Source organism: Aplidium turbinatum, chromosome 2, assembly GCF_918807975.1.
Source record: "Aplidium turbinatum chromosome 2, kaAplTurb1.1, whole genome shotgun sequence".
Taxonomy (NCBI): domain Eukaryota; kingdom Metazoa; phylum Chordata; class Ascidiacea; order Aplousobranchia; family Polyclinidae; genus Aplidium; species Aplidium turbinatum.
The window spans coordinates 22,082,235-22,144,513 of NC_137473.1; the positions used below are offsets into that span (position 1 = coordinate 22,082,235).

The 62,279-nt window shown below is 38.8% G+C and overlaps 2 protein-coding genes and 1 pseudogene across 2 annotated transcripts; 1 reads left to right on the top strand and 2 right to left on the bottom strand.

The window, feature by feature from the left end:
- The first annotated feature begins 5,030 nt into the window (after positions 1-5,030).
- Positions 5,031-5,762, top strand: LOC145788425 (protein FAM200A-like). Its single transcript, XM_082600193.1, has one exon. It carries the CDS (start codon positions 5,031-5,033, stop codon positions 5,760-5,762), a length of 732 nt encoding a protein of 243 aa, XP_082456319.1.
- Positions 5,763-20,380: 14,618 nt separating this feature from the next.
- Positions 20,381-20,860, bottom strand: LOC145788426 (SCAN domain-containing protein 3 pseudogene; annotated as a pseudogene).
- Positions 20,861-27,345: 6,485 nt separating this feature from the next.
- Positions 27,346-60,639, bottom strand: LOC145764791 (ceramide-1-phosphate transfer protein-like). Its single transcript, XM_082576468.1, has 7 exons — positions 60,536-60,639; positions 59,838-59,884; positions 45,841-46,019; positions 42,881-43,061; positions 39,470-39,618; positions 32,576-32,752; positions 27,346-28,846 (listed from the first exon to the last, which is right to left on the bottom strand). Exons 1-7 carry the CDS (start codon positions 60,636-60,638, stop codon positions 28,819-28,821), a joined length of 864 nt encoding a protein of 287 aa, XP_082432594.1. The 5' UTR covers position 60,639; the 3' UTR covers positions 27,346-28,818.
- Positions 60,640-62,279: the final 1,640 nt, after the last annotated feature.

The following is a 62,279-nucleotide window of genomic DNA, read 5'->3' on the forward strand; positions in this document are numbered from 1 at the left end:
CCGATTATTGAAGTGTTGTTGCTGGAAAATTATTCCATCCATTAGATGCCGCTAAATGGAGAGCAGTCCCGAAATGCGTTGCTCAAGCTCACACCCCGAGAGTCGAACCAGCGCCGCGTGATCTTCAGCCGCGCGCGTAACCACTGAGCTAACCGGCGTATTTTCCAGTGAGTTACTTCATGCAATGTATCCTGAATATCGTTGTTGTTTGAAGTTGATGGTGCTATCTAGATTTCAATTATTTCCTATTTGTTGGGTAACAAATTTAATTTAAGGGAAGGTGGCTATAGTTGTGCAGGTTCCATAGTTGTGCAACGTGCATGTGTCATTTCCACCATTTCATGCATGGTTGATACATGACACCCCTTCTGTGATGCCTCTAAGACCATGTAATGTGCTCATCTCTCATAGGTAACAGATTTCTCGTACGTTCTCTTTGCGAGCTGTTGCTGTAAATTTTAGTTTGTTGCATTTTCCCCTGGTTTTTGAGAGATCAGATAAGTTGTCATTTTTAGTAGATGTTGGTTCTCTCAGAAAGTGAGTTTATTTGAAGAGCTTGAGCTTCACAGAGCTTGCATCACCTGCACTTCTCGTTCTACTGCAATATTAAAGTTAATACACAAAACAGTTGCACAATTAACACAAAGGAATCAGAATGCACAACTATGGACACCCATGACCATAGTTGTGCAATTTTAATCACCATTTTAAAATGTCAAAAGCACCTATCAATTTATTTGCAAAATTTGATTTTTGTAGTGCTTTTTGTTGGTAAATGCTTGTACTATAACTACATCATAACGTTTGTTTGCTAACTTTACTCATGCTTCAGCTTTTGATTACAATGTTAAAAATTGCACAACTATGGTCACCTTCCCCTATTGCTTTTTTTTTCATCCAACTAATGCGTAATAGTTTCCAGTGACACCACATTTCAAAACTTTTTAATGTCACGTTTTTCGCACTTCCAAATTTTGCATCCGTATGTGGCAATTGGAAAACGAATGTTCGCAGTAATCTCAATTTTGTATTTTTGTTAATTGATATTTGTTTACACGCCGTTTTGAGTGATGTGATAACTTTTTTACCATCAAAATCCGTCTTCTAAGTGTTGAGCTATCATCGTAATAAGTGTCTTTTATGGCACTACCCAGATAGCAAAAACTACTAACAGTTTCAATAATATTTCCACCCATATATAGGCCTGCGCACTGTGCAGTGAAGAATTGCCTGATCGTCAGCAAATGCGTATAATTCGAAGGCTTTGCTTGGCAAGTCGTAGGTCTCCTCTGTCATTATTGTCTAGAAGTGAAGCTAGCAGGACTGCTCTTGTGGGACACCTATTCCACGCGTTTCAGTCGGCTACACCTTGAGTTGCCGCTGGTGAGGGTGAAGTAACAAGCAATTGTAACAATTCAAATTTAAAATATAATTTTGCTGCATTTTACTGTTTCGGTTTCGAAGCAGGAAAACAGCTTTCAAACAGAGCCGAGATGTCATGCAGTGTCGTAGGCAGCTGTCAGGCGGAGAAAGATAGTACACGCCTTCTTTTCAGTCTCAAATTTGTGGTGGACGTTGTGGGAGGAAGATAACCTGATCTACAGTGGATTTTCCGATCAGAAACCCAGCTTACTTCCTTAGAAGGTCGATGACACCCACACAGGAGTATCTTCTGGCGTCTTGTAGGTCTAAAGCTTAAAACTGGAACCACTAAGCTCTTCTCCCAAATTTTAGGGATCTTGAGTGGTGCAAGCTCCAGTGGTGCAGGTTATATCGATATTTTTGAATGACATACTTAACCTATGTTGTACAACTGGCACGTTTTCCGATACCTTAAAAATAGCTGAAGTTGTGCCAGTTTATAAATAAGATGATTTTAAAAAGGCAGCTAACTACCGACTGATACCATTACTTTTGCAATTCAGTAAACTTTTCGAAAAACTGTTACATCAACGAATATACAAATACCTTGAAAAGTATAACTTAATTAAGTGACCGGAAATTTAGCTTTGGACAAAATTCATCTACAGGTATGCCTATTACTACTCTGTACATGACATTTTAATAAAATACATTGATGATAACATATTTACCTGTTGAATATTCTTAGACCTGTCGAAGACATTCGACTCTGTTAATTATGAGATCCTAATCTGGAATTAAAACACTTCTTTAAAATTAGAGGAACTCATTTAAATTTATTACGTGACTATATTTAACGAATCGTTTTCAATATGTTTAAATACGCAAATCAATATCAAAACTGCAAAAAGTTACTCGTGGGTTTCTACAAGGTTCGTCATTAGATCTACTTCTTTTTTTGATGTAGGGTAGCCTATGTCAATAACCTACCAAATTCATCGAAATTTACCGCCGAAGTTTTCACCGATGTCACTTATCTGGCAATAAACAGAAGTTATTTAGCCTTGCCGAAAAAAGAAACAAATTCCGAACTTGACAAAATTGATAAGAGGTTTCGACCAAATAAGCTCTAAATCATTCAAAAACTAACAATACAGTAGAGTAATCAATAAATTCCCTAATTGCACAGTAGAAACTAAATTTAACTTAGTGATAGGCTAAACTAAACTCCCCTCATAAGACCTAAAGTAGTTAGATACCTAGGAGCACTAGCGTACGCAGGGGGGGGCCATTGGGCCATGGCCCCCCCCCCCCTTTAAAATGTTTTAGTAGTTAACGACGTAGATTAAGCCATTTAATATGTTTTGCATTGCTCTGTCAAAGCAATTAACAATATAGACTAAGCCAATACGAAATACATGGCCCAATCCACCTACCCCACCCCAGGTATGCCAATGTAGCATAGTGTTCTGTAAGCCTATTATAGTGAGAAAGAAATGGATAAAGTCTAAACTAAAACCATACTGGGATATCATGAAAACGTCTAGCTTTATTTCCGAAAAATGCCGAAGAAAACATGATCTTATCCTTTTGCTATGCCACCTGACAGCACCATTTTACAGGAATATTCATACCCACATTTTTGTTGAAAATGCTCTCAGAATGCACCAAATTCGAAGTAATTTTTCAAAATTTTCTGGGGGAGGCCCCCCAGACCCCCCGCCACTGGGTGTCGTTTTAGGCGAAAACGCCGTCGGACTTCGCCCGCCGGCCGTAAAACTCCCCCTTTCAAAATTCCTGGTTACGCTACTCTCAATGGCCCCCCCCTTGAGAAAATCCTGCGTACGCCACTGCCTAGGAGTACTTGTAAATGACCTTTGACCAGCTGACATGGTCGAATACAATAACATAAAATATGTATCGCACCAGTTGGCAAGATATTCAGGAGCTTTATATCGTTTACGTGACTTTGTATAGCAAAATACACTATGTACCGGTATGCTTTATTACTGGCTAGTATACAGTCGTAGCCTATACAATATGGAATCATCAGCTGGCGAACAGTCACTTAAACTTTACTCAATGAGGTTGAAGTCAGACTCAACAATGTTGTTTGTAGGATAACAAGAAATTCTAAATTTTGTCGTCTCAGTAATTTATACAAGTCATTACAATTTTTAAAACGGAAGATATTTACAAACTGAAACTTTCCAAATTCATCCATCTACTCATCAACAACAATCTTTCAAGCGTTTTTCAAAAACCCTTTATCAAAATTTGGAATGTACCCACTCACAACACTAAACAGTTAAATAAACCTGAGTTTTTTCTTCCACAAGTAGACAAGCATTTTCACAAAACTTGCTGACTTATCGACAGACCAAAATTTGGACTGAAATTAACCAAACAATAATGAACTTGCATACCAACTCTTTTAAATAACACTACAAAAACTTTTTACTTGACTCTTATGAATGGCCCTCTCTTTTCCAAACAGAAGATAGTGTGTGTAAGATTTGTTTTGTGGTTAATGTGTGTGAAACATTTTTTGCCCCGACATCCCAAAAAGAAGTAGGCTGTGTATGGCCATAACAATTCAATATGTTATTTACTCTAAAGCACACAATGTCGCTATCTGTTAATTTTCCTAAGATTGAAGTTGAATTTCCTGGCATAAAATTAGCTTCAGATTAAAGTTATCAATTACTATAATGACATCACTCGATTGTACTTTAATATCGGTCGTCTGTTATTGGATGACAGGCAGCACTTAGACTAGCAAACCATAAAGTTATGCGGTGCTGCCAGTCCTTTCTGCGTTATACAGTATATGTGTTGTATTTGCGTGATGCAATTTTTTCGTGCTGAAAATACAAGTAAAAAAACATCTCTCTCTTACTCTTTCAAGCAAGAGAGAAGGAATCTTTCCAACTAGGACTTGAGAGCAGGACAAACATGGAGTAGGCCTAACAACCTCAAGGAAGATCATACCAGAACTAAGACTTGTGTTATTTCACTAGGCAGAGGGCAGTTTGTTAATAAACTTCTCCAGAATGGTCTACAGAGATCATTTGGTCTTGTGATGCTTCCACTCCCACAAAGTAGATAGACTACTTCTTTCGCGATAAAGCGGGATGCGTTGTGGTCCACTGGTCCTTCATCTTTGTAGCAAATCTCTCCATTTCCAATAAAGTTGAGCATAGAGTGAAGTCGGAATGCAGTTTCTCAGAAAAGTATTAGAGTGGAGTGAATTCGGTGTTTGGTTTAGTAATTTGCATTTCTGTTGAATTGAATCAGTCCCGTTTACTGTTCTCTCCTTCTCTTACACGTAAAGTCTAGTTTCATGGAGTAGGAGTGGAGTCAGAGTCTCAAAAGTCACACTCCTCTCAACACTAATCTTTAACACGTAAAGAGACTTTGAAAAGATTGATGACGTAGTTTAATAGAATAACTTATCAAACGTTAAGCCAGTGTTTCCCAATCCGAAGGCTCTGGGTGAGTCCGCAAGCACATCAACTAAGATCATATATGTAAGCAATATGTGTTTCAATGCAACTCTGGTGTAACTTAACGGAATTGCTTGTTTAATTACGCAATACGCATCTGTTGTTAATTATATCAAATCCCGCCGTTTATGTTCTCGTATATTTTGAGCGTTGTGTGACGAGATGGGTGCGGAGCACACTGGGCTTTTATTTCATTCGAACATCCGTTGGCTGTCACGAGGAAAAGTGTTAGAGAGAGTGGCTAGCCTACGCAATGAAATCGGTGCTTTTTTAAAAGAGCAGAAGCATAAACTTGCCAAGCGATTCAGCGACAAGGAGTGGATTACGAAATTGCTGTTCTTATCTGATTTTTTCAGCCATTTAAACCAGCTGAACACAACTATGCAGGGAAGAAATAAGATCTTTTTGGATGTATCGGAAGACATTGTCGCATTTAAAGGAAAAATGAAACTGTGGATGCATCGAATGGAAAGTGGGAAGATCGCTGCTTTTCCTGCTTTAAACGCATTTTTGAAAGAAGAAGAATTTGATTTGAAGAGCATCGGTGGAATCTTTCTTGAGCACCTTACTTCATTTATGTTCGAGCTGGACAGATATATTCCTTCCCACAATTTCAACAAAGAGTTTAAGTGGGTGCGAAATCCCTTCGAGGTTTCAGCACTACTGGTTCATCCGGAAGTAGATTGCATTGGTGAACAACTGGTTGTGCTGCAAAGTCGACAGCTGTGGAAAGAGAAATACAAAAATGTTTCTCTGACTCAATTTTGGGCCAACGTTCAAGTAATAGAACACAATCTATCTGAACTCTGTTTGCAGGCAACAAGAGCTCTTTTGCCCTTTCCGACAACATATCTTTATGAAGGTGATTTTTCAGCACTAGCTACAGAGGCGTAGCAACCGCCCTCCGAACCCTTCGACCGGAGGAGCCCCACAAGAAATGAGGGCCCCTCCGCCGAAGTTTTTGGAAGACTATCGAAATACAGGATATAGGCTAGAAATAGCAGAGCTTATTGGTGTTGAGCAGGTGTTTTTAAAAAGTACGGTGCGACGTAGGGAGAGAATGTTTGGTTACGAATGTGCTGATGATTCGAGTCGTCTTTCTGCTGAAGAAAAATTCAAATCGCAATTTTTCTTGTTCTCACTGATCAGGCCATTTTCTGTTTCTTTGCGCTTTGACCAACTCGTGGAGTGGTAGCCTACAAGTTGTTTGAATTTCTGTACAACGTTAGCAGCCTGAAGAAGTGTCTCAAAGAAAATGGTTGGGTTGGTGGTTTTGAATCTTTATCCTCGGAATGACAAAGCCTTGATTGGTTATTCCTGGTAGTTTCGCATACTTGTAGAGGCTCTTGACGCAGGGCCTGTTACCGAGATTGGCAGAGTGAAGTTTTCCGATTATTGAAGTGTTGTTGCCAGGAAAGTATTCCATTCACTAGGTGCCGCTGAATGGAGAGCAGTCCTGAAATACGTTGCTCAAGCGCACACAGGGCCGTTGACAGGAATTCTCGGGCCCGGTACAAATTTATTTTCGGGCTCCCTTTATCGACAATGTTATGATTGTTGTATTCACGAATTTTCCCAACTGCGGTCCAAAAGTACCACCTAAACCTCCCTGTCAACGCTCCTGAGCGCACACCCCGAGAGTCGAACTTGCGCCGCGTGGTCTTGAGCGGGCACGTAACCACTGAGCTAATGGGGCGGACAATGGAACTGGACAATCACTGCAAAAAAGTTAAAAGAAAAATGGGAGACATTGATGCCAACGAACTAATAGTGGAGTTGAATCGTTTTATTTATGTCATTGAGAAAGAGAGAGGACTTGTCACGGCAAGCATTTTTTTAACGTACAAGAACAGCATTCAGGAGATATATCCGAATCTTTGCATTTGCACCAGAATTTTTTCTGACCGACCACACCAGTTACTGTCGCCAGTGCTGAAAGGACCATCAGCAGAATGAAACTGATCAAGAATATCCTGCGCTGAACCGTGGCAGATGACAGGCTTTCTGCTTTTGCAATTACCATTGAAAACAAGATTGTCAAATCCCTGGACTATGACCCATTACAATTTGCGCAGAACAAGGCTCGAAAGAAGCGCTTTACGTAATTATGGAAGATATGTCCACACTGTCACTGTAGACCTATGTATACACAGTGGTGGGCGCAGGTAATGTAAAAGTTAGCTTTCAACAGAGAAATCAGCGGATTTCCAATAAATTTACTTTCGCTAATGAGTCCGCTAAAATTTCTAAAATATTAGCGAAAATGCTAATCCGCTAGCCAAAGCGTTAGCTTCGCTAATTAGCGGAACTGTGCCCTCTACTGTATATACATAATATGCACACTGCATGTTGTGTAAAATAAATACCACATTCCAGTTTCTGCGTTGGAAGGGGCCCCGGACTTATGTTTGGAAGGGGCCACGTTCTTTGTTACTACGGCCCTGACTAGCTATGATTAAAACCAAGTACCGCAACCAACTACAACCAGAAGACGACATCAGATGTGCCTTAACGACCATCAACCACAATTTCCATGAACTGGTGAAGCAAGTTCAGGGACAGGTTCCCATTGAAGTTTGAGAATGTGAGCAATAAACAAATTGCGCTAAAACAAGTTCTTTTGTGATTGCTGTAACATGAGTCCGCAAAAGTTTGGGCTATTGCAACAATAGTCCGTGAATTGAAAAGGTTGGGAAACACTGCGTTAAGCAGTCAATAAAACAATCGAATACTGTAGTTCAACTTTTAAGAATGTAGATAGAAATCCTACCAAGGATAACGAATGATCGATTTCGAGTAATGGGTAGTACCAAATTTAAGTCATAAGTAGAGTAGACAACTGGAAAAGACATTGCCGTCGGCTGCAGCGTGGGTCAGGTGTACGTCGGAAGGCGTACACCGATGCATAGCGCTCAAGTCCGCTTTCCCGCAATGCAGGATAAAGATAAACAAACAAACAAACAAATACTTTCAACAGATAAGCAAATGAAACTGTAAAAGACAATATTTTCTATGACGACTTCAATACAAATATATGGCTACTACTCAATAACTGAGACAGCAACTACAGTTCATTTTTTTACCATCGCGAAGAAAAATAATATATGCTAACAAAGCAGAGGCAGGGCCGGATTAAGGCGGGGGCTGACGGAGCTGCAACTCCCGGCCCACCAATAACAACATACTTAGAAAAACCGACATGTTTTTTACCAAGATCGAAAGAACAAAGGATGAAAATCATAAAACGAATGCTAACTGTGTAAACCAGTGGTTCTTAACCAGGGGCATGCTTCCCCAGGGGGCGTCAGCTAAGTTCCAAGGAGGCGCAAGATCTAGCGTGCTCTACAGTACAATTTTATCTCTGGTTTTAACTCACGCATACATCTCACTAACAAATTAATATACTCATATGCAGAATTTATGATGTCAGAATTTTGACAAACTGGTTAGTTGTAGATTAGGTGCAAATAATATCGTGTCATGTAGGGTAGTGCTTTTATCACCTTTAGCATCGTACAGATTAAGATTTTAAATTTAATTTTTTCGTGTTTACTTAAAACAAAGAACCATTTGCCAAGGGAGGCGCGATGGAGACAAGGTTAAGAACCACTGGTGTGAACAAATGTGACACTTAAATGGTGGGTGTGGCTCTGATCATGATATGCTTTTGGCTGATTTGTATTGCAGAGTGCAATACTGTAGCCTGTCATTTTTATTTATTACTATAGCACTAGCACCTTTTTGTACATTATGCATGTAAATGATCGTGTATTTAACATACGATTTTTTTTAATTTCGGTCTACATGACTTTGTTGAAACATTAAGATACCAATTTCAAGAATTCGAAGAAAAGGGTAGAGTAGTGGTTGTCATCATTTTATTGAAGAACTTTTTTAGAAAGAAGAGAAGAAAAGTATACTTGGATAGCGAATGTGGATCTGAAGACACATCACTTGATCCATCGAGCAGATTCAAAGTAGACTCATATTTGCCAATCATTGACCAAATTATTTTGTGTATGAAATCCCGAATTGCAACATACGATCGTCTTTAAAGGGATACTAAAGGAAAAACCTGACTTGGCGATTTTCCACGTTCTTTCTGTTTAACATGCTACCATAAAACGATTTTCAATAAAAAATTTCCCCATTGCGGTCTGACCACCATTGCGCGCGTGCTTTTGTCAGCGCTTTCAAAACAAGATTGGGCTTGAGCAGCGAAGCGTGCGACTGTACAGTCTGCGTCACTAGAGACTAGCAATCAGCTGATCTCGCAATAATTGTTACTGCGGGCGATTTGACTGTAGGCTATGTATGTAGCCTATGTACATCAAAACATCAGATTTCAACATCAAAACATCAAACAGTTTGCTCAAAACATCAGATGTGGTAACTTGGCTTTTGTTATTGCTGTCTTTTGTGACGTATTCTCGAGCAGTGTTTGCACTTTTGGTCATTTTGAAAAAAATAAAAAATAAATGAAACATTGCACTGTGGGCCTTGCCAGCGCCATTGAAAACCAATTTTTTTCGGTAATTTTTTTTGAAATGTATTCTTGAATGTTCAGTTTACGCATTTTAATGCTTAATTCCCGTTTGAAAATTTCATGTAGTAGGCCTTTAAATAAGATTTTCATTTCTGGCGGAATTAAGCACCATGTCTAACTGTAAAATTGAAGAGAGTGCTAAAACAATGCTTCACTATAATCCCGATGATCTAGATTAGAAGAATCACTGCCTAAAGAGATGATTCATTTTTCTGCACTGCTAACACAACACTACCTTAACAGCAAATGCAGCAAAGAAACTCAAACCTTAGATTCATCAATGAAAATGAGTTTATGTATGCATTTCCTAACGTATCTGTTGTAGGCCTACTAAGAATGTATGTATCTTTGTCTGATGATTTCTGATTGTTTAGGCGAGCGCTCATTTTCAGTGCTTAAAAGAGTAAAGAATCCATTGCGTTCATCTGCGGGGCAGGGTGACTATAGTCCTCACACCCTGTGGTCGACGTTGCCTTACTTGAGAGATTTTTTTTCACGCAACGCTCAGAGTTCTGAGCGTTGCTGCAATACAAATCAGCCATAAGCATGTCATGATCAGAGCCACACCCACCATCTAAGTGTCACCTTTGTTCACACCATTCTTGAAATTGGGATCTTAATGAGTTTACTGAGATTTTTTTTTTTATTCTTTTCTTTTCTTATTCTTTACTGAGATTTTTTTTTCGCGCAACACTCAGAGTACAAGATGGATACCACTACATCTTGCAGGTTTACAATTTTCCATATGAAATGGATTTGTTCCTTGTCTCACCATTAGTGCGTCCGCTCCAGGAGCCGTCCAGACGCCCAAACACTCAGCAGGCACACCATACTTATATGGAAGATACCTACCAGGGAGGCGAGAGACTTACTCCGACCGAAGGGACCCACCGCGGTAGATGGTAATATGTGGATGTAAAAGTTTGGTTATTGGCTGCCTCAAGCTGATCTGCCTGTCTCGACTTTCCTTTTGCTGATGTTGGAGCAGGCTAGGAGATGGCGGGTCAAGCTAGAGAACTAGCGCCTTTTGGTAGAGTATTAATTTTAATTTTATTTGAATTTGTTTGTGTGTGTGTGTGTATCTTCTTGTTGCCCGCTTGAACAAGGGCACCTGCTTGTAAAAAATGGGCCACTGCAGTCTGACATCTCATATGGCGGAGATGCCAGAGAGGAGCAGCCAGAGGGAGGGTAGCTTTCGATGACCCCAGAGTCTTCTTGGGATGGGCCGCTGCAATCCAGTCATCCTAGAGCGATTGGGACAACGGAGAGGGACGGTTAAAGAATCCCCGCTACAATCACTCTTTCGGCATCGGGCCGTTTCAGATGAGTGAGAGGGACGGGTTAAAGATGGGTTGTTACGCCCTTGGCTGTCTAAGCTTCTTCAAAGATGTTCTACGACCGTACTGTGCTAGTGAGGCTCACCGCTGCAATCAGTCGTCCCTACTACCGAGGACGGCTGAGAGGGCGGTTGAAAAGAGAGTCTTGACTGGTTCTTCTTTCTTCTGACCGTAGGAGGAGGTTTGGAAGGAGGAGGAATGTCAGATGACAAAGGTATGTTATGCTTTTGTGTTATGTCTTTTGTTTTTGTCATGATCACCCACAGGGCTTGTATGGTGGACCGTTTTGTGGTTCGTATGTATGTATCGCCTATGTCCAGAGATATCTTCTTTTGGATGATAGTGTGTTTGGCGACGTTCATCATCGTTAAGAGTATCGGGTTGTTCTTTTGTCCGTCAGGGAATTGATTGTAAAGGACCATGTCTTTTGTTATTTCGATGTCTTCGTTGATTAAGTCAGACAATTGTTGTTTAAGGTGCTCCCATATTCCTAGCGAAAAGGAGCACTCGGTGAGGACGTGGGCCACATTGTCTTCTGGTTTTCTGCAGAATTTGCAATTTGTTATTCTATTGGATTGTATTGATCTATTAAATTCTCCCCATTTGTATCCTCCATGAGCAATCCAAAAGGACGTGGAGGATAGGTAGGGTGAAAGGAGGAATTTAATTTCTTTGTTTCTTAGAAGAATTTCGTTCCAAGGAATCTTTTTCCCGTGTTGGTCAATCTTGTTGATCTTCTTTTCATTTTGCGTTTTCAGATTGATATAGATGTTTTTATAGGAAGTGTTTTCCCAATCATGTTTCAAGCCTTTGAGTTTCAAGCCATGCAAAAGGACTTGAAGATGTCCGCATACATTTCGTTTGGATTTGGGGTATGCGGAATGCTGTTGGAGAACAAAAGAGGATTGATGTGCCTCATTCCGTAACTCAAATTAAACATGGTCCATTCGTGCCAGATTTCGGTGGCGTCTTCTAGTGGGAAGTGGTGGAGAATTCTGTCGATGCAATTTGTTTAGAATTTTGATTGGATGTCGACCATGTTGATGCCTCCATCTTTGACAGAAAGAAGTGTTTTGCCTCTCTGAAGTTGTTCGAATGGTAAAGGATACCAGAGGAAAATGAAAAGGATTTTGTTGAGTTCTTTGAGGTGTTGTTGTGTTGGCATCAGCACTCTACTCAGATGCAAAGTGACGGGTACCATGAGAGTGTTGATGATGGAGATCTTTCCGTAAAAGGAGAGTCTTCGTGGTTTGTGGATGTTGGCGATCGTCTGCGTTTTTTTGATGGCGGTCTGCCAGTTCATTTTTTCAAGTTCTGTTTTGTTTGTTCCTAGCCAGATGCCCAGGATCTTGATGTTGTTCAAGATCGCAGCTTCAGGAAAGAGCTGCTGAGCATGTTGGGCCAGATCAGGTTTGGACGCCAGGATCTGGATCTTTCCTTGGTTCACTTTTTGGCCGGACATCGTCTGGTAAATGGCTAGTTCTCTGTTGATTTCTTTAAGAGATGGAATGTCTCTTGTTATGAATGTAGTGTCGTCTGCTTATTGCTGAATTTTGATTGTCAGCTTGGAAAAGCGAAAATCGTTGATAAGATGATTTTTCTCTATGCGACGGGTAAGCACGTCAGCACAGATTATGAAGTAGATCATGCTGAGGGGGCAACCTTGTCGAATCCCCCTTTTGACGTCAATTCGTTTTGTCAAGGCTCCGTTTATTTCTATCTTGCTTTTTGTTTTGTTGTAAACCAAAGATAGGTAATTCATCATTATTGGTTTTGCGCCGAGTTTCTTCAAGATTCCATAGAGAAAGGAGTGACTAACTCTATCGAAGGCTTTTTCAAAGTCAGTTATCATGATGTAGGCTACAATTCCCTGTGTTGTATTTGAGATGCTTCCAGGGCCGCTTGTATGTTCATTGTGACATGCTCTATTCTGCGGTTTGGCAATCCACATTTCTGATTTGGACAAATCAGGTTTGTGATCATGGGTGTGAGTCTGTTAGAGAGGATTTTACTCAAAATCTTTTGGCGGTATTGAGTAGAGAGATCGGTCTCCAGTTTTTGAGTTTTTCTTTTTCACCTTTTTTAAAGATTAACTTCACTTTTGCTTCTCTCATGGAGGGAGTCATTGTTTTCCTCAAGTAGCAATTTGTGAGCATTTCCAAAATGTCATGTTTCAGGAAATGCCAGCATTTTTGGTAGAATAATGCGCCGAGACCATCGGATCCGGGTGCAGAATCTTTAGGCTATTAAGAAAATCGATGGCGGTTTTTACTTCTTTTAGACTGATCAGCTGTTCCGTTATTGCCAGAGATATTGAGGTGTCCAGAGAGGCAATGTATCACCAAAACCTTTGCAATGAGTGAATATTTCACCTTTTTTTGATAAATTGCCTTTCTTGAGACCCCAATATCTCTAGCTACAGCAATCAAAGAATCTCTCTTCTCTAACAAAGTCAAGGCACGAGGTTTTTCTTTCATTTGCTTCTTCTTTCGACCCATTTTAGTTTTTGAAAATTTTTTTGCAAGACCTCGAAACTTTGAGAAAATGAAAAATATTGTGCGATTTCACCCCCCTTACTATTCACGAAGCTGGAAAGCAACGGTAACGACTAGAACATCACACGCCCAGGGCAAAAGAGAAAATTGAATTGAGTCCTGTTTTTGTCATGAGTTACCATGGGGGGTGGGGGGGACAGGTTATACCTGAGACTGGTAAATAAGTCCCCCAACCCCCCTTGGTAACTCATGACAAAGACAGGACTCAATTCAATTTTCTCTTTTGCTCTAGGCGTCTGATGTTCTAGTCTTTTCCGAAAGCAACACTACGCACGCAGAGCAATGGTTTTACGGTGAAGTGTTGCCAGAGAGTAGCTAATGATGTAACTATACGCGTTTTTGTGACGCAATGCTTTTGGCGGGAACAGTAAGCTAAGAACTTGTGCAGATTTTACATGTAAAGTTTTTTTTTGCCGACTGAATGTAAAGATTTTTTTTGCCGGCACTGTAGAGCAAAATCCCGAAGCGGATCAAGCTGTTTCGTGTCACACATCCATGGGCCAGAAAAGGTTGCATTCCTTAACACTACTCTGCATTGAAAACGAAATTTTGGATAAAATGGACACCGATGATGTTACAGCTTTGCTTTGTCTAAATCCAGAAAACATGTCATTTGAATGTGTTTAATAAGTAAATACTGTGCTTCGGCTATAATTTTTGTTATTTCATTTTAATTCTGATTGGTACAGTGAAGGAAATGAAATAGGCCTATAGGCCTCAGATTACCATATAGCCCCGGGTCCATCAAAACCTTAATCCGGCACTGTTTCAGACAGGTAAAGTTTTTGACTTGTTCGATCAGCATTCCGTCAATAGTAACATTTAAACTTGATGCATTTTCTTTTTTTGTTATAATCATCGTTTTCGTTCTTTTTGTGTCAATTTTCCCGTTATCTTCCTTTCCAATATTGTTCAATTTTTCTAAACATTTTTGGAGAGTTCTTGCTGATTCAGCCAACAAGACAGTGTCCTCTTGGATACGTTATCTCCTTTTCTGATACTCTCCATGCCATCAATCTGGTCATTTCAGTAAAGGTCATTTCAGTATGCAGGTTGAAGAGACATGGAGATAGTAGGCCTATACAGTAGGCTAGGCTACTAGAAACGCAATGGACAAAGATAACTGTGATGTTCCTCAATAAACGTCTACAAAACTTTACTGTAGCTTTAAATAGACTATACTGTATAGGGGTGTGGTGATTTGAAACTCAATCCCGATTGAAATCAGAAAAAAAATCACCTAACTCATTTAAATTCACTATAAAAATCTTCTGCCATCGGATTACTAATCATAATGGCATTATAAATTATAGGCCATTTCTTATTGTTTATAGCCTAATTTAAGATAATTAATAATTTAAATTTAGGATGCCGTAATTCAACACTTTAAGATACGTATGAAAACGACACTATACTTTTGGTTAAGAACGCACAAGATCTTGAAGACGTAATTTTCAAAGTGAAAAAGAAAAACGAAAACGCTGATTTCAACTCAACGTCAAAAAGACAGAAGTTATGATACTTAAAAAGACGAGCATCACAAATAGGCCTTTCACGATCGACAATAAATAAGTTGAAACAGTAAAGGAATTTATATGTCCAGGCTCAAAAAGAAGCTGGGACACTATAACAACTCACAAGAGATAAAGAGAAGAATCACATTGGAAAAAAACGCATTGGAAGAATAGGATTTACTGTAGAAGAGCAAAAATGTCAAACTGGAAACAAAACAGAAGCTGATCAAAAATAATATATATCTAATTACTGTAACAACTTACGGATGCAAAACATGGACAATGAACCAAACAGACAAAAAAAAGATTGACACTTTCGAACTATGGTATCAGAGAAGAATGCTGCGTGTTCCTTGGACAGCAAGAACAACAAATAAACAGCTAAGATTTTGGTCCAAATAAAACCGGATATATCCCTTGAAACTAGACTAGTAAAGCAGACGTTTTGGCATTTTGGACACATAATGAAGTAAATTACTAGAAAAAATATCATGTTTGATTTAGTTTGGTCAATGGAGGAAGAGGAAAAGGCGTCCCAAAACGAGATGAATCGATACAGAGATGAATGACAACAAAATGGGCATGGAAGAGGAATTGAGAGCTGTAAAGGAAGAAAGATATAACTTTATTTGCAAATCAGATTCTGTAATTGTACTGTAGGCTACAGCCCAGGAGTCCGCAAACAGTGGGTCGCGAGCCAAAACTTGTTTGGTAAAATAAATACAATCATGTAGCCTACTCTTTGATGTTCGCATACAATTTGTACAAGAAAATGGTAGTACAGCAGTCTCTGTTTATTAACCCTCCGTCCTGGTTACGTAGATTCCTCTATTCCTGCCTGCACCACCTCATAATTCCAAAAATCTAAAGAAGAGCTTTAGTAGTTGCGATCCTTAAGCCTCACAAGTTATCAGAGGACCCAAAAAGTTATCGTCCGATATCCCTTCTCTGTGTTTCTTTCAAAGTCCGCCAAAGGCTGTTATATGCCCGTGTCAACTCAATCATCGACCAGCTCCTTCCCAAAGAGCAAGCTGGATTTCGACGGGGAAAATCCACCGTAGATCAGGTCACACTCTTGACCCAAGACATCGAGGATTGCTTTGAGGCAAAAAAGAAGGCCGGCGCTGTCTTTTTAAATCTCACAGCTGCATATGACACCCTATGACATCGCGGCTTACTTGCAAGCTGCTTCGCCTGCTTCCTGACCGACATATGGTCCGTATGATTATGGAACTTGTCAGTAATCGAGGCTTCACCTTCACCACCGGCGAAGCAGACACCCGAAAAGCGGCGTCCCACAGGGATCGGTCCTGGCTCCACTTTTTTTCAACATCTACACCCACGACCTGCTAACCACGGCAAAACCAAAACTGTGGCAGCAGCTTTCCACCTACACAATCGGGAAGCTCATCATTCAGAACAATGGAAAACTTCTGTCCTTCTGTCCTGAACCAAGGTATCTTGGGATGACACTAGACAGTTCGCTCACATACCCCTACTATTTGCTGTCATTGCGCAAGAAACTGACATCCCGCGCTGAGCTACTTAAGCGCCTGGCAGGCTCCAGCTGGGGGCGAGGGCAGACAGTTTGCGTATAGCAGACTTAGCCCTTGTCTACTCTTCAGTAGAGTACTGTGCACCTGTTTGGTGCCGCAGTACTCACTGCCATAACATCGACACTGCCATAAACAGCGCCCTACGCGCTGTGACCGGATGCTGCATGTGTCCCACAACATTGGACAATCTTCCCATTTTCGCTGGCATCCAACATGCTAAGCCTCGTGGCGAAGAATCCACTCTGTCTCTCGGTCGACGGGTACTGCAGAGGTGGGCACCAGCTACTTTTAAAGTAGCGCGCTACCCGCTACCGCTACTTGAGCCAAAATAGCGCGCTACTGCTACCGGCTACCAATTTACAAAAGTAGCGCGTTATCCGCTATCGCTACTCGGGCCAAAGTAACTCGCGCTACCGCTACTTCTTCCGCTACTTTTGTCTAAAGCAGGGGTCACCAAACTACATCCCCCGCGGGCCGGAACCGGCTCGCCACGTGCTGCGGAAAGAACAGCTATGGTGTAAAATGCCCTGTAGTGTATTTCAGCAGGGGATAACTTTTCCAGCAACATTTCGATTTTCATCACAACTTTTTTATTCCACCGCTGACTTTGTTATTTATTGTGCTCAATTCAAGTCAATGGAAATTCTAAATAGTTGTATATCTTTTCGCAATTTGCATCCGGCCAGCAGCTGTTAATCTCGCAGGAATCCGGCCCTCAGAGAAAAAATGTTGGTGACCCCTGGTCTAAAGTGAGATTAGGAAACACTCAAGTCCCTAGTGACGCAAAAATGACCTTAAAAACGAATGTTATCATTCGTTTACGCTGTCATTTTAACGTCGTTATAGAAAACACATTCTAAGGGAAATTTATTGTTACGCATCTTTCAAAAACACGAGCATTTCAAAATGAGAGTCACTAAGTCCTGCACGCTTTCGCTTAAGCACATCTTTTCCAACAGAAAAAAGTCTCTCCACCGCAGCACTGGAAGGAATGGGGGTGTTGTAGTATTTAATGAACAGATGTTTTAACTCGGTATTCGAAAAGCTCAAGGACTTGCTTTTTGTCCGAAAAAAAAAGGGTCCACCAGGGATGGCACAAACACTCAAAAAATACATCCTTGGAGTCATGACTGGTGTTGGTGTCACTCTTCTCGGTATCAACCTGGCTTGATGTCTCCCGCAACAGTCGAATTACATCTGTCTTGACTTTTTCTCGCAGTGCGTCAGCATCATCCGTGGAAACGTAGTGCAGAAACTGTAGCCTCGACGTCTTGAAGGAGGGATGAAGACATGATGCCATAACGCATTTCATGTCGTTGAAGCACTTGTTTAATCGTTTCTTCACCCTTCAAGGACTTTCACTTTCAACTCCTCACAGGTCACAAGATCACTGATCTCGGTCAACTTCTTCGCGCAAATTGTGATGGTTGGAAGCATGACTCCGTAATATGCCTTGGACTCGCCCTGGAGAATGTCTAAAGCCTGGCAGATAGGCTTCATCACACGCAGATATTCGCCGAAGAAGTTGACGTCAGCTAAAAAAGACCAAAACTTTGCAACTAAACCGATTATATAACTGCTTGACCACGCCAGTATTGCCAAAAAAACAAGCATTTTTTTTCAATTTAAATTAAAAAGTAGCGGTAGCGGGAGGCGAAATTTTTTTACCACGTACTTTCTGTCTCATTTACATATTTTGGTAAAAGTTTGTATTAAAACCGTGTGAATGCAACAGTTTCTCGTTGGCACGGTTGGTTCAGTGGTTTCATCCTCTGCCTAGTGTTCGTGAGAACGAGAGTTCGACGCCCGTCGAAGTCAAACTTTTTTTTCTTTCTTTAAATAAATTTTTGCGGTGCACAAGAGCTTTTCAAAAAAAGTAGAGTTAGAGAAAGCTTATATTTTATTATCATTGCAGAATTTCATTGGTAAATAGTTCTTTCACAATCTGAATCAACCAATCTCTCAAAACACTTTCGGAAAATCTTACTTTTAGAGTGACTAGAATTAATAAGACAGAAAGCTCGTGGGAAAAAAAATTTCGCTAGCGGGAGTGCGACTGAAAAAAGTAGCACCTCTCTCGCTACCGCTACATTGGAAAAAAATAGCGCCGCTACTGCAGCCGCTACTCCAACTAAAAAGTAGCGCCGCTACCTCTACTTTTACCAAAAAAGTAGCGCGCTACTGCCCACCTCTGGGTACTGGAGCCTAACCAGTAATCATCTTCTCCATCACAAGATGTCTACTCTCCGAAACGAGCACCTCTGTCGACTGAAATCAAGATATCCATTTGTACTAGCTGCTCAACTTCTGATCAACCAAGCTGATGAATAAGACATCTCTGCGGCTACTTGGGCGGACCATAAATGGAATTCTGAATGGAAGTCAAGTAGCCTACCATTAGACTCCATTTGTTCATTTCCGACGCCGACACACGCCCCATAGGTCTAACACTACAAAGACAAGCATGGGTGCGCCTCAACCGTCTGACTGGATGAAGAAACCAAAGACTGGCTGCTCTCTAGTAGCCTTCCGGTGTAGTCCGGGAACATCGTAAATCTGGAGTGGTGAAAAGATAGACTCTCGGCCCCACATACTCACCCGACGACAGCTAACCCCATGGTTAATAGGTCCACTTGCTTATTAATCCCAATTTGTTCCGTTCCAGAATTACTGAAGGTTCGGAGTGGCAGAAAATCATCCCCCACTTAATAGGCCCACCCGCTTAACAAGCCCAAGTTGTCTGGTCCCGATGTGGGTTTAATAGGACCTAAGAGCCAATTTAATAAGAGGACTTAAGAGCCAATTTTTAAAAAATCTCACATATTTTTTTTTAGTTTAGATTCCTTTCAAAGTTTACGTATGTTTATCTACCTACAGTTTTCATGCTTAAACGGATTTCAAACATGGTCCGGTGAAAGCGGAAGTTCCTTGAAGGAAAATGCAGTGTTTTCCAAAGTGGTTCATACGACCGCAAATGAGGGACGATTGACCAGGATGTGATGTGAAAGGATAGACCCTCCGTTCCAGATACTCATACTACGACGAATCGTTTCATATCGTGCTGTTGTCATGCTATTAGTTTTTATGGTAAAAGAAATGTTAAATGAAAAACATTGAATGTAGGCCTATTTAGAATGTATGAATGTAGCCTATGTAGAAACTTATCGGAAAATCTCTCTGTTGAGAACATAGAAGCATCAATGACGATTTATTTTCAGCGCAGAATAAGAAAATAGTCCTTGTATAATTTAATTCGCAATCATCAAATGGGACAAACATGACTGTAAGTTACTTCATCACCACAAATTTGCTTACTCAAAATTGTACGTAGAGAAGTTAGCAGGTAGGCTACCGGTAGCCTATCAGTTAATTTCTTTGGATCGTACTATTGACTCAGAGCAAAATGGTTTGTAAATTCACTCCAATAGGGAGGTTGACAGGTCACCCACTACATAGGCTAACCGGTATATTTTTTGTTCTCGGCCTAAGACCTAAACTTTTAGACTCACCAAACAGTTAAAACAATGCCAATTTAGCCTAACACTCACTAATCACGTAGGCTAGTAACTTATAACTGAAAATCAAGATATTAATCAAGCTGAACAGCCAGACAATATTTTCTACAACCTCAAAAATTTACAAAATTATGTCAAAATCAGCCATGAGTTTTCTTGTCCATAAAGTACCGTAGGCCAGTGCTACTCAAACTTTGTTATGCCGTGTACCAGCTAAGCACCTTCCATCACTTGGCGTCCCGGTCAATTTGCGAAAAAAAGACAAGAGCAAAGTCATTATTACTTTTGTAACAAATACACAAAAAACAAGTAAAAAAACACTTTTATTAATGTCATTTCGAATTTTGATGCGAAGTGTGCGCTTGCTTATTTGCAACCAGCTTATCCAATTGCGGTTCAATGGAAGACAATGCTACTCGAAGAGGAGCATGGATATCCAACGCGTTTCTGTGTTTTCCCTTTAAACAGCTCGTGGTAGAAAAGCCGGCTTCACATAGATATGTAGGCCATGGTACACAGTCTCGGATATTTTGCTTTTATTTTGACCCAGAAGCTTGCAAGGGAGTTTGATTCAAAAGATTTTCGCAAACCTTCATCAGCAGATAGATCCAATAATTTATCTTTTAAATCGACACTTATATTTAACTCTTCTGCGTTTACAGTTGGTGCAAATGGGTTTCGAATCCATTCATTTCCTCTTCGTGGATCTTTTTGTTCCGGAAAATAATGTTGAATACGTTCCACCAAATTTGACAAATGTTCTGTGGCAGTATCTTGAACACATTTTACGTCCAAATTGTCTCCAGCATCGTCAATAACAGTAGTTAACTTAGGAAACATGTCGTAACAATAATTGTTCGAGACTCGAATCTTCCATGCTTTCAGCTTTCGTTGCATGCCGTCAATTTTATCTGCTGTTGCAAAAAGTGAAGCATTTTTTCCTTGCATTGAAGTGTTAAGGCCATTCATTATAACGAAAATGTCAGTTATGTAAGCTAGCAAAGCAAGTCATTGTTTATCTAGAAATAGCTTCGCCCAATCTGGCTTTCTGTCATGCAAAAATACTACCAGTTCGTTTCGGAGCTCATATACGCGTGATAAAACTTTTCCCCTCGACAGCCAACGCACACTAGAATAAAATAATAGTTGCCTGTGATCTGCTTGCATATCGTCGCATAAAAGGGCAAATAGTCTTGAATTAACTGCACTTCCTTTGATATAATTAACAATTTTTACGACCTCGCAAAGCACATCATTTAACTTTGTTGACAATTTCTTGGTTGCAAGACTTTCCCTTTGAATTAATCTATGTAAAAACATGCTCAACTCACTACAATCATCTGATATTTTGAAGTCAGAGTGTGGCCGATCGATTGAGCCTCTCACTTCTCTACTCGTTACTGGACGCTGCAGGTATAGTCAAGCACGTGGACACAGCACAAACACACAAAAAGGATGATCATTTCGCATCGAACATTGCGATACTTTGTTGAAATAATGGATAACAATTACGAAATAACATTTCTTTGTGACGTAACTGGAAGTCGTCGTAGTAGCGGACCACCAAACAGTCTATAGCTTGGAAAGCAGATTGAACATTATCGTTGCCTAAAAATTATTATATAGACGTTCTGATCAACATAAAACAAATTAGCCTACTCAATTTACAATTTCTCCTAACTGACCGCGTACCAGCAGCCAAGTGCTCGCGTACCGGCACCGGTACGCGTACCGGCGTTTGAGTAGCACTGCCGTAGGCTATAGTTCTAAAAATGAGGTTCTTTTCAGGAAAAGCTTAATGAAGCGTGACAAAGCCAAATATACCCACAAAAATGAATGTTAATGTGAGTAGTTTACAGGTTCCACCCTTCCCATATGAGGTCTTTATTCACGTGTAACATTTATTCCAATAATAACCAGAACTTCAAAGACTAAATCTTCCTTGAAAGAATCCCATCTAAGCATTACTGATCCAACATACCCTGTTCGAAAGCATAAGCCATGGGTGTCCGAACTTTTTCCCACACGGGCCAAACTTCATAATACGGAAGTGCCCACCGGCTAACAGCCTCTGACAATCTTGTTTTACGTAAGAAAAGATGCATATAGCTAGCAATATTGTAATATTTAATGTAATTTTCATACAACAAAGCAATATGCAAGTTTAGGCTAAGAATTTCATTGCATATGCATAGCCTATCATGGGATAAGCTGTATAAGTTATCTTCTTTTTTATCAGAAATTAACACATCTAAAAACTTTGTAAATCACAGCTATATTGGTGTCAAGGATGAAATTGACGTCTGGATTTCTGTATTCAGGTCAAGTCGGGTTCAAGGTAAATTGTAGCCTAGACAGTAGACAATTCGTAAAATATCACGTAGATGGAAGTCGCTTTATTCTAAAGCGATTCCTATTCAAGTTCATATCCGAGAACGTCTGCCAGTGCTGTGTTAAGGGGAGGGCCAAGGGGGGCCCGGCCCCCGGGCCCACCATCTCAGGGGGCCCACAAATAATAGACTTTTGCGTTTCAGTAAAGTTTTTTTTGAGCTGCTAAAGTTCACTGGTTCACTGCGTGTACCTGCCCATTAAAAAGATGATTTAGGTCTTATTAAACTAAAACATCTCAAATTTGGGCCCTTATTACACTGAAACATCTCTAAAAACATCATTACTATCTTAAAAGAAAGTTAAAATGTGACAACGTTAGTAACATGACCTGCAGAAATGTATTTAACATATAATAGGTGGGATGCAATTGAATATGTGAATTCAAGAAGGGCCCAATTGTTTTTTCACAACCGTTTTAATTATTTTGGTCATTTACTTTTGTGGTGAAACTTTGATAATGATTATATTCTCAAACATACTGGTAAGAAGCATATCATTTAGAAGATAAGTTATTGAAAGAAATTGGAAAGCACAAATAGTAAAATGATAAAAAAAAAACTGGAGGGCCCTTTTGAATTCACATATATTCAATTTCTTTTCATTGAAAGAAATCGGAATGCACAAAAAGTGGAATAAAAAATAATGGAGATGGGCCCTTTGTGAATTCACATAGGCCACGGTATTCAATTTATTTTCATCAATAAAATTGTTCGGTGTAAGCCAAAATAGCGTTTCTGATAGTTTAATTACCGTATCATTTCATTTTTAACATTTATATACAATACCGTAATTATAAATATCCTTGAATAGTGATGTCACAAGCAGGAAAAACCTGTCCACGGAAAAATCCGCACACTGCAACGCAAAACATCTCAAAATGTCACACTGTCCCTGCACCACAAAAAATAAGAGTGCACTTGCGCAAGGGAACATCAAATGCAGGGAAATCTATTAAAGGAAAGCAAATTTTGGAAAAAATTTAGGGCCTATTAAGGCAATTGAGTAACTTGCACCACATAGGCTATTATCCACCTTTGATAGCTCATCTGAGTTACCTTTTATTGAATGCTGAGTACTTTTAGCAGAAACGTTCTTCTGTATTTACTTTTTCTAAATATTAACACATGAAATTACGCTTATCTTCAAATACCTTTTAGGCCTGGCATATCACATGTTGTACGGTAGCCAACTGAAATTGCTTTGATCCAAACAAAAACCATTCTTATCACAAGTGACCTATTTATTCTTGCCACTAACCTAGGCTATACCATTCCTAAAAGCTTTAATTAACTTGAATGCCTACATAAAATAATGAAAGCTTTGCCTTGAAATGAAATAATGTTGAATAAAAATTTAATTGAACACCTGATCCTCAAAACGCTTTGCACTGTTTTTGTTTACAAATTACAATCACAATGTTTTACCTTGGTTGACAGAACAAGTAGTGTTGCCAGATAAAAATGGTGAAAAACAATAATGTTACCAGATGACCAAATCTGAATGAAAATCAATAATTTCTACAGTTGGTTTCATCCTCAGATTTTATCTGCGCGGTACCGCACGGCAAAGTTTAAACAGTCAAAATTCCGCGTGGTATGGTGGTATTATCGCTTTGTGATCATGCTCCATTGGCAGAATTTTTTTTATTAAAAGTTGTTAACACTTTTAGCTTTCAATCCGAGCAAAGGTGTAGCTAAGAAGTGATAGACCTGTGTTTGCGTTTACTTACAGTTGTGTTGTTTTCTAAACTGGTGAGAAAGTTTATTGAAGTGAACCACATTTCCATATATATTGGTGCAGTAAAAGTAGGCTTATACACAACACTATAGGTCTGCTTGACGATAGAGGGCCCAATATTATTCTGGCTCCCGGGCCAACAAAGGGTTTAACACAGCACTGACGTCTGCTCACACAAATATGTAGAACCAAACAAGCCCAACATCTTTTTTTGCAAAATTATACATTTATTGGAATTTATTTTATCTAGCTGCTGATAGAAAGATGTTGCTGTCGGCTCAATTAGCAGCTGTCGTTGGATTTGCTAGCAAGAAAATGAATGAATATTCGACTCAGTCGACACTCGACGGTATCACTCATTATAATTAACACTCTCGAGCAATAAGAGCTGATTTTGCGTTTATGATGCGACAAGGATTTTAACTTTTCTAACCTGGGTTTGTCTGTGAGAAAATAATGTCTTTACTAAATTTTTTAAAAATGCAAGTTGAATTAGTATGATTTCTGTATGTCTGCGAGCCAAAATAACACATTGTACAACAATAAGCGCAGGCCACACTAAAATGTATCGGGGGCCGGACTTGGCCCGCGGATCGGAATTTGGACACCCCTAGCATAAGTAGGCTTACTGTCCAGAGTGAGCCCAGACTATGCGTAGGCATACACCAAACACACCAGTAGCCTAGGCTATTTCATTTTCCTGCAATGATAGGCGTACGTGTGTGGATTTATTAGCGAAATAGTAAGATTGTAGATTTTCCTAATGGCTTTCCGATTCATGTGTTCTTGTTCGCAAAAGTCTTTCCGTCCTTTTCGACCAATCGCCATAGCAGTGGCCGCTGGCCATATGCTCCAACCAGTTGCTTTTTTATCAATATCTTGGACTGGATTATCGCGCCATTGTTTGTCCACTAGGCTACTGTACTTTTTTGAACACAATGTGCCGAATTAGTTTACTTTTTCTGTTTTGGTCTAATCTGTAAAATATAATCTAATTTTTTCATATTACTGTGACATGTGTTTCTCAGCAGTCGAGTGTAGCAAGAACTCAGCGATAGACACGTGTTTCGCCCATGAGGCTGGGCTTATCAGTACCGCACCGTTCAGACTGCGGTAATTTTGTTGAACTTACCTTTCTTCGTATTTTTCTTTATGTGTAATTTTTTTCCTGTTTGAATGTAGGCTACTGTTATTTCAATAAATATTTGTCTACATTTGGTGAATAGTGAAATAACACAATCGGAAAAAGGTCAAAATGTGACTTAAAAATACTTCGTTCAATTGTTTTTACAAAATTCATTGGTGTCTTGCTGTGTGTCTAAAATGAGTTTTTTTGGGGGGGAGGTGTTAATAGGCTAGTCAGATGTCTAAACGATATAATTTTCTACAAACTTTATTATAAGTTATTTTAACAAAAGGCTCAACTTTGGAATCAAAATCTTTGAAAACTTGGAGGGGTCATGGCCCCTTTTGCTCTCCCTGGCTACGTCTATGTTTGTAGCACTGAACTGAAATCTCTACAATCTACATCCTTAAAAACAAATAACACTGGTTAACAGAGGTGGGTAGTGGGCACCCGCTACTTTTAAAGCAGCGCGCTACCCGCTACCGCTACTTGGGCCAAAATAGCGCGCGCTACCGCTACCCGCTACTAATTTACAAAAGTAGCGCGCTACCCGCTACTCGGGCCAAAGTAGCGCGCTACCCGCTACTCGGGCCAAAGTAGCGCGCGCTACCGCTACTTTTGTCTAAAACGACACTAGGAAACACTCAAGTCCCTAGTGACGCAAAAATGACCTTGAAAACGAATGTTATCATTCGTTTACGCTGTCATTTTAACGTCGTTATAGAAAACACATTCTAAGGGAAATTTATTGTTACGCATCTTTCAAAAACACGAGCATTTCAAAATGAGAGTCACTAAGTCCTGCACGCTTTCGCTTAAGCACATCTTTTCCAACAGAGAAAAGTCTCTCCACCGCAGCACTGGAAGGAATGGGGGTGTTGTAGCATTTAATGAACAGATATGTTTTAACTCGGTATTCGAAAAGCTCAAGGACTTGCTCTTGTCCGAAAAAAAGGCGTCCACAATTGCTGCTTCTTTCTGCACCGACGTTTCACGGGATGGCACAAACACTCCAAAAAATACATCCTCGGAGTCATGACTGGTGTTGGTGTCACTCTTCTCGGTATCAACCTGGCTTGATGTCTCCCGCAACAGTCGAATTACATCTGTCTTGACTTTTTCTCGCAGTGCATCAGCATCATCCGTGGAAACGTAGTGCAGAAATTGTAGCCACGACGTCTTGAAGGAGGGATGAAGATATGATGCCATAACGCATTTCATGTTGTTGAAGCACTTGTTGAATCGTTTCTTCACCCTTCAAGGACTTTCACTTTCAACTCCTCACAGGTCACAAGATCACTGATCTCAGTAGACTTCTTCTCGCAAATTGTGATGGTTGGAAGCAAGACTCCGTAATATGCCTTGGACTCGCCCTGAAGAATGTCTAAAGCCTGGCAGATAGGCTTCATCACACGGAGATATTCGCCGAAGAAGTTGACGTCAGATAGAATTTAGAAAAGACCAAAACTTTGCAACCAAGCCGATTATATAGCTGCTTGACCACGCGAGTATTGCAAAAAAAAAACAAGCATTTTTTTCAATTTAAATTAAGAAGTAGCGGGTAGCGGGAGTGCGACTGAAAAAAAGTAGCGCCTCTCCCGCTACTTTGGAAAAAAATAGCGCCGCTACTGCAGCCACTCTTCCAGCTAAAAAGTAGCGCCGCTACAAAAGTAGCGCGCTACTGCCCACCTCTGCTGGTTAACAGAAAATAGATAGGCCTATTCTTCGGAGATCCAAATAGATATTCTTGAAGGGCCTTTGAAGCTGATCTCGCAAATGTCCTTATTTTTTCTACAGCAAGCCAGGTTTGTAAGATGTTTGTTGTTTAAATTTGACCTATCGACGCAAATGCGGCACAATTTGACCTAATAGTGACAATTTTGACTCAAGCTTGCACAATGCGGATTTCACAGTACAGGAGGATTACTAGATGCATTTTAGGCACGTATTTTTTATGACTATGTGCGAAAAAAATACTACCTAAAATATTGCAAGTGCAAATATTTTTGAAATCTAATGCGGTAGAGAAAAAAAACGAGCGCAGATTCGAAATTAGCGTAGAAACTTCATCTGGAAAAATTTACCCGTGCTTGCATATTTCATTCAAAGATTTAGTAAAATTTGTTGATCGGTGTAATTATTAACAAGAATTGCAAGAGCGTCACGAGGCGCATCCGGGCGCGTATTCAAGAATACTTGCTGTAGGCATTTCAAATATTTATTTGAAAATAAAGCGGTCTACTTATACAGAAATACTCAAATACAAAATGAACTGTACTTTGATGCACAATGGTTGTTTGGTTCTGCATCTTTATCCTCGGACTGATAAAGACTTGATATGTTATTTCGCATACACGTAGAGCCTTTTGACACAGGGCCGGCTACCGACATTGACAGAATGAAGTTTCCGATTGTTGAAGTGTGGTTTCCGGGGAATTATTCCACCCATTAGGTACCGCTGAAAGGAGAGCAGTCCTTATAATGCGTTGCTTAAGCGCACACCCCGACAGTATAAATAACACCGGTTGATCTTGACGCTTCTTCGTTCATGAAGTCACGCGTAAACCAACTGAGCTATCGGGGCGGACAATCAAACACATTACACATGTTAACGTCAGCGACAATCGATTTGGTCATTAGGAACGATAAAATTCTTCTATACACCAACCAGTGGCGTAGCTAGGGGGGGGGGGGGGCGGACCGCCTCGGGCGGCACGTCTGGGGGCGGCACTTTCAGACTACGATTTTTGATTTTGATTATAATCTGATAAAAAAACGAAAAAAATTTATGAAAAAAATTTCATTTTCACACAGGGCCGGATTTAGCTTATGGGGGGCCCCGGGCACTTTTAGATCGTGGGGGCTCCCGTGCAAAAAAAAATTTCGCGCCTACGGTGCCAAAAACCACCTCGACGTCTACAGTAGCATTAATCCAGCACTGCACAGCATTTTGCAGAAACTACAGAGGCTGAAAGAAAACAAATTACACAAAATCACATTTTTTCCACGTAGGGGGGCCTTTAAAAGTCGGGGGGTCCGGGGCACCTGCACCCTCTGCCCCCCCTAAATCCGGGCATGTTTTCACATGCTTTTTCTTGAAGGGGCGGCAAAATCTGAATCCGCCCCGGGCGGCACATTCCCTAGCTACGCCACTGACACCAACCACGCATAACAATCCTGGTTCTCGATGTTTTGTGATAATTTTGATATTTTGGAAAATGTAAGCAACAAAAAATTAGGTGAAAGTTGAGACGACTGTAATTGTCACAAACGTAAAGCTAGTGACGTAAACGTTTCGACTCCAAACTTGATTGGCTGCTTCATGGTACTGACTCAAAAATAGAATTGCACAAAAACAAAGCTATAAATAATACCTTATCAACAAAAGATCCCTGAATGGGCATTGGGTAGCTGTCAACCACGTCACAAAGCACTTCCTTATTTACAGAACCTTTCTGCTTCCAATGTCACAACAATGCGGTTTTAACCAGAAAATATTTGCTAAAACATTAGCGTTGCATTGACAAGCTTTACAGTCAAAGCAAAAACATGTAACACTTAAAATACTGCAATCAGGTGCAAGTGAGAAACAACATACTAGTAGCGTATTAAAGAAAAGTGCAATGAAGAAAAAATTCGCCTAACTGATGATGAACAATGCGCCTGTTTCGTTTCAAGGAATCTCGGTGATTTCGTATTTGCTAAAAAAAAAAAAATTATACAGTTGAAATGAAAGGCCTATATGTACGCTACAAGTAATAATCGCTATCGGATATCATTGTTCTCATTGATAAATAACCGACTCAAAAGATTCGGAACCCGATTATGAAAATAATAATAAATGGCCTCAAGAGTTTATCTACCTTCAGAATATGCCGAGATGCATCGTCATCAGCTAGAAGGGCGACACATTGGATGGTTAATATAACCACTTGCCTTACTACCCCAACTCAACTCGGAATCGGCCGACAGTTAAAAAATTGACTATGCCGAAACACTCGCATATACTCAAATGAATTCATTAAGATATTTATAGTTCTAAATCAATAGCGTCATCTACAATATTATCTTTTCATTGTTGCTGAGTGGGCTGGAAACAGGGTTGTCGGTATTTTACCTAACCCAAAAAAACCCGGGTGGGTTTTTTTAAAAAAACCCACGTAAAAAAACCCAAAAAAACCCATAAAAAAACCCAGAGCATCATATTTGTCCAGTTTTTATTAGAAAATTAAAAAAATGAACAAAAACACTACAAGGCACTTAAAACAAACTTTAAATTGGGACTTAAGGATGTGATTGTGAAGTAAATTTCCAAGAATAGACTGAAAACGCAGTGGATATTGTACAGTACACAAAAATCAAGTAATGCCACTTTGTGTATATACTACACTAAAACTCATTTATGCAAGAAGGCCTTATAGTTAAACTGGTGAAAGTACTACTCTACTGTAGTCTGTATATATGATGTGAAATCCAATTTAGGAGGCTATTTACCAATTACAGATTCTGGATTCTAACGCATGGCTGTTTCAGAGCATTTGCCTAATTGGCCACGCAATCGCTCAATTGCTCATCCATTACTATATATAATATATATATAAATGATAAAAAATATTTAAACATGATGGCATAAATGCTCCTTGCCTTCAAATCTAAAGCAAATGTGATTTCTACCACGGTAGCATCAACTTTGTATAGAAATCAGTGGATGATGCAACATCCAACTTGATCTTGAAATTAATGGATGATGCAACATTCAAGCAACAACAGCCCTAGTGCATTATTTTATTGAGTTATGGCAAGCATGTACTGTGAGTGAAAGCCACTTCATTCATAAAAAGTAGTTTTGAGGTGAAATAAGCATGAATCTACCTTTTTTTGCATCTTTTTTTAAAAAAAACCAATAAAACCCAAAAAAACCCGGGTTTTTTTAAAAAAACCCGGGCGGGTTGGGCTTTTTTAAAAAAACCCGGGTTTTTCTCAACCCTGGCTGGAAAGCCAAAAGCATAGCCATTAGCCAATCAAACTACATAAAAAAATGCAATAAAAATATGCCTTTTTTACCACCATCTCGACAATAATTGTTAAGGTAAGTGAATAATCAATTAATAATGATTTGAAAGTTAACATAACACCAAAGGCAGCTCTAACATCTGAAACGGGCGTGGCAAAAAAATAAAACCTAAATTGAACTATCATCCCCGAAACCAGATTGTTGAAAGTGGACCAGCTCAGTAAGAAGGCTGTGAGCGTCTGCTTTAAAACTGTATATATAAGTACGAGAAAAAAGATGGGTAAAGGCTTCCCAAAAGACCTCAATTTTTTTAAATAACATAACTTTCCACGCACTCGTGATCCCACAATAATGGAGTAGATATGTGCAGGTAAAAATCGAGGAGACAATAGGCTATTGATGTCACGAATGTTGCAGAGCAAACAATTCCCATGATTAAAGAAACAATCGAAAGATGCAGTGTAAAAACTAAAAGGAAAAATACAATTTCACGCAAAGACTAAACCGCATGTCATATTCAACATTCAATCGATTTCGATGATTTGTTTTCTGTACACTAATTCTACTGGATCTAGCTTCACGGAGGCACATCGTTGCAAAAGAAATCAGTTGCTAAATGACAAACTTACGACACCTCGATAAACTGAGTAAGTTATCTTGAAACAAAAAATAAAGATTTACTAATAAGTTTTAGTGGTGTTGCACTGTTGCTATGTTGTTGCACGTGACCACTAACGCACTTCAGCATCCAACAACCAGTAGCAATGACAGGGGGTTCACGGTAAGGTGCATCACCTCACCTTCACATTGGAAATTTAAGTTTTAAAGCCATTAAAAAATGGTGGTCATTTCAGGCCAGCTTCAACTAAAACGTATGACAGTCGCCGAACTCCTCCTATCACTACGTCCGTACTGGATATTGAGAGTGAACCGGCAATCCTAAGAACGGAAAAACCAATGTGTAAAGTAAAAAGAGAAAAAAGACAAAATAGGCCACTGATGGAAATGCTACAGACGATTATTATAGACCAACTTACAGGGGCTAATGAAGTAAGATGGCACTAACAAGAAATGTAAGCGCTAAACATTATGGTAAACACAACAAATGGAAACACAAATTAGGACATAGATGGAAAATATACGGTACACAGAAAAACATTCAAGGATACTCTTTCGTCTTCAGGCGATGAAAAAGCAGATGTACCATGCCCAACTGCCCAAGTTCAGAAAAAGATCACACAATTACAGTAATATTGTTAATACAGTTTTACAGTTATTTCTGCGCATTACTTTGCTATGGTAAAGTTTCAATTTTGTTATTTGTTCCTGCATTATAAAGCTTTTCTTACATTTGTGGTCTATCAGGTAGGCCAATGTAGAAATATTTTAAAACATTGTTTTTGTTGCATACTTGAATTAAATCTAGTTGTTACAATAAATTTAATACCAAACACTATGTGAGTATCTTGTTTAGTTTTTAGCGAATTTACAAAACCAAACTCAGGGGGTGAGGAGGTGAAGCATCCCGCTGACCTCCATATTTTTTTGTTTGAATCTGACCTGGAATGGTAACCATTTTTCAATGGCACAGGTTGAATTTTCAAAGTGAAGGCAAAGTGATGCACCCTAGTCCAGGGGATTACTTGTAGAAAAAAGTTCATTTTTATTTTAAGAGAAAAACCCTATTTTTTGGAAGAAAACCACCTATTTCCTGAAAGATTTTACTCGCATTTCCATTCAAAAAGTATCTTGTTCTTTTTGGTTTCTGGTGCCTGGAAAAGCCAATAGCACCGGGCCCAAATTAACATCTCAAAGGCATTGTAAATTGCAATCTAGTGTTGTCGGTACCTATCTCACTGTATAAACAAGAAAATAAGCATTAAACAATAAAGAAGTATTCTTGATGTAATACCCAAAACAAGCGTAATTCCTTTGAACGATTTTGTTATTATGGCTTGCCTGTGCAAAACAAACAATGCGTCTATTTTACATGGCCTATGATACTTCGTCTTCAATGCGTATCACCACTTCCGAGTTGATCACGACATGAATTGCTGCTGCACCCTCCGTACAAACGATAAGTATTGATGAAGTGACAGGACATTTGAAAATGTAATACCTTTTGGAACGCAACGACAGAACTTTACAAAACATCATATCTTCTTATACTTCTGTTTTATCGATATCCCATACCGGTTTATTTTGGTAGATCGAATGATTAAGCGATTTTTCTAGATCTCCGAGAAATGCAGGCGACTCTATAAAACTTTCATGCGAACCCAAACGAAGTCGTGACCCACAGTTTGGCGACCTCAAAAGTCTGAACTAGCACATCTTTACTCGTTTGGAGCATCGCAATAAGTGCAACTTAATTTTTACATCATTAAAACGAGAATAATGTGAGAAAAAACCTTACCTGTACAAAGTGTGGGTGTATTCGTAAACGGCGTCCATGCTCTCTGAGCAAACCTGCATTGTCTTTGTTAACTCTTCATCTGACAAGTCTTGACACATTTGTTTTATGAAAGTATCGCGGTCCGGGAGCATGTACACAGCAAGACCAACAGCTTTTCTAACCAACCACGGGTGGTACCTAAAACGAAACGCCAGCAATGTGATTTGTTATACTGTACTACCTCAATCATTTAATCACCAAATCAAGTTCCACGTCGGTAAGGGTCTGATAACTACTTCAGTTTAAGGGGATTAGAACGCGGTTGCAACCATAACCTTTATACACAGGCCATGTCAACCTGCAGCTTCCAATTTGGTTGGGGGCCGATCTGTTAGTAGCCAAAATCGCTGGTGTAAGTTGATAATCTGAGTAGTATTTAAATTTTAATGTATATATATATATAGTCTTTCTGTATATTTGTGTGATTTCAACTTTCGAAATAATTTTGTGGGGTACACTCGCAAGACAACAGAACACAACAGACCTGTAGCAAAGAACATCTCATCTAGACGACTTGAAGAGAATTCTATATTATTTTTACCCAGAGATTCATAGAATATACTATGAATCCCTGTTTTTACCCTGTGCAGATATTTCATGCAATGTGTATACTTATTGCTGGCCTTGCTAATCTGATTAGCGCTTCATTATCACAGCATGCCCGTAGCTTGTTTAGAGATGTGAGTCAATTAAAAAAAAAAATTAAATAAAAAACAAAAATAAAAAGAAAATTGATTTGTTTTGCGCGAAGATTTTGTCTAAAATTAAAATTTGAACACTCAAACAAATTTTGCGCTTTTATTGAAATATCTGTTCTGAAATAATCAAGACATAGATAAGGTACCAAAATAAAAGTTTGTCACTAAACATTTCTTTAAAATTTTCGTTTGACTTCAATAATGATCAAAAAGGAGACATACTATACCGCCATAAAATAATCAAAAAAAGTAAAGAGTACCACAAAATTAACAGATTAAACTTAAAGTTTATTAATTATGAGTTTGAATTGAAAGAACTTAAATTTGCCAATTTAGTAAGATATATATATATACTCCCTACTTTTTTTTCGTAAGTTAACCTGTTAGTCTGGGAGCCTACGACAGAAGATTTCACCCCATAAGGTACAAAAGGTTTGACCCCTTGAAGTTACTGGGGTCAACCATGTCACTCACAAAAAGTATGGAAGATTGACCGCACCGGGTGGATCTGGACCCTAGAGCCCCCTAAAAAGCCCAAAAAGGGGGTTAATTTCACCCCATAAGGTACATGGACCAAACTTGGTGAAAACGAAGTTCTATGTCAGGACATCACAAAAATATCAAATCTAACGATATTTTCGGGTGGAAAGGTGATGTAAGACCCCCCAAAGTGGCCCCCCAGGGGGTTAATTTCACCCCATAAGGTACATGAACCAAAGTTGGTCAAAACGAAGTCTTATGTCAGGACATCACAAAAATATCAAATCTAACAATATTTTCGGGTGGAAAGGTGATGTAAGATGCCTTCAAAGTGACTTCCCTTAATGTGACCCCCTCGGAAGGTTTATTTCACCCCATAAAGTACATGGACCAAAGTTGGTCAAAATGAAGTCTTATGTCAGGACATCACAAAAATATCAAATCTAACAATATTTTCGGGTGGAAAGGTGATGTAAGATGCTTTCAAAGTGACTTCCCTTAATGTGACCCCCTCGGAAAGTGTATTTCACCCCATAAAGTACATGGACCAAACTTGGTCAAAACGAAGTCTTATGTCAGGACATCACAAAAATATCAAATCTAACAATAGTTTTGGCTGGAAAGATGATGTAAGACTCCCCCAAAGTGACCCCAGAGGATTAATGGCACCCCATGAGGTAGGCTACATGGACTAAAGTAGATTAAATCGAAGTCTTATTTCACGGCATAATAAAAATATCAAATCTAACAATATTTTCGGGTGGAAAGGTGATGTAAGATGTCATCAAAGTAACCCCCAGAGGGTTTATTTCACCATAGAGTACATGGACTAAACGTGGTCAAAACGAAGTCTTCTAGGACATCACAAAGTATCAAATCTAATAATACTCTCAATTGGGAAGGTGATACAAACCTACCCAAAAGTGAATCTCCTCCTATAGTTTAATTTACTTCATCCCTTTCTCGAACCAACCTTGGTGTAACGGAAGTGCTATGCCAGGACAGTACGAATGGATTAAATTTAAAAATATTTTTATATAGGTTTTGGTGAAATACATTCACAAGCTGTCCCATGATGCATGAAATGGAATTATAGCCTACTTTACAAAATTTTTTTGTATAAATCATATTCAGTCAATCGAAAAAAGGCAACAGGACATGACAATACATGGCTTTGTAACACCAAAAACAGAAAGTACATAAGAAGCATATAGGCTACAGCATGGCCACCTAAAGATACGGCCTGATTTGTCACATTTTGCAGAAATTTCCAGGTTTTTCTAACTTTGGGCGAACGTTTAAATAAAATTTTCTAAAAATTAGACTTTTACGCTTTCTTTATTTTTTTCCCCAGGTGACACAATAGGTTTTAACATCCTCACATGTTGAAAAACAAAGAAAATTTGATTTTGTAAATTTTAGTCAGACTGTTAATTTTAAATAACAGTCTGATTTTGCGTTTTTCAACTTACTTTTTCTCATTTGCTACTGCTTCCCCAAGGCAACAAAAAAGATTTTTGTTATTAGGAAACCGCAAAGAGTAAAAACATCTAAAAAAATGTCAGTCAAACACTAGCAGTAGCTGTAATCAAAATCTGCAAAATGTGACAAATCAGGCCGCATCTTCAGGTGGCCATGGCTACAGTAACCAGAAAATTGATCCAAGATCTTGATACGACCACTAAATGTGGACTTAATCGAACAACTGACTATCCAAATCAAAACGTTTCGAAATAAATCATTTGGAACGTTAATTCAGGCAGTAATGAACATTTTCCAGCTGCTACAATAAATAACCCAATAAACCCAATGTATTAATTTTTGTTTAATGCCATTTGCTTCATGTCCCCAATCAGTTATTGTAACTGTTCATTCATAAACAGAGATTGTTTGTGTAAATGTAAACGGTCGTTTCTTTATTCTTCATTGTCACTGCTGTCGCTTTCACTTTCTTCATCTTATTCTTCAGATTCATACAATTCTCCTGTTATATACAGAGATAAAGCAAGCTGTCTGCGATGTACCAGCTCCAAGCAATGTGGTTATCCGCACGTCTGACACTGACTGTCTTGTAATTGGCCTAGGTTGCTATGGAACTTTTGATCCTTCATTAAAGATATGGATAGAAGCTGGCTTGCAAAACAATAACGGTAGACACTTTTACGTATTGCACTGCCCGAAAAGGTAACCGCAACCATGCGTGACATACGACATCGCTGACGTTGGTAGCGCTATCATGCGTGACATGACTCAACACGTGATTAACTGGTCGTCTTTATCGAAAGATTTTGATACAAAGAAATTTAACTGCATGCATCGCCACAACCAACATTGCCTAATGGTTAGGGCAGAGGAGTAATAATTTCGATTGCATGGGTTCGATTCCCACCCTCTGCTAATACTATTTTTTCTTCTTCAACTGAACTGAGTGCAAGAAGAATCGTAGTGACTGCAAACAATGGAGTTTATGAGAAAAGTTGTGACTAAAACACCAGTAATGTCATATACGATACGCATGGTTGCGGTTGCCTCTTCGGGCAGTGCAGTACGTAAAAGTGCCTACCAACAATAACACGCAGTGGTACATCAACACCAACCAGCTGCATACCGCACTTGGAGTGGCGATTTGCAAGTGTTTACCTGCATATCATGCCTTTACAGATTCTGATTACACCTCGTCATTTAGCAGGAATGGGAAAGTGCGGCCGCTGAAATTACTCCAAGGAAACCACGAAGCGCAGGCAGCTTTTAGTCAACTCGGACAAGACAAAGAAATTAGTGAAGACACTATCATCGCAATAGAGAACTTTGTGTGTAACATGTACAAAAACAAGAAAATTAATTATGTCAACGAAGTCCGTTTACAAATGTTTTTAGACGTCTACAAACACAAAAAAGAAAATGAAAGGATATCATGCATACCAGAAGCTACTGTAGATAGTAGTACTCTACCACTTTGTTTACGAGTACTTCTCCAGAAGACAAGGCGCACACATCTCATCACAAGATGGTGGTTATCTTCAACTAGAAGTGAACAAGCAGCAACGTCGCTGCTAGAGTATGGCTGGAAAGAAGAAGGAGGTTGTTATAAAGTGGTGTGGTTTGAACTTTGAAGGTAAAAGTATAAAGCATCTTTAGATGTCTCTGCGTGGAATCTGATCTCATCCAGGAAAGTCAAGAAGAAGGTAAACAGCATTGGAAGTCGCTTGGGTTACCCTTTATAAATATAAAACTTTCTCCTGGTCTATCCGTCATTTACTTTCTTACTGTAAACATTAGCCAATAACTGGCTGTAAAGTTTTGTTTTAGGAACCTATAACCAATAGTTTCTGCAATCTTGAGAAAAATGCCTGGGTGCACTAAATAACAAATAAATGTTGAACTTTTTCCAGTTAATAGTAAGTTGCAATGTTGCATTATTCGAAGAAAAATAGACGTCTGTAAAAGATAATAAAATTACTATTGTATGTTACGCATATCTGTAGTGCATAATAGCAAATGTTTCGTACAGTCTTTATTTCTCTGTATAGAACAGGAGAAATGTATGAACTTGAAGAATAAGATGAAGAAAGTGAAAGCGACAGCAGTGACAATGAAGAATAAAGAAACGACCGTTTACATTTACACAAACAATCTCTGTTTATGAATGAACAGTTACAATAACTGATTGGGGACATGAAGCAAATGGCATTAAACAAAAATTTACTACATTGGGTTTATTGGGTTATTTATTGTAGCAGCTGGAAAATGTTCATTACTGCCTGAATTAACGTTCCAAATGATTCATTTCGAAACGTTTTGATTTGGATAGTCAGTTGTTCGTTTAAGTCCACATTTAGTGGTCGTATTAAGATCTTGGATCAATTTTCTGGCTACTGTAGCCTATATGCTTCTTATGTACTTTCTGTTTTTGGTGTTACAAAGCCATGTATTGTCATGTCCTGTTGCCTTTTTTCGATTGACTGAATATGATTTATACAAAAAAATTTTGTAAAGTAGGCTATAATTCCATTTCATGCATCATGGGACAGCTTGTGAATGTATTTCACCAAAACCTATATAAAAATATTTTTAAATTTAATCCATTCGTACTGTCCTGGCATAGCACTTCCGTTACACCAAGGTTGGTTCGAGAAAGGGATGAAGTAAATTAAACTATAGGAGGAGATTCACTTTTGGGTAGGTCTTTTATCACCTTTCCAACTGAGAGTATTGTTAGATTTGATATTTTGTGATGCCCTAGAAGACTTCGTTTTGACCACGTTTGGTCCATGTACTCTATGGTGAAATAAACCCTCTGGGGGTCACTTTGATGACATCTTACATCACCTTTCCACCCGAAAATATTGTTAGATTTGATATTTTTGTGATGTCCTGACATAAGACTTCGTTTTGACCAACTTTGGTTCATGTACTTTATGGCGTGAAATACACCTTCCGAGGGGGTCACATTAAGGGAAGTCACTTTGAAGTCATCTTACACCACCTTTCCACCCGAAAATATTGTTAGATTTGATATTTTTGTGATGTCCTGACATAAGACTTCATTTTGACCAAGTTTGGTCCATGTACTTAATGGGGTGGAATAAACCTTCCGAGGGGGTCACATTAAGGGAAGTCACTTTGAAGGCATCTTACATCACCTTTCCACCCGAAAATATTGTTAGATTTGATATTTTTGTGATGTCCTGACATAAGACTTCGTTTTCACCAACTTTGGTCCATGTACTTTATGGGGTGAAATTAACTCCCTGGGGGGCCACTTTGGGGGGGTCTTACATCACCTTTCCACCCGAAAATATTGTTAGATTTGATATTTTTGTGATGTCCTGACATAGAACTTCGTTTTCACCAAGTTTGGTCCATGTACCTTATGGGGTGAAATTAACCCCCTTTTTGGGCTTTTTAGGGGGCTCTAGGGTCCAGATCCACCCGGTGCGGTCAATCTTCCATACTTTCTGTGAGTGACATGGTTGACCCCAGTAACTTCAAGGGGTCAAACCTTTTGTACCTTATGGGGTGAAATCTTCTGTCGTAGGCTCTCGGTCTATGTATCAGTCGGCCAAACTGCAGATTCACCAATTAGACTTTAAAAAACATTTTAGTCAGCAGAATAGGCTATATATATGCAATGAAAGAAATGAATAAAATAAACAAACTAAAAGGAATTGAGACAAGCAACAAAGGATGTTGACTGTTAACATGGTCAGTGGTCACCATAGCTACTAGGTCACATAGCTATTATTAACATAGCTACTCTTCCAATTTGCTTATGGAATTTATCTTTATAAAGAAACACATTCTCTATGTACGTTACTCAGTAGTCAAATGCTTCAATTTGACATGCATGTCCTTTATATTTATTATCACAAAATACCACAAAATGTTCAAATTATCCACCCATCAAAAATACGTTTTAGAGTTTTGTTGGGGTCATATTCAGTGAGACTGCAGGGATACAATCAAACACTGATAGAGTTTTAAGAAATCAATTCAACTAAAAAAGATGGGTGACCTAGACAACAGTGGAACACTTAAAGGCACAAAAACATTTGGTAGAAGCGCAAAATGTTGCCTAGACCCCGATCGAAATAGCACATTCCTATTTCCTGAACTCAATCAATCTCAACAAAGGAGCACATGATGAGACCAGCAATAAACAAAAAAATGTACCCACTCTGACATAGGCGAAGCATGATATGCATTGTAACCCATCAATGACACTTTTCCACCATCTTCATTCTTCGCCAACTTCCCTATTAAAATCAAAAGAAACTTCAAAGCTCGATGAAGGCGAAGAAGGGTCCGACTGCCGGATGCCTTGACCTAAAGAAAAGAGTATGATTTTTGTTTTGGTATTGATTTGAACGGGTCTGCTACTATTCGGCGAGTCCGATTCGGCGAGTCCGATTCGACTAGTCCGATTCGGCGAGTTCCCTATTCGGCGAGAGCCCTTTTCGGCGAGTGCCCTATTCGGCGAGGTTTTGAAATTTTTGAAAGGAAATTATCGGGTACCGTAGCCTAATATAATTGCCGTTTTTACATCGTTTTAACGTCGCTAAACGTTGAAATCGTAAAGAAAGGAATAAAAAGAAAATGTTTGAACTACTGTATTAAATTAAAATTCGTCATGTCAGTTCGGTTGTTTTTATTTCTGACCATCATATGAAAAACAATACACGTCAACATATCAAAGGTAGAAGCGACAAAACGCGAACGTTAAAACGTGTTTGAATTCGTCATGTCAGTTCAGTTGTTTTTCTTTCTGATCATGATATCAAAAACAATACGTCAACATAGCAAAGGTGTAGAAAAAGGTAGAAGCGACAAAACGCGAACGTTAAAACGTGCTTGTGACCGAAGTAAGTTATTGAGTTGAAAGAAATTTGGCACGGTCGCAACACTTTCAGAAAAATTTAAGATATGAAGGAAAAATAAAACAAAGAAAATGTTACAAAAAAAAATAAAATAGATCATGTTTATGTCTATAAGTTAGTACTTTTGAATAGTTAAAATGATTAGTTTGGACCAACAAATGTGTGGCCTACAGCTTGGATTGAAAGGAAATTATCGGGTACCGTAGCCTAGTTATCCCGACCAGCAAAAAATTGTTCCAAGAACACAGTTCATTTTTACATTGTAGTAAAGGCTAAACAAATGTGTGGCCTATCGTGTTAACGTCGCTAAACGTTGAAATCGTGTAGAAAAGGGAGCTTTTGCTGACTAGGATACTTTGAAACTGAGAAACATTCACAGAAGCCCTACGATTTGTTCCAAGAACCCATTTAGCATAACATTTCATTTGTACATTGATTCAACGTCTGAATACATTATCTTAAAAATGCAACGTATCGTAGGGCTTCTGTGAATGTTTCTCAGTTTCAACGTATCCTAGTCAGCAAAAGCACCCTTTTCTACACGATTTCAACGTTTAGCGACGTTAAAACGATAGGCCACACATTTGGTTAGCCTTTTCATTCTGTTACTACAATGTAAAAATGAACTGTTAGGCTAACTGGGTTCTTGGAACAAATTTTTGCTGGTCCGTATAACTAGGCTACGGTAGCCTACCCGATAATTTCCTTTCAATCTAAGCTGTAGGAGTAGGAGTGTAGGTCACACATTTGTTGATCCAAACTAATCATTTTAACCATAGGCGCCTAAGCCGTGGGGGCCAGGCCCCCACGCATATTTCCGCGTGGGAGCAACTTTTTATGCGGCATTGATACATAAAACATTAGATAAACTAGCGATCGGCAGCAGGAAAACATTTTTAAATACAAACCGCAACAGCTTCGCAGTAAATAATCACTAGAACGAGTAGCGATGCTACAATCCCACCCCAGACAAAAAAATCTGTCATTTTTACGTTGATTTAACGTCTGCAGACGTTGAATCAATGTAAAAATGACTGATTTTGCTGCCTGTGACATAGCAAAAATCTACCATTTTGCGTCGATTCAATGTCATCAGATGTTGAATGCACCCAAAAACAACATAATTTGCTACGCTGACGCAGCGTGCGTTTAACTTAATGCACTTGCAAACAGCCTCCTGTCGCTTTCGAAAGTCGAAACCTCTGCAGAGAATTGTCGCGGCTGTGAATCGGTTGCTGTTAAAATGAACTTGAAGTCTCGGCCCGAGGTAACCACTAACTAACGTAACAAGGGCTGGTACAAACCGCATTGCCCACAGTCGCACAAGCGGCATAATCAACACAACAACGGACTCGCGCAAACTACATGGCGCACACACGTCCGTTGCCATAGAAACCCGATCAAAGGCGGGGAATATGCGCATCTTTTGTTTCATCTGCAACACGAAAACGGGCGTATTACAGCGAATTGAAACTTGAAAGCAGGTCAGCCATAAGTTGCGATATTGTAGTGCAAAGGGAGCAATGTCAAGTCGAAAACTTAATAAAACGTCTCTCTGTAATTATTTTTCAAGGGCTGTTTACGGATGTCAGCAACTTTTAAATTTATTAAAGGTGACGTGCTGTTGAATTGATGTAAACATGAATGATTTTGCTTTCAACAGGTATATATTCAAGCATATGATCAAGTTAGTATTTTCATTCCATTTACAGTATACCTTTTAGTAAACCTTTTCGTCTCTTGTTTCATGCTAATAAATCTGTTGCTAAACTTTATGTTGCGCTTAGCTTAAAGAGTCGCAGTCCATCAACCGCTAGCCAACGCAGACGCATAGCATGTGTTTTGGTCGAGCTTTGTTTATAATAATTAACGGTAGGTCGAACGTAGCGATAACTCCGAGTGTGGCAATAAAAGCAATCCTAGTGTGACGACATAATTACGTCATCCATCTGCGTGACATTTCGCTGAATTTACGTTGCTGCTGATGAAACGCGCTTTCGCCCCCACGGCCAAAAAAATAGTTAGGCGCCTATGATTTTAACTATTCAAAAGTACTAACTTATAGACATAAACATTATTTTTTTTGTAACATTTTCTTTGTTTTATTTTTCCTTCATATCTTAAATTTTTTTGAAGGTGATGCAACCTTGCCAAATTTCTTTCAACTCAATAACTTACTTCGGTCACAAGCACGTTTTAACGTTCGCGTTTTGTCGCTTCTACCTTTTTCTACACCTTTGCTATGTTGACGTGTATTGTTTTTCATATGATGGTCAGAAATAAAAACAACTGAACTGACATGACGAATTTTAATTTAATTAATAGTTCAAACATTTTCTTTTTATTCCTTTCTGCACGATTTCAACGTTTAGCGACGTTAAAACGATGTAAAAACGGCAATTGCAATTAGGCTACGGTACCCGATAATTTCCTTTTAAAAATTTAAAAAACTCGCCGAATAGGGCACTCGCCGAAAAGGGCTCTCGCCGAATAGGGAACTCGCCGAATCGGACTAGTCGAATCGGACTCGCCGAATCGGACTCGCCGAAACGGGCCATTCCGGATTTGAACAGCCACGAAATCTGAACTTGCAGTTAAACCAATGTAGCATAACCAAATTATTACAAGAGATGTGCTACAGTAATACAGTATTGTATAGGCTTAAGTTAGTTAGTTGTCAAATTATTATTCAACAACTCAGAAGATCGTACCTTTTTCGATGGTGCATCCTTGTAGTTTATTAAACCTTTTTCTTTCTCATACTTTATCATTCTTTCAATAGTTACATAATTTTCTTTCTCCGTAGAAGTTCGAAAGTTTCTCAAAATTCCCACTTTTTCCTCTACATCCGAACCGACAAAAGAAAATGCTGTTCCCATTGAATTCAGAAATCTGCAAAGAGCAGCGAGTGCTGGTTGATACATTATGAATGATATATCTTTGTAGCAGTTTACATTAATGGTGTTCAATGCCAGAGATGCAGGGCAAGATGGTGCAGTTTATAACAAATCTTTCAAAAATTATATATATAATTGGTAGTTTTTGTACTCGATATCCTTTATCACATCTGGCATATGAAAGTTGGCGCTTTACATAAATGCAAGACTTCCTCCAAAGAAACATTGCCTCCCCCATAGAGATGGGCGATTTAGAATGCAAATCCGGATCTAATTGAATGGATCCTAAATACCATTAATGGAATTCGGTTTGTTATATTTTTTATATGCAAGTATTTTTCAAGTCATAGTCACGTTATCGATCACTGATGCACTGCGCTCAACAAATATGCTGTGCAAGTGGCAACAAGCTGATTAACAATGCAGTTGGCAGTTTCATTCAAGGGTTCTTTGTTCAAATTATGATAATCTTGTTTAATAGTTGCCAGAATAAGCAGTCATAGCGTGCAAGCATTTGGCGGGTTTTGGTGCTATATGACCTTGAATTATTCCAGAAGACAACTAAAAAAACGTTTCAAACCATCCCTACTCCCTAAGTATGACCAATACCATATTTTTTTTTGACCACTTCTAAAATGTCTTGACATCTTTATTGTATTTTATTGCATTCTCTTAGCTCCATGTGAAGGGGCAGAATCTTGTTGGAATGACCAATTACATTTTTGAAGTGTTTCTTTACCCAAGGCAACATTGAACCCTCAAGAATATAATTTCGGTAGTGTTCTTGGTTCAATTTCACTCCTTGGTCCACAAAAATCAATGGATTCCTTCCTGATTCGTTGACTGCGGTCCACACCAATACTGATGCCACCCCTTGTCTTCGAGTGACTACTCGGGGTTCCATGTCACAATCTCTTGACCAAACACGATCATTCTGAGTGCTAACATGATGCTGGACATCAAATTTCTTCTCATCGCTGAACAGTGTTCAGTGAACACAAGGTTTGGCAGTGTGCCCCCTCCTTCAATGCGTGAGAGCAAAATTCTGGCTCTGGAGAGACGTTTCTCAATGGTATTGGCATTTAGCAACTGTTTCTTCATGTGCTTGGATAGGATCATCTTCAAATCTTTCCTTGAGAACTGTGAACATGGTTCCATAGGCCACGTTTGCCTCCTTTGCCAGTTTTTGAATTGGATCTCTTGTAACGTTAATTATTGATGGCACGTCCAAACTACATTATAAAACAGCCCTTCGCACATTTTGTTCACAACTTTAATTCTTTGTTTTATTACTAGGCTCAAGTGGTGTAAAACGTATTGATGCTCCTGCTCATCCGATCCCAAGGTATGAACAAGCCGGTAATCTAATTGTTAACTCTATAATATATTTGCTGAAAGAATGGAAATGTAAAGACAAAGTAACTCCCATTGTCTTTGACACAACAGCGGTAAACAATGGTAGACTATGTAATTTTCAATAAAAATTCTGAGTTTTGTTTGTAATGATAACAATAAATTATCTTACACCATTTGGTTGTATAATTGGCTAGTACCGTCAACAAAATCTCTACAGACTTGATAATTTTTAGCCGATTACCTCCATTTTTACGGGTTGTGTTTAGTAAGGTAGCCTACAGAAATGCTCGCACAAACGTTTTTGCTTGTCTTCCTTGATTGCACTTGCCATTGATAAATTTAGATAATACAACAACTTCTTAATAAACGAAATTTATCGAATATATATTGCATTTGACGCTAATTTGGAAAAACAGGGAAGTTTCTCCTTCTGTTCCATACAACAAGTTAATGTGAATATATTCAGTCCATAAAATTTTAAACCTTTGCCTCACTCATAATAATTTTACGATAGGACGTTTGGTCGACAGGACGTTTGGTCGACAAGACATTTGGTCGACAAGACATTTGGTCGACAGGACATTTGGTCGACAGGACATTTGGTCAACAGACATTTGGTCAACAGACATTTGGTCAACAGGACGTTAGGTCGACAGGACAATTGGTCGACTGGACATTTGGTTGACAGAACGATTCATTTTAGGGTTAGGGTTAACTAACCCTAACTCTAATTGCAGAGATGTACGTATCGTATAGTCGTATACGCCGCAAATTCTACGCCGTAGACTTGCGACATAGACTTTTTGTTTACGCTAACGCTTGCGGCCACATTTTTTTGGATAGTTGTCGCTTCAGGCTATGAGGTAAAGTTTTTGCGGTTTTTTAGCGCATAGCGTCAATGCATACGGTACTTTTTAATGTCTTAGATGTTGTTTGCATTTTTTTTTATCAAGCTTTCCAAATTTTGAATAAGTTGAAAGAATGTTTTCAATGGGCAAAGACATATTGAAACCAAAACGCAGCAAACTGTCAAATGAACACTTTCAGATGCTTGTGTTTCTTTGTGAAAATTTAAAAAAAACTTGTTTGTTTCGAGTGGTTTATACCGTGTGAATGTTTGGCACCTAGCAAACAAAATGAGTTTAAGCTAGTGTATGCGCTGACGCCGCCAACTTTTTTTTACAAGTTACGTTAGGGTTTTGATCTTTGCCCAGGACTAAAAAAAATTTCAAAATACAACTTTTTGTTTTCAACGGCTTTACACTTTTCTCAAATTACGGCAGAATTCCTATCTGGCAACGCTATTGAGGCTATGTTTACACTATTTTATAGCCACAGCCTTTTATAAAATGAAAATCAGTGGTAATCATACTGATGCTCCGAATAAAACTGCACTGTGAGTAGACAATGACTTTCACCTTATTAGTTCATCCCAAGCATCAAGATAGCTATCCATACCAACTTCTCTAGCAAGCTCAGAACCAGCACATTTTTGAAAGAGGAAAGACATATTGGTGACAGAAAACACATTTTCTGCTTTGGAGCAATCTTCACTTTTATTTGCCATTAGTTTACGAACAACTAATTGAGAGTTTTCCTGTAACGAAACATAAGTAGATATAAGGGAGATTACACATAATACACAACTATGTGTAAAAATACAAGCTTGAGATAAGACCAATTTTTCTCAACAGGCTGGTGGGTCATTCCATGTCAAACGTCCTAAAAATCATAAAGTTCCCAGTTTGACCCTCTTCAATTTTGCTCAAACTTGGTCAAAATGTTATTTGGCATGATTTAGCCATGCATTACAAATTTTAGCTCAATATCTAATTGTAGTTTTGGAAATATTATGCTTTAAAGTTTTAGGTAGCACTCAACTATTATGAGGTAATTTGGGGGCCAATTTTTAACTCTCCATAATAAAAAATTGGCTTATTTGCAGAGGAGTCATTCCATGCTTAATTTAGTGGAAAAAATATTAGTACACCCATGGTTCCAAAATTTTATGATATATGTATTGTGTTCAGATAGAGCTAATTGAGACAACTCTTTAAAAAAAAATAGCGTTCTATGACCTTTGGTTCTCGAGATATTGAGGATTGCAATTTGGCCACAAAAAGTGCAAATCCTGGTTACGCATGAGTGATTTTTAAGTATATTTCTTATGCAGATGGTAGAGAAATGGGGAAACTGTTGGGGGTTTTCAGGGGCGCTGAATTCAATAAAAACAGTTCCAAATGGCTCAGAGCAGTAGTTTTGTCTCTACAGTTATTTATTACTCCTTCACTTCAACTGCTTAAATGGTTGAGTGACAAAGTCAAAACTTTGTACACAAGTTCCTTAGGTAATGTTCTTCAAATGGTTAAAAAGATTATTTTGTAAACACTTTTTTTACGCGGGTATTTTTATACCACAAGATGGCGTTATTTTGGCGTTTTTGATTGGGGTGCATATTTTGATGCATTATAACTTTCTAATTAATATGATGTTACTTATCAAACTTGGTGAAATTGTTGCCTATTAGGCAAAGAGCATACATGTTAAATAGGATGCAATCGAATTCGTACCATGAACAATTCATACCGTCAGTTCGTACCTTGAAAAGATCGAGAGAAAAAATTAAAAAAAGCAGAAGTCGCTGAGTTTCCGCAAACATTTTAAAATTTTCCGCCAACAAACAAAAACTCCTAGGATCATTACCAGAAATTTTAAAATGTTTGCGGAAACTCCGATCAACCCTAACCCTTCTAAAATGTTTGCGGAAACTCCGATCAACCCTAACCACTAACTCTTTTAAAAATGTTTGCGGAAACTGCAATCAGTGACTTTGGAAAGCTGTTAGGATCATTACCGGAAAATTAAAAATGTTTGCGAAAACTGCGGAAAAACGGAAACTGCAATCAGCTACTTCGGCTTTGTTCTATTTTTTTCTCTCGATCTTTTCAGTTGGTTTGTTTGCGGAAACACCCTAAACCCTAACCCTAACCCTTTTAAAATGTTTGTGGAAACTGCGATCAGCGACTTTGGCAAACTCTAGGATCATTACCGGAAATTTAAAAATGTTTGCGGAAACTGCAAAAAAACAGAAACTGCGATCAGCAATGTTCTATTTTTTTTCTCGATGTTTTTAGTTGGTTTGTTTGCAGATACCGCTAATCGATACTCCCAGGCCTCGAAATTCACGGCGGACACAGCGGAAATGTCCGCCGTCACAGCATGTGATGTCCGCGGGAAGTACCATTTAGATCGGTCAGTCCGCCAAGAAATGACAGAGGAACTAGCGATACAAATCGTCACTGCATAGCACGAACAATTGTTGCGAGAATATAATTTTCTCGCATTCTAGCGCATCTAGAATATGTGAACAGTACACTGTATCCTTCAACTTCTATTCGAGCAGGAAAACTTTCGATTTTTACGTTGTTTCAACGATTAATGACATTGAATCACTGTAACAAAGAGCATTGTGACGCAAAAGGCCACACGACCTTGTTTAGTGGAAGTTAATCAGTTATGCGGCGTATTTAGCAGCCACATGGCACTTTGACTCTTCAAGCGCACGTCGTTGGTCTGATGAAAGCCTTTCAGAATGACTTCGCTGAAATTTTAAAAAGCCGTCGTAGCTATAGTTCTCAAATGGCGAAGAATTATCAAGATGAAGTAATTGAGCATGACAATCTGGGTTTTTTTTTCGGTCATTTATCGGTTATTGATCGATTTTTTAGCAAAATATCCAAAAAAAATATAGCCAATTCGGTCAAAATGTCCGAAAAAATATATAGTCAATTCGGTCAAAAATTTCTCGGTTGCGAACTCCAACATGAAATCGCTTGCGTTGTTCAACTGCAGATAAACTTATGCGTTTGAGGTTAAATGCTGCATCATACAAAACATTCAATTATGACACGGCATACGCGCACTGGCACAGTAACGCGAAGCGAGCACGCCACAACGTGAAAGGTGAAATTGTTAAATTAAATCACTTTGTAATTGCGAACCATTAGAGCGTAGCCTAACGCGTTTTTTTTATTTGGTCATTCTTACTTGTTTTTATTCCTTTCCGTTGTACTGTATTTTTGTTTTGCGTTATTTTTGAACGTATGTTAGTGTACAATAAAAGATGTCTGCGGCCGGGTGTTGCAAGGTTGAGTTTCGCTGATGAACGTTGAAGAAACGTTTGTCTGTTCAAACCTTTTTCAGATAAAACAAGACAACATTTCTGAGCGAAACTTAATGTTGTAGCTAGCCAGGAAGTGCAAATTTTGGTTGGTGTCAGCTACTTGAAAGGAAATAATTTCATCAGAAAAAATGACCAAAATAAATAAAAATTGTCCGAATTTTTTCAAGTCATTTCGGACAAATGACCGAAAAGTCTCAGATGACGATTGACAATAAAACTGGTGTGTCCACCGTGCGACTTAATTTGTCCGCCGATATAGCTGCTCAGACCGGACACGTTTGTCCGCCGCGGAAAACTAAAAATGTTTGCGAAAAAATGTTTGCGGAAACTGCGATCAGCGCCTTCAGCTTTTTTTAATTTTTTCTCTCGATCTTTTCAAGGTACGAGCTGATGGTACAAATTGTTTATGGTACGAATTAGGTTGCACCCTGATAAATATAATAACCATCCTACTTTTCATAAAAAAGTTACAGACTTCCAAATATGGTATTATACAAAATTTGTTTTTTGGTAAGAAAAGAGCTACTTTGAGGCTTGATTACTCCACTATGCTGCAAATTAATTGTATTTTGACAATGCAATCATGTAATATAGCTAAAAGTGAACCATTTTACCAAAAATAAACTTTATATAATCTTCGGAGAAAAAGATATGGTTTATTGAAAATGGTCCAAAAAATCAAATGCGGAAAAGTTTAGGGGGTACCTAAAACTTTAAAGCATCATATTTCCAAAACTATAATAGATACTGAGCTAAAATTTATAATGCATGGCTAAATCATGCCAAATAACATTTTGACCAAGTTTGAGCAAAACCGAAGAGGGTCAAACTGATAGGTCTAGGACGCTTGGCATGGAACGACCCTTATGACTTTGTGGTTAGTGGGCTAAATCTCAAGGCAGAAAGCAGTATTTTAAATTGACAGTGATGCTTAACATTACTGGGATGCAGTGAAGATTTACCAATGCTTACCACATACCAAAAACGACATAAACTGTGCACGACTAACGACATAGGTAGGTATTCAAAAGAGCTAATTCGATTAGCAATTACTTCATGTGCTTCAGCATCTGTAGCGGAACTTTTCACAGCCCTTACCAACTTTAAGAGTTTAGCTCGATCACTTGAACGCAGTTTATCAGCTGATAAGCCAGCTGACTCGACATACCTTGTTGGGTGTGCAGCAAACCAACTAAACTTTCTCTTTTTAAACTGTTCATCTGGTCAGTTTAAATGTCCTTCAAGCTACTAAAAAATCGTTCTTTTCAAAATGCCATATCATTGCGACCATCCTTGGTATAAGTAGGCTCTTCAACCGCTTGTTTCCTCCACTCTATGTCTACCAAATGTAGTGGTGCTACATTTGCCAAAAACTTGAACGATGTACGATATATACAAATAAACCTCCATTCATTTTGTAAGCAATCAAGACAAAACTGCTAAAATCCCAAAAAAACGTAAATCATCAAATTCCTAAACTTTTCCCTAAAAGTGGTCAAAAGTCCGGATTTAGGGACAAATTCCCGTAAAATGAGAGCACTGTCCCTGGACCCTGAGGCTATTTTCATCATACCTCAATGGAGCATGACCAATGATGCCAGGTTATTTAGCTTGTAAAAACAAGCAAGTGAATCTAAAAAACAGGTCCAAAATGGGCAAACCAACACAAAGACAAGCTCAATAACTTGCAATCAATATCAAGCATGCAGTTTGACAGTTCAAAATTTAAAGAAAAATTGATGTTTATACATAAGGTTTATTTCTAGAATGTCACTTACCGATTTTATGCAATAATTATTTTTCATTAGGCTGTCATTCATTACTACATGTGTGCTTCTGTCTGTTTTTTTGCTATTTGTTTTTTTTTTGGTTTTGTGGCCGTGCTAACTACAGACATATTGCCTACTACATGATTTTCCATTCAGGCACGTTTTAAACCTTTCAAGGTTTTGCCACCTTTTCCCGTTCATTAACGTGCTGGCAGGTCTATATCGATTTTTGTAGTTAGTATTAGTATCTTTTTCTTCCCGGACGCGTTAATGACGAAAAATAAAATGATTGATTGAAATGATTGATTGATTTTGAAAAGAAGGGATGCAACGTTGACTACAATAAAAAAATCTTAATTTATCACATTCAAAAACAAATTAAAAAATAGACTGGCATAAAACAGTCCCAAAAACAAGCAACCCGCAAACTTAAAAAAATAAATAATAATAATCAAAATACAGTAATAATAAACTCCAAAAATATCGAGCCCAAACCTCCGGGAAAAACGCAAGGTTGGCAACACTGAGAATTACATTATCATGCTCCTAATGACATACGCACTCAAGCGTATCCTTTTGTGAAATGCAAGGTCGTAAATTTCAAAAATACCTATATTCTCGAATATTTTGAAAACTAGAACTAATTCGAAAAAACTAAGCGCATTTTCGAAATCATAGGCTTAAATTGTTCTGAATTGATTCTCAGACTCGGTATCAAAATTTTTATGCTGACCTGTAGGACGTAGGTGCAACAGACGTATGAAGGACTTGAAGGTAGTATCAATAAAACAAAAACAAAGCCAAAACGTAGGCTTACCATACGTCCCGTTTTAGGCGGGACAGTCCCGCCTTTTAACCCGGCGTCCCGACCGGTCAGCCAAACGTCCCGCTTGGGCGTTCAGCCGGCCAGCATAATACACAAACATTATCAATTAGCATGTTCTCGTTACTGTTGTTGCTGTGTAGCGTACCGGTAGCCTACTTGCTGAGGGTGAATGTGTAGGGTTCTGCGTGATTTTGGGCAAATAATGCAAAGGCAAAAGGTCAAAATAATGTTTTCTTGAAAGTGAAAGAAAAGATCAAAAGAGATCTGACAGGGATCGGATGTGCAGCTCATATTGTTCACAGCTGCCACCAACATGCTGTGGATACTCTCCCTGTAGGCTATGTGTCGAAAGTCTTGTTGTTAAAATCTATAATTTTTTTCACATTTACACCGTTCGAGTTACTGAGCTGACAAACTTTTGCGACTTTGTAGATATTGAGTATCAGCGTAACTTGCAACATGGCAATACAAGATATCTCTCTTTGTTACCAGCTTTGCAAAGAATACTTGAAATGTTTGAGAGATTGAAAAGTTACCTGAACTCCCAAGAAGGTTGTCCTACTCTCATTAAAAAATGCTTCGAAGAACCAACACAAGAGCTCTATTTGAAATTTGTTCATGGGCAGTTGAAATACTTCAACGAGACTATTCTAAAGTTAGGAAAGGAAAACGCTAGTGCCGCAGATGTGGCTCATGTTCTGTCAGAGCTAAAGCTAAACTTAACTTACTTGAAAAGAAAGAAAACAACTTCATTCCATCTGCAGCATTGACTCTCTTAGGCAAGCTAGAAGAAGCAGGCGAAGTAAACGTATACTTGTGTTACAAAGAAATAAGAGATTTTTACGATAAATGCTTATCGAATCTGGATCTTTATGATGGTTCTTATAAAGATGTGCTTCCTCATCTTTGGATCGACCTAAACGAAGAAACATCCTGGGTGCGAGTGTGTGAGTCTGCGACAAAGATCAACATGATGTTTGGGAAGCAGGTTATCAACAGCGACTCTTTTTTCGACGAACAAGTACTAGTGAAACGGCACATGTCTGAACGCTGTAAGGAAGAGAGCTGGTAAGATGCGTCTTTAGAACAAAAATGGGTCGAGATGTTCAAAGAATTTGAAAGAACATGCATACGCATTTCAAACTTTCAAAAGCTGGTAGAGTTCATATTTTGTTTACCCGGAACATCCGCACCCGTTGAAAGAATTTTTTTCCATCATGAAGAGCATGTGGTCTGAGAGCAGAAGCAGGATCCTGGAGCAGAACGTGAAAGCCATTATCACATGTAAAATCAATACTGATTGGTCCTGCTCTGACTTTTACAAGAATGTAAAATTGAACAATGTTTTTTGGAAGAAGGCGTTATCTACAGAAAAGTATGTTTGGGCGAATAAATAAATTCGCAAGTGCTTGCACGCAGTGTTGGTTAAATTCTGTGCAATTGGGAGTTACTTATCGACTTGAAAACCGCAGGCTATTTTATTATTCTTTCTTCCTTTTGCTTTACAGAAAAAATTTAAATTCGAATTATTTTGTATCGTTAAGCTAACGTCAATTCCTTTCTATTTTTCGAACTGAAACCGTTATTTAGACAGAGAATATGCGCATGAACTCTCGATGACAATACGGTCAATAAAGATAGCCGGGATGGCTTTAATGTAGGCCTATGTAATAATATCGAAAAATGTCAAGTTAAAAAATTACAGCTAAGTGTCTTGGTCTTTGGAAGCGTCCCGTTTTGAAGTCACAAAATATGGTAGCCTAAGCCTACCAAAACGCTAAAATCATGCATTGAGTTGGAGAGAAGAGAAGAATTTTTTTTGTTGCGAGAATAGTACGGTACAATTATAAACAATAAAACTAAAATGGCACCATAGCAATCTAGATACCACAACAGACAGGAAGCAGCGCAAGACTATAACAATCATCAAGTCAGCTGCTTCCCAGTTCTGAATGTGACAAAGGACAATTACACACACGACCTGCCAAGCACACTCTCTGCAAAAATCGTATAGGCCTACGCGGACGACTTGGCAAATATGTTATTGGCTAATGCTTAGACTATTAATGTACGCCACTACAAACATTTGCTTGCTGCTGAAGTGGTCAAATATTTTTTACCCTTCAGCTGCTTCGTATTGGTAACGCCTAGAACATCACACAACTAAGGCGAAAGAGCCATGTCCATTGAGTCCTGTCTTTGTCATGAGTTACCAAGGGGGGTGGGGGGACATATGCCAGTCCCAGGTATATAAGTTCCCCCATCCCCCTTGGTAACTCATAATAAAGACAGGACTAAGCTGCGTGGCTCTTTCGCCTTAGTTGTGTGATGTTCTAGTCGTTACCCTTCGTATTAGGTAGCCACTTTAACAAGTCGAAATTCTGCCACTAAACTTGACTAGAATGAAACTGCCAACCAATCATAAGCTACGGTTTAAGTGACGTAAAAAATGGAGAAAAGAAGATGATAGAAAGCAAATTAAGTGATGGATTTTTTGTCAGCTGGTTGGCTTAGGGGTTAGGGTTAGGGCTAGAAAGTAGTCATTTCATTGACGCGGGTTCGATTCCCACCACTGCTATTGCTCTTTTTCTTCTGTAATTACCAAATAAAGTCCAAAACAAGCATTAACTCTCTGGATGAGTGCTAGAAGGGTCACAATTGGACGGTAGCCTCTTATAACACGTTCTGATTGGTTGGCGGTTGCATTGTAGTCAATTTCAGTGGCAGAATTTCGACTTGTTAAAGTGGCTTCCTTCGTATTAGGCTATAGGAAGGGTTGCCATACCGTCCTTATTTCTAAGATTTGTCCTTATTTTGAAGGGCCAGGTCTTAGAAAACTTAAATGTCCTTATTTCTAAGAAATGTCGTTGTTTTCGATTTGCGTCCTTATTTTGTCATATTTTCAACAATTTGATCGTTTTCTTCTGGTATACGGTGTTGCATAATATTCTAAAATTAGTCTAATTAGTTTCCTCTATAGTCATCAGATTTTCAACACCAAAGTTGGAGTGCGTCTTCTTGACCTGCGATCGATGCCAGGCGAGACTTCGGCACAGATCACGAACTTTATTCTCTCCTCTATTTAAGAGAATGGCCTAGACATGAAACAGCTGTCATCCTTTTCTGCCAATAATGCACCAGTGAATTTTGGAGGATCACAGCATAGTGGAAAAAACAACGTCTTCTCTCGTCTCAAAGAGTAAACATTGCATCTGATCCCAGTCGGCTGCCCTGCTTATATTTTGCATAATGCAGCAGAGAAGGGACCAGAGCGCCTCACACTTGACATAGAAACAATTGTACTGAAAATTGGTAGCCACTTCAAAAGCCAAAGTGGTAGGGCGACGAGGCTCAAGCTTTTCTGTGAGGAGCTTGGTAGCAACTACTCGACTCTACCAACTCACACGCCGACTCGATGGACCACACTTGATGCTGTACCCGAGTGAATTATCGATCTCTGGGAACCACTCAAAGCGCATTTTCTTTCACTGAAACATCCACCAAGAATATTGGAGAATTTCTTTAAATCAGAAGAGGCTCTGATCATCGTATCATTCCTCCACAGCGCTCTTTTGCTCTTCATTAAACCACTGTTACTCCTGCAAAAGTTAGCTGCATTGTTTTCAGAACTGGCAGAGATAATTGAATCTTTCAAGATCAAAATATTGCAACGCCAGTGTTCAGGGTTTTCCGAGCAACAACAGACGAACTACTAAGAACAGTCGATGAAAAGCATGCTAAGGTTCTCAAAGCAAGCTTCCAGGAGTTCTACACCATTACCTTGGAATATATCAACAAGTGGTATCGATTTGAGAGGCATCCAATCCAATGCACATCAACTGGACCCTGCTGAAAGATCGGTGTACGGTTGATTGGTCGACAGACAATTGGTCGACAGGACAATTGGTCGACAAGACAATTGGTCGACAGGACGTTAGGTCGACAAAACGATTCATTTTAGAGTTAAGGTTAGGGTTAGAATTAGGGTTAGGTTAGAGTTAAGGTTAGTTAACTAACCCTAACCCTAAAATGAATCTTTCTTTCGACCTAACGTCCTGTCGACCAATTGTCTTGTCGACCAATTGTCCTGTCGACCAAATGTCTGTCGACCAACTGACCGGGTACCGAAAGATCAAACAACTGAATACGAGGAAGTTGAGGGTTTGGAAAAGCCAGTGATGTACGCGCATACCAAAAATATTAACGCCGTCAGCGCAAACGCAAACGTTCGAAAAACATACGCCGTATGCGTCAACGTAACTTGTAAAAAAGTTGGCGGCGTCAGCGCGTTCACACGGTATAAACCACTCGAAACAAACAAGTTTTATTTTGAACTTCCACGAAGAAACACAAGCATCTGAAAGTGTTCATCTGACATTTTGCTGCGTTTTGGTTTCACTATGTCTTTGCCCATTGAAAACATTCTTTCAACTTATTCAAAATTTGGAAAGCTTGATAAAAAAAATGCAAACAACATCTAAGACATTAAAAAGTATGCGTTGACGCTATGCGCTAAAAAACCGCAAAAACTTTACGGCGTAGCCTCAAGCGACAACTATCCAAAAAAATGTGGCCGCAAGCGTTAGCGTAAACAAAAAGTTTACGCCGCAAGTCTACGGCGTAGAATTTGCGGCGTATACGCACATATCTGGGAAGAGCAAATTGTTCCACTAATAGCAATGAAAGATGAGCTGTTCGATGAGGTCTGGGCTGTTGACGCTCTGCTCAAGCAGATTCCAGATGATGTGTTCAGCAAGGATGAACCAGAAGACAAGTAGATGAAGATCTTTACCGGAAACAACCCTTTTCTGCTGCTCTACAAGCTGGTTAGCATAATGTTTTCCCTTCCGGTCAGCAATGCGTTTGTGGAAAGAGTGTTCTCTCTTGTTTCGGCGCAGTGGACCAAGTAAAGGAACAGACTTAGTGAAATGACAGTCAAATCCCAGCTACAAGTGAAGATAAACCTATACCTGACCTGCCGTGAGATCCATGAAGCAATTTCTAATAACAAGGAGTTTTAGCAGATTGTTTCTGGCAAAAAGTATGGAATGTGATATGACATGGCTCGTATAAAAACAAAGTATGTCCAAAAACGTTTTTAAATGCTAATCTAATTTTTCGGTTGTCCTTGTTTTTGGGTCCATGTCGATAGCAACCCTGGATAGGCTATGCATTAGCTAGTAGCCTACCGTACCACGTAAATTCAAAATTTGATTTTAACGTGGAGTGTCCGAGTGGATTCGGAGTTTAAAATGGTGAACATTTTCTGAGTTGGATTGGAGTGGAGTCTGGTTTCTTGGAGTAGAAGTGGAGTCAGAATCTCAAAAATCACACACCACTCAGCACTGCTACTGAAGGTTAAAATCGAAAGAAACAAACCAATAAATATTTTGTTCTAAACTTTAGGCCACATTTTAAGCTTTAGAATCTAAAGCTTATGCCTTAAATCATTTTGCCAGGCTATCACTCACAACTGTAATCTATTTCAATAAAATATAATCAAATTTATGTTGCAAAACCGGTTTTCGTCTATTAAGACTGGTCAGTGGTCAGTACCTACAACTAGATCGACTAAACAAATTACTATAGGCCTAGCCTACGCTACGAGCCTACAACTAAGTTGTCCATTAAAACCGCATTGGTTGGCATATAGCCAACAATCAAAATTCAAACAATGATGAATAAAACGTGAGAAAAGAAAAACAAAAAGGTTTGTTGCCTTGATTTTTGCGAGTAAATAGCTTAAACACATGCTTTTTGCCACTGGTAAAAAGAAACGTGTGCTGGATATCAAACTTACTTCAGCATGCAAATGTTTTTTTTTATTTTGAGTTTTTTTGTTTATTTATGATTTCATGGGTGTTCGTTGAACAACCATTACAATAATAGAATAATAATAGAGAAACAAATACGAAAAGATTGTAAGAGCTATAAAAAAACAAAGAAACTCAACTCTAAATTCTTGAAGAGAACACTTGAAGAATAAATTCATGAAGATTTTAAGAGAAAGCAAACTGATTACCGTAGTTGGAATGATCACAAAAATCTACGTAGGCCTAATCAAAATAAAACATGTTGCCTTAATTTTGACGAGTTTTTAGTGAACACTAACACCTGGAATATACGCCACTGTTGAACAACAGCTGCTATTGTAGATGTTACTTAAACGAGGATATTAGAAGCTTATGCAGCAAAATGGTTTATGTGTTTATCTAATTGTAATTAATCAATTTTGTCTATACAGACAGGGACAAAATTTTGGGCAGTAGTGAAAAACTTAGTAGCCTACCGGTATTGAAAGTTTGGGTGTTCATCAGGACAATTATCGTTTCTAGAACTAGTTGCAACGTTCATCTGAGGAAAGTGAAAGTAAAAGCAACGACAAACAGGTTGATGTATTGCTTCACTGACGTTTCGTGCACCTTGACAATGCGCATCCTCAAAGCGAATAATATACAAAATAAAATTTACAAAGTTATCCTGCATACTGCAGTGCGGTTGAAGGCAATAAAAATGAAACACATGTTATTTTAAAGGTCAGCCAAAAGATGTATAAGCGGTTACTTTTCACGTTAAATTGCGTAAAAACTTCCAACATTAAATTCGAAGCAGTGGAGACCAACAGAAATTCGAGACCAAATTAAATTACAATGATGTTTCCAATTGTGTTAAAGGCTTCATGCCTATTTGAACTTTTGGCCAACCTTTAAAATAATCTGTGTTTCAATTTTTCTTGCTTTCAACCGCACTACAGTATATACCTTTATAAATTTTATTTTGTATATTATTCGCTCTGAGCAGTGCCGGTCTTAGGGTATTTCGGGCCCTGTGCGGAATATGCTTTGCGAGCCCCAGTAACAATGATCCAATTCAGTAGCGTAGCTAGGTATTTTGAAAGGGGAGGGGGTGGTTTGACGGTAAGCGGGCGAAGCGTGACGGCGTGATCTCCGAAGGCGACACCCAGCGGTGGAGGGCCTCCCCCAAAAAATTTTGAAAAGTTACTTTGAATTTGGGGCATTCTGAGAGCATGTTCAACAAAAATTTGGGTATGAGTGTTACTGTAAAATGGTGCTGTCCGGTGGCATAGCAAAAGGATGCTTTCTTTGGCATTTTTCGGAAATAAAGCTATGTTTCTATGTTGAGTCTGGAATCTGGATGCAACCTATTTCGTCCCTTGAAAAATTCGTACAACGATTTCGTACCCTGAAATCGTGTAACAAAGTCAAATTTCGACCTATTTCGTCCCCTGAAAAGATCGAGAGAAATTTTGAAATGTTTGCCGCAACTCCGATCAGCGACTTCGGCTCTGTTGTTTTTTTTCTCGATCTTTTTAGGGTACGAAATGTTCAGGGGACGAAATAAGTTGCACCCGTTGAGTCTCTATGTTTTCTTGTTGCTAATTTCTTTGTTGAATTCACTTGTTTAATTTTTCCATTGGAAATGACAAAATTACTGCATTTTCTGAGTAAATTGCGGGCCCCCTAATTTGCGGGCCCTGTGCGATTGCACGGTTTGCATACCCCAAAGACCGGCACTGCTCTGAGGATGCGAATTGTTATGGAGCGCGAAACGTCAGTGAAGCAATACATCAACCTGTTTGTCGTTGCTTTTACTTTCATTTTCATCGCATGAACGTTGCAACTAGTGCCAGAAACGAGTGAAAAACTTGGCTGCATATATTAGTTGAATAAATCAAAAAGCTTGTTCTATTGACTATAGGACTATATGGTTTCATGTGTATTGTTTCCTTTAGCTACTTTTTGTATTTCCACCACGCATAAATATAACGTGGTAAACAAATGTGGAGGTAGGTAGCCTTAAGTCCCACAACAACGCAGGAAAAAAGCCAGGAAGTTTTAAATCAATATGTAATCATAGGGAGGGGTCCAAATAGCAAAAATCCATACCATAGGTCCCCCAAAAAAGTGTGTTTATTTCGAGATCAGGAAACATAAGGTCTTGAACATATAACTAATCCATAATATCAATATGTTTTGTTATCTTTCTTAAATCTGCATTGTCATAAAAAATTGAAATAATGTTTTTTGTGGACCGTTAAAAATTATGCACAGAACACCAGTGGTCCGCGAACCACTGGTCTGGTAGGCGATCGCTATTCCAGAATACGTATACTCTATTCCGATTGCCGACTACTACTTTATTAAACCTTTTTGTGCATAAACACGCACGTAAGATAACAAATAAAGGATTTCCACAAAACTGTGAAAGGTCTTGCGGCGAGACTCATTACATGTGAAAAACAAATTTGGCAACCCGTCGAAGCGGTCACAAGATTTCATCAGCTCAAAGTTCGTTTCTCCCAATGAAACAGATTTGCAGCAACAAGCCAGCTGCGCAAGCAGCTAACACTTTTGTAGTTGCCTTGTGGGCATTTCTCCAACTGACTGATTTGCGATGAAAACAAAGAAATCCAGCAAACGTTACTTTCACGCTGCTTCTGAGCAAAAATAACCTACCTTGTACTAATTTACTTACTGCCTGGCATGTCGATAAATCTACTAAACTCGAACATTTCACCGACAAAATGCTACCGAATGTATGTGAATATTTGGTGATCTGAGCAAAGTTTAGATTAAGGCTGACCGTCGGATTCAGTTACAATCATACAGCACTCACTTGTGGTTTCGGTTCAGCTTCAACAAACGCGGTTTTTGGGTTCAAACCTGCAAAACAAACTTCGTCAGATTCTATTTGTGTTTTTTGCAATGTTAAGTTTTGAGCGTTTGTAGGGTAGTTGAAATCTTATCATCCATTTAATGCTTTTCGAAGGCCTTATGGCAAATTCAGCATAGGCTATTGATAACGTTTGATAACATAAGCCAAACAAGGCATTGTGTAAATCTGCTTGCTGAGGTTTTACTGCCAAATGCCTCGTTAGTCGTTGTGCTTATGTTATCAAACGTTATACCCATGAAAAGTGATGAGCATTGTCAAATATCAAAATTATAAAAACAAAATGACAAAACTATAACACATAGGTAGGCTGACGTAGGCCACAAAAGCGATGTACAGCAGCATATGTGAAAGTAGCACTTCATGCCAATATGAGTTTTGTTCATCTGATTCACTTTTGCTATTGATTTCTTAAACCATCGAATGTAGTCTAATTGCTTCACTGCTTCCTGACATTACTCTGCAAATGCACACTCAATAATCATCTATCAAAAACAAGTTAACATGTAGCTTTGTAAGCTGTTTCTGTTTTTGTCACTTAAATTATCAAGTTTCGTTGCTTAAGTAGGCTACGGTCACAAAAAACATATTAAATCTATTCCATCACACTTTGAAGACATAACGCCACAGCCATGCAGTACCTCCACAATTGTATGCAGTCGAAATTAGCAATAATCCCAATACACCAAGAATGCTGTACGCCAATCCGTTTCTCATTCTACCCTTTAGTTGGGTACAACACATCAGCAGGTGACAGATTGAAATAAGCAACTGCGAGAGACGCCTTCTTTGGACTGACAACCAGCTACGAAAGTAATAAGCCATAGGTTGGTCATCAACACGCCAGCAGTAGATAAGCCTGCTGTTACCTCACGTTTTCCAAGCGTTTGCAATCCTTGTCACGAGTTGCGACCGAGATTGAGCAACGATCCACTATTAACCCTTTCTGTGGTGATATATGGTTTCATCAGTTGTCACAAACATTTCGTTTAGTTGTATTAAAAATTGTCCCCGTTTGCAACCTACGATATTGTCAATTCAGCAAAATTTAGATTTGTCAACAGAGCAAAGCAAACAATGCAAAACACATAAAGCTTGTTGGCACAACTTCAGGAAAACTGAATGGCATGTTTTGTGGTGATTTAAGGTCTTAAGCTATTATGGCCAAAGTAAAGTACTTATAGTTCTAACTCTTTTGGTTCCGTCACAAAACTTTCTTGGCTATATTGCTGTTATTAAAACATAATTATATTTATGCCTTCCTTAACCTCAATTTGGACAAAAATAATTAATTGATATTTGCGCTGGTAAAGAAAGATAGATAACAACTCATGTGAGAAAGCCTTAATAGGCTATAGCAATGAAGTGATAAAAAAGTTCAGATATCAGGAACAATGGGTGTGGTTGACCTTCAAAATAACGAAAATAAAGATTTTAGTGATGCAGAAACTCATAAAAATACCTTTAGATATCCCTAAAATTAGAACGGTAATAGCTTTTTTACCTCTGCTATGTTTGGCATAATTATGTTGTTTTTCGTTGTGATAGTCTGAAATTAAAACAAACTGAACTGAAAAGTCTACACATCGCTTCACTACTAGAAGACGAAAAACGAACCATACTGATTTGATGGAAAGACGATGATGATGTCATCAGTAGCCTACGCTTGCTAAGTTGCTAATACTCCAATGGTAACAATGTTCTTACATACGTCAACTTCGCTAGTGACGTATTCTTGAAATGTCATTGCTTTTTCTAGTCTTGCATTCAAAGTTTCAAAAAAGAAAAGCTTCATATGCCTGAATTGCGCAATTTAAGTAACCTGTACTCAACCAATCCTTGGTACTTTATAATTCAGAAATTTCTAAAAACAACCTTATGATAACATTTTTTTCAAATAACATTGTAAACTGGGCATACTCGTTTCAGTTCGTTCAGCTTTTTGGCTAGCGAAAAAATGATACAAATACGTACCTTACTAGTAGGCTACAAAAGCTCGATATTCAATAGCTTAAAAAGCCTTAAATCAAGTAATGCCGTATATACCGCTTCCAAAACTTGCGGTTAGAGGCCAGCCCCTATTAATGTTTAGTTGGTAGTCTACAACATTTTTCGGCTTTATGAAAAAGAGCGACAATAGGAATAGCTGCTACAAAAACTCAAAATTTCACAACTCAGGCTGCATTCATCGGGTTTTGCATTGTTGATCATCATTTCAAATGACTATTTCAAATCAGTAAATCTATGCTATTTTGTTAGACTTGGAGTTTATAGAAGAAGTGGTAGCCTATCCTCTCGCTTTCTTGAAACACGTTATATTTTGTAGACCCTTGCTATGTTGACGTGTATTGTTTTCGCTGTGATGGCCAGAAATAAACAAAAAAA

Excerpts from the sequence above, each read along its gene's own strand:
- LOC145788425 (XM_082600193.1), top strand. The coding sequence starts at position 5,031 with ATGGGTGCGGAGCACACTGGGCTTTTATTTCATTCGAACATCCGTTGG.
- LOC145764791 (XM_082576468.1), bottom strand. The coding sequence starts at position 60,638 with ATGTGTTGTACCCAACTAAAGGGTAGAATGAGAAACGGATTGGCGTAC. Across the intron at positions 43,062-45,840 it reads GCTTGGGATGAACTAATAAG|ATTTCTGAATTCAATGGGAA; the intron begins GTGAAAGTCATT and ends TGCTCTTTGCAG. Across the intron at positions 32,753-39,469 it reads CATGCTTCGCCTATGTCAGA|GTACCACCCGTGGTTGGTTA; the intron begins GTGGGTACATTT and ends GTTTCGTTTTAG.